This window comes from Strix aluco, chromosome 4 (genome assembly GCF_031877795.1).
Source record: "Strix aluco isolate bStrAlu1 chromosome 4, bStrAlu1.hap1, whole genome shotgun sequence".
NCBI lineage: Eukaryota > Metazoa > Chordata > Aves > Strigiformes > Strigidae > Strix > Strix aluco.
In genome coordinates, this window is record NC_133934.1 from 16,182,207 (window position 1) to 16,254,295 (window position 72,089).

Consider the following 72,089-nt stretch of genomic DNA (forward strand, 5'->3'; position numbering starts at 1 on the left):
ATAACCACCATGACAAGGAGCATTTGCTGCTCTTGGTTGCCAAGTTTTACGGGAAAAATTTTTACTGAGTTTCTGGACAGATGAAGGCAGCTCAGGACAGTATGCACCCTCTGAGGGATCAGGGCCAGAGGTTGTTCTGTACACGTGATACTCTCAGAACATACACTGAGAAGGAAGAAACAGAGGACATGTGTATCTGGGATGGATGTAACAGACTGAAAAAAAAATACAACCAACTGAGAAGTAGATGTGTTACTAGAGAAGCTGTTGGAATAGAAAACAGGCATTCAGAAATCTGCCAGCATCAGCAAAAACTTTGCCCCAGCTGCAGGGTGCACCTACTGACTTTGGATCAGGTTCTAGAGGGAAATTTCACCAGTTATAAGAGTCACAAGCTTGCCAGACCCCATCAAAAAATGAAAACTGCAAATGAACTTTTACTGATGACTCTTTAGTTGGTTTAAAAAAACACCACCACAAAAAATATTAACGAAATAAAATCTATTTGTGAGATTTAAAATCTGGATAGTAGATAACCCCATAGTATTTTAGGTTGAAGACAGTAAAGAGATGTAAATAACCTTTAAATAGAATGCACTAGAAAATATGAAGAGATACTGACAACTAGCCAACCGTCAGCTGGTTAACACAGGCAGTTCTGTAAAACTCAGTGGGGGGACTTGAATGCCATCTTCCACTAGAATATCTCTGGTTCACTCAATATTTTAATATTCAGAGCAATGAAGCAGTTCCAAGAGAAGGAACTGGAAGAAAAACCAGCCACTATAGCATAGAAAAAAAAAAAGCCAAGTGATTTAGAAATTTGGACTGCAGGGTAACCATGTTATTGCACTAAAGGTGGCAACAAACTGCCTTGAGCAAATCTCTCCATAAAACACTTTCAGGGCATTGTTTCATCACAATGCAGAACAGTATTTTTTATCCTGAACTCTCTAAATTTGCACAGGGTAGGAAAGTATAATTGCTTTATACTTATGTCCAGGCTCAAGCTGGACTACAAGCCTAACTTCTGAACAAGATGGATGTGTCTCCTGCTGCACCGAAGGGAAAACCGATTCCTTTGCCCCCCTCCTTCCTTGTGCTCAGCAAGGGCTCTAGGAGACAGTGTGTGAAAAACTTGGAAACTGTAAGCATTCAGTGCCCAAGTTATGCTTAAACACAGCAGACCACTACTGTACCTGTAAAGTATAATAGTAATTTAGATGACAGGCACTTGAAACTACTAAACAAAGAAAAAAAAATTCCAAACATGGATTGACAGTGATGTGGCCTGGCAGAAATGTCTATTTTCTTGAAAAGGAACAAGAAGATGCTATTCTCATACCATCATGCAGTGAGTGAAGTGTGCGTTAAGTTAAAATAGCTTGTGGAATTGGCACTTCCCTCCCTGACCCTGCCTTTAAGTAAAAGTTGTTCTCTTGGTGGAAAAATACTTCCTTTAACACCTTCACATATTATGGAATAATTTAATGAACAATTAAAGATACATTCCATAGACAAGAAGATTTTCCTACTAAGTGTTACCCCCTAAGGGGAAGGATGTTCCCCTAACCTAAATGTTACCTCCACTAAGGGGAAGGACAGTAGAAGACCTTCTAAGCAGGTTAGCTCTAAGAGACTGCCACTGATCTCTACTGAGATCATTAGACAGCAGCCAGCCCAGAGGATCTGACACTTAGGAGTAGGAGCTTAGTCAATCATTACCATCCATCAGAAGAGATATGCCTGTGAAATTAGCAAATATAAACTGTACCGTGGCAGGAGAGGTACTACCAGCAGAGAAAGAGAAGAATAAATGATAATAATGTACACTGCCGTGAGCAATCTCACTATTGAATTCAGGTGTAAGGAAACAAAACCAGAACAGATGCAGGGAAGGACACCAAATATGATCAGAAATCTAGAAAGAGCTGATTGAAGAACAAACAGTTCAGCTTGTTTAGCCTTACAGAACAAAGGCTGAAAAGAAATCTACAATTTTGGTCTGTGCATACTGCAGGGGACAAATGGGAAAAGAAGGAAAAAAAGAAAAGAGAAAAGATTCAACTTATCCTACAACTGCATATGAAGAAGTGCATAAACATTAGTGTTAGTAATGTACAGGTGTATCTCAGCAGTATGTTAGAAAGGTAAGCATTGGTATGACAGCAGAGTTAAGGTAGAAATCAAAAGGAGTTAATTTTCAGAGCAAAGAGGTTTTCTTTTTCCAGACTCCAGTTTGCTTAGGAAAAAAAATTATGTGTGCACCTGCTTTTATAGTGTACTAAGCCTGGTAAATGGCTAGGTCCTTTTGCTACTGTTTATATACCTAAAATATAAGCACCTGTAAACATTTAAAGATACTAATAGTGGAAAGTTTATAGATATGGCTCCAACCAAATACATTTGTAAAAATAATTTACACAACAATACAATTAAAGGATAATGAAATATGGCAACTCAGATTTTTGGCAAACATTTTATAATTTTTATATAAAAATCTCAGTAAGAAACCAAGCAGAATATCTGACAGAAACATCTGCCTTACAACAAGTTCAAAAAAAAAACCTCATAAAAGAAAAAGAGAAAAAAAGAAAAAAAGTAAAATTCCAACCCCCCAGAATCCTTTTTAATTATAAACCAGAATATCAACAAAACACTTAAAATAATCTCAGATTGTTTGGCAACTCATCACATCATAACAAGAGACACATTTGATCATAAGAAAAGTTTAACTTTATATACAACTTCACTTGAACATTTGCTCTTACCAGAGTTAATATACATTAAAAAAAGATTCTGGCAATAATACCAGGTTCTATTTTTAATACCTGTGTATAAAATGTAACGTAAAATGCTGAAGCTCTATAATTAGGAGAAGTGACATTTGATATCCATGGGTCCCTCTTTGTTGAAAAAGACAAATACTGAAAGAACAGGTGTTTAGTGGCAAAATAAAACTGTTTCATTTCAGGGTAGTGTTGGCTGACTGTGAATAAATCTAACCTAATACTATTTATTTCTTGAGGTTGGTAGTAAATTCACAAGTGAAAATATAATCTAGTAAGATTACATTTTAAATTTTATACTTTGTCACAAATGTGAACAGAAAGGAGCCAAGTCCCTTTCACTATGCTAAACTACTTTCATGCATGCGAGAAAAATACTTTACCAACTGTCTGAGCATATTTTAGAGAACTTCAGGTTTTAGAAAGCCCTGGGGGAGCAGAGGGGAAGTTTCCTACCGACATCTGCATAGAATGTAAAATATATAATTAAAAAAACCTAAGGTATATACTAAAGTTTACAGACCAATGCTTTCCATATAATAAATAAAATGTCCATCATTGATTAGATTCATACACAGAGTAAAATACAACCTATTTTTACAAGTTTATATACAAAGTGTATTAGTAGGCCCAGGGGTGCCTCATAGGTTGGAAGCATCTGCATTAGCATGTCACATTGGGAAACCCCAACTTTCCAAGTCAGTGATAAAATATATAACTACTTTGTTTTTCATTCAGATACAAAGTAAACTTATTTTTCATCTGAAATAAATGTACATAATATTCTGTATAAACAATAGTTCATAAAGCTGTTTAAAATGTAACTTAAAAGTACTGCATTGATTAACTTAGAGCTCTGAAACAAGCACGTGCAAATCCCTTTGCTTTAAAAAAAATAGAAGCACAGATGTTTTTTTTTCTTTTGACTCTTCCATGAACAGTACTAGCTGGTAGAGATTATCGTTTTGCTTTCTTTACTGGTGTCTCCTCTGTTTTCTGCTGGGCTTTTCTCCGTACCACTGTTGGACTGTCTTCCCTTCTACGCTTGGTAGACTGCACCTTTAACCTGAAAAGCATTATTGATAATTATTTTAACAATGGTAGGACCTGTAAAACAAAAAGGGTGGTCAGGCACAATCCTGTTTAGAAGATGAAACTTAACTGTCCATCTCTGATGAATTACCAGGATATATTACTTAAAAACTTACTATTAAAACATTATATACCAGCACAGACCACAAGGAGACCTTGCACACTCCCATCATATCTTAGCAAGGTACTGGATACTAATTCTGTGTGTTGGAGTGCTCCAGATGCAGAATTTGGGGCTAGAGCTCTCCTCCTTCCTCCTCTTCTCTTTTGGAAAGACTTGTGGATTATAACAGAATAGAATGGACATTATCTTGTACCCTGTCTCACAAAGACAGAATAGCAGCAATAGTGGCTTAAGTCCCACATGCACATGAGGGAGTAAAGGGCAGACATCATGTACCCCTATCTCTACTTAAGCATCCATATGTAAGTCCACCACATTAATTGTAAGTGTGGCTTAAACTCTTGGCCATTCATAACCATGTGAAGCAATTAACATGACATGAACAGTGACAGCTGATCAGTGCATGATACACATGTTCTTGAGGTTCAGTTTGAAGACATTACCGCATTTCATGGTGGATGACAACTAAACGTATTTGGCATATAACCCATTTTACAAGTAAACTACAAGATGAATAGCAACTGTATACCATATTTATTATTCCCTTGGGATTTTACACTGTGATCTCAGCTTTAAAAAGTGTACCAGGGAAGGAGGAAAAGGGAAATATTTTCAAAACTTGATATAAGGACTCTCAGAGTTTCTTCTCTTTTATCGGCTGATCTTAGATAGAACTTCGAAGCGTTAGAATCATGTCATCATATGTTACTTTAACCTGAACCACAGCTGCCCCATTCAGGAAAGAATCACAGCTCAAGTTAAAATACTGCAGATTCTCCCAAGAGGTTTCTGAGGACAGAAAGAAAAAATTCTAGTCTTCCAAATGTTAAAGAAAGGAAGAAAAAACGTGAACAGAAGAAAATCCTTTAAAAGCTTTTATGTATCACAACAGAACAGAGCAAAGCTAGACTGCTGTTCAGGTTTTGAAACAGTATAAGGAAAGAATCAAAGCAGTGGCTTCCAAAACAAATAATAGAAGCGGATTCAACTTTAATACTTACTGTGTCAATGGAGGAGATTTATTAATTTTTGTATCACTTGGAGATCTTTTTTTTGCTGCTAGGTTCTGTCGTTTTCTAGGAGAAACTGAACTTGGACTGCTGCTTTTAGAAGTTGCACGTGTGTTTGGCTTGCCGGGCTGCTTTCTGTAATACAAAAGAATGATGAATGTATATATAACAAAATACTTTTACCAAGTCACTTTATTCTTGCATTCCAAGTGCAGAAAATTAAGACTGCACAGTATTTGCAACAAGTAAATCAAAGTTGCCAAAAGAAACAGTGAAAAAAACCATTTACATGCTTCAACACACAAGCTGCAATGCCAAGTTGTGTATTTTCATATCAAATGTAGAATCAAAAGGCTATTTTACTGACAATATTTAACTAAATAAAAATCCTAGTTAGATATCTGCAGTGATGCTGGTACATATGTGTCCGTGTTTAAAAAAATACTCCCAGCAGAAAAACAAAAGCAGCAAAGGCGAACAGGGTGCAGAAGATAATTTGCTTATCTAGTGTAAAAAAAAGAACTCCTATTAGCTTCAGTATCCACCAGTTCAGAAACATGAAAAACTGGTTACTGGTGTTTAACTTCAGTTTAGAAAACAGGTTACTTAAATCAGAAAAGCTGGTAATCTAAAAATGCTGAAGATGAAGAAGCAGAACCTTTCACAGAATTATTCCCAAATGCTACTTATAAAATGCAGACTGTTTGCAGCACCTTAAGATAGAGATGCTTTGTTACAGTCAGAACTAGAAAGACAGCACTGGAAATCTCAGACAAAACACACACACCTGTCTATAAATAAAAAAGTAGATGTTTCCACAAGCAATCAGAATGAAAACACTAGTATCTAAGCTTTTATTACAATTTTAGAGTTAACAGTTATGTGAGACTGAAGAAAGTCCCTCTGCCTTTACCAAAACAAAGCTATTATTTGCAAAGTAGTAGTAGTAAACCTTCACAGTTTGTATTTAAATCAAGACTAACTACTTTCTCATTCAGCTCTGAAATTATGAATTCAAGAGCATACAAACAGTGCTTCAAAATAAGCCCCAAAAGCTAACATATAGTATGATATCCTCAGGAATGAAGTAAATCCAGTGAAATTACAGAAATCTTACCATGAACATAAAAACAAAGCCTGGACTCCAATTCTGTTCTGGAAGGCAGCAACATAAATTAAAACTTCCCAAAGCTGATACCTTTCTCTGTTTCCACAACAAAGTCAAGAGGATGAGCTCTGCTATAATTCAGTTTGTCTAGAAAAAGGCAGACTTATGCTAAGGGAGATGAAGAACAGCTTCCTGAAAACAGAACTCTTGCTACCACACTAGTCTTTCACAGTAAGATTGCTTTCTGAGCTTGCAGATCACCATACTAGAAATGAAATCTTCCAGTGCTGCAGATCCATGTATTTAGCTTGGATAATATTTGGAAAAAGAAACAGACATGGAAAAATTACATTTTCACCCTGTTCCACTCCAAATACCAAATAGCAAACTGCACAGTCAAGTCAGAGGTTCCTTTTTACCTGTCAGAACTAAGTGCCCTGAGACCCAACTTCCAAGACATCACTAGGATGAAGGCTGCCAACAGGATCAATTCTCACCTTCTGACATATAAGCATGTCTTTTGAGACCCTAACAGTTTCCTCACCTCCCCTTTTGCCTCTTCATCCCTAGAAGAGTGGTACTGGAATCAGAACCAAAATTATTTGGAAAGCTCCCATCACTTTAGAAAACCCCCCAAAAAACCAAACCAAAAGAAAAACGAACACAAGCAACAAAAAACCAGAAACAAACTGCACAACTGAGAACAATGGAGAAAAAAACCCTGCTGTTGGTGTCTCTACACAGTTACCTTTGAGCCTCTAATCTTGTGGCTGATCTAGTTGTGGCCCCAGAATGTGATTCATCATCTTCTTCACCATCTTCTTCCTCACCTTCCTCCTGCTCTTTTAGTTCATCTTCAGAAGACGTTAATTTCCGACGTTTTCTTTCTGGCTCCAGTGTTTCTGTCCATGTAAAATTTTACACATGTGCTATAATTTTCCAAAAGCCCTCCAAAAGGATATGGACACTTAGTTTAGAAAAGATATTCTATTCACAAATCCCATTTTAAGTAAGTAATTTTCCATTTCCTTTATGCCTCAACATTTTTAATTCACACTTGTTTGACTTAATCTTGCTAACACATTCACCATAGTTTACTTATGCAGCTCATAGCCAGAATTCATAGAAAATTCATGAGGCTTTATAGAAGCATCTGGGATGTAGCAATTCTGACATGAGATTACAGCAATTTACACATATTTACATAATATTTACACTAGCTGTAACTCAATGATTTTCCCTCAAGAAAGGAAAATTGAATACAGCTTATCTCATTGCTATTAGTAAAGAGAAAGGCACAATAATATCTTCTCATTCTGTTAGAAGTAGCACAGTTTCATGTTTTTACCAGTTTCCTCTGATTGAACCAGAGAACGCCTGGGCTTTCTTCCCCTTTTACGCACAATCATTTCTGCTTTCTCAGCTTCATCTTCCTGAAAAAATAAAATAGAAGCAAGTAAGGCAAGAACAATTTAATTTAAATAGAAGACAGACATTTTTCATTACATACTGCATATAAACTTACAAATTAAAATGGTTGCACTTACATTTGTTGTTTCTTTCTTATTAGATATGTCTGTACCTAAAAAGAAAGGAAAGAACAAAACTTAGTCCCAAACTTCAAATTTTTTGCCAATCAGTTTAAAAAGGAGTTCTTTCAAACTCTGTCAACTTCGCATATACATCACAGAAGCTCAGAAAACATTTAAAGTCTCTAATTTAGAATATGGCTTTGCTGTATTTTGTTATATACAGAGACTGGGATAATGATATATTTTTTTTTTGTAAGTAGTAAGGCTTTATATGACTGAGCATATACTGTTTTGTTTTAATGGAAAAGCAAAAGTTACTTATCCCTTTTAACTACTGTCAACCAATTACAGAATGACAGAAGAATTTAGCTTGGAAGGGACTGCTGGAGGTCATCTAGTCCAACCTCCTGTTCAAAGCATGGCTAAATTAATTGATTTGATCATACTGCTCAAGATCGTGTTCAGGTCAATTCTGAAAGTCTTCAAGAACATGTCAGTGTTACGGGAGGATGCTGCCTTCAGAAACTGGGTGTCTCTTAACTGCATGAGTTGTACTGACTGAAAAGAAACTCTCTGCTTCCCACTCTATACACAAGTTGTCCTGGGTTCAGCTGGAGTAGTTAATTTTCACAAGAAGCTAGGAGGGGGCACAGCCAGGACAGCTGACCTGAACTAGCCAAGGGGCTATTTGATACCATATGACATGCTCAGGATTAACTGGGGGAGCTGGCTGGGGGAAGGAGGGATCATGGCTTGGGAATGGTCTGAGCATCAGGTTCAAGGTGGTGAGCAATTGCATTGTGCATCACTTGCTTTATACATTCTTTTATTATTACTTCTTCTCTCCTTGTGTTGTCCTGTTAAACTGTCCTTATCGCAACCCATGAGATTTTACCTTTTTCTTCTGATTCTCCTCCTTACTGCATTGGGGGGGGGGGGGGGGGGGGGGGCGGCGCAGGGCAGGAGTGAGCAATCAGCCACTTGGTACTTAGCTGCCAGCTGGGCTTAAACCACAACACAAGTCTGCCCCTATCTCAAACCCTTGCGCAGAACAACAAATTACCAGAATAAGTGAACTGCAGAGAGGGATTCCACTTTGTTTTCTTTTCACTGCCAGAGGTTTTTCAACCCTTTTTCCTCACATGAATGCTAGCATATGATGAAAAGTTTAACAGGATATTTCATCCACCTTATACACTCTTCCTAATATCACTGTGACATCAACAGACTTTTACCTAGAAAATGAAATGTTACTTAACATACTAAATTAAGCTTTAAGTACGGGGTCAGGTGTCTGTCCCTTTTTGACTAAAAAGCAAACCAGAATGCACTTTTATACCTTTCTTGCATTCTTGTCTGTTCTCTTTACACTTGATAGAAACCAAGTACCACACGACCAGCTAACCCTTCAGAGACAATTCTGAAGCATATGGATTAAAGCTGACATTTCAACAAATGAAATATTGATGAAAAAATGAAATTTCAACAAAGGAAATAGCCCATATGTGCACTGCAGCCAGATTAATATCTCTGTAGAAACCTAAGCTTCTGGAAACTCCAGAAGATTTGTTTTGAAGACTTGTTTTCTCGGATTTGTTGCATGAATGTTTCTATTTGTTTACAAACCATTTTTTAACCTGCCTTTCAGGTTCATCTGCTTCCTGAATGGATTTTAAAGTCTATTTTATGAATGGTCATAATTAAAAAGACACATTTAAACAACCAGTGCAGTTCCAAGCAGACTCCATACATCCAAAAAATTAACTACACCCTCTAAAATTCACCGAAGTTTGACCTGCTACAAATCACAGCTGTTTGAATAGGAAAGAGAAAGTATCTCACTTTATTTGACTTTAGTTTGAAGCACTAAAAGTACATTTCTGAGTAAAGTTAAGCAATCATCACCTAAAGATATTACAACAGTTGTGAGGGGAAAGAAATATCCCCCTCAAGCTACCACTAAGCTCTTTAGACACATATCCACAGATAATCCAATTAAATGAACAAAATTTCATTTTTTTTCCCATGTGTATTTTAAAACAGTTAATGTAGTAAATGTGATTGATAGTCACTGTATGAAAAAAAAAATAAGCAGAACTGGAAAAGAGTCACTAAGAACCAGTTTGATGGTGTACCTACCTGCCTCTGAAGCTCTGCCATGTGCCTATCCCCACAACCGAACTATTTGGTATATTCTGCAATGCATTGTTCAGCACTTAGCAGTGCTGCTGCATCTTTGGAATAAGTTATCAAGTTGCTCTTTTTTTGAGTAAAAAACTCCCTAGGAATTAAGGACAAGTCTTCACTGTTCTGTTTACTCAGATGTTTTCACACGTTGATAATACTGACTGCCAGGGATGATGTTTAGGAAGAACCTGTGTGATTTTCTTGAAAACCCTCTTTTATTTATTCCATCTTTTGTTTTATTTGTTAAAGCAGACATAGTTTGCTTACCTGTTTGAGGTGTTTTTCCTCTATTTGGAAAGACAGGAAACTGCAGCTGAAAAAAAAAAAAGTGTTTTTTTACTTTAAAGAAATTAGAAAAATCCAGGATTGTATTACATAAACACAGAAACTTGCTCCCATTCACAGTAGAACATATCTGCAAATGTAGAAAACATGAACATTCTAATGAGCATACAGAAAGTTTGTAACCAAGATTCTTAACAGTAGCATGCATTTTTTCCATTTATATTTGAAATGAGTCAAGTCAGCCCATAAACAAAATAAATTATAGCACTTTCAGTAACTTAATTGAAAGTAATTGCAATAAGAGACACAAAGTTAAAAGCAGTTTCAGTCGAATACGTTTCTGAAAACTTAGTTATTAAAAAAGTTTAGTGTAGTCACTTTATGTAATCACACATACAGATTTGCAGAATTATAAGCCACCAGAATTTTGTATTTACTCAGAATATAGAAAGAACTATGTATAATTACATAACCTCCTATGATGATTGTCCAAAAAATCCAGTTGCTTTCATTACTGAATGACTACACTAGGATGCCTATGCATCCTTTGAAGTAGCAACATGTTCTCAAAGCAGCCTAGGGGAAACTGTCATGCAAAGATAATATCTCACCTTACAGACCATTATCTCAGATGGAGGGCAGATATTGGCTTCTTCTGAAGCCTGCTTGTAAATTGGCTGACACACCAATCAGTCATCACTGAGAGGTACAAGACCTTTAAAATAGTTGAACTAGAACAAGATGATTCTGTTCCAGTACTGAAGGTGCCAAGGTATATCTAATTTCTGAAGGGGATTTTAAAATCAGTTTTAATTCTTATTTGACAAAAAAACCTCCCAAAAAACCCTGCAACAAAAAAACCCTGAAAAACAAACCAAAAAAGCCAAACACCAAAACCCACACCAGTTCAAATTACTTTTCATTAAATTAATACGGGGAAAAAAAAATTAATTAAGAAAGATTAGGAATTCTGAAACAAAACTCCACCAGACCTATAGAAGGGACAGGACTCAAAGGGCTGCCTGAAACGCTGTGGGAACAGAACAAGCAGGGATGAGAACTCCTGCCACCCTCAGCCTAGGTAAATTCCCAAGACTTCCAACACTGATGCCAGCTAGCGTCTCACCAGGCAAGCAGGCAAAAACCATGAGTTTCAATACAACTTTGTTTTTAAAATCACCTCTTTTCTATGTGGTTACATTGATTCTGACATACAGGAATTCCCAGAAAAGGAGCCTTCTACCAAAATAAATCCAACTAGTTGTACTCCGCAAATACGCCCGATCCATTACTACCCGGTGCTGTAACCCAACTGCATTGCAGAAACGCTCCCAACAGAATGCTTTCTTAGCGGTGAACGCACTTCACGGGGGTTAAGGAATTAAGATACTGCTGAGCTTTAAAAGACAGAGGTATGTTTCATGAGCTCTTAAGTTGCTAACCTGCATGTCTCTACCTTTTGAATGAAATGTATTTTCTATTTACAATATATAGAACTGCATTACACAATAATTTATTTTACAGATATTAAGAGTTACTATGAGTTATTATTAGGATAGGTTCAGTAGAGAAAAAAAATCTCAAGTTTTCAAAACAAAGTCACCACTGATCTTCAGGACAAAATTACTCTCAGCACAAATTAAAAGACACGTGTGCACACAATCAGAATTTCATCTTGTGTACAAGTATATTGCTAGCCAGTGTAACACAGATTTGTATTAAGTATGTTGCATTAAGTTTGATCCTGTTAGGTTATTTGCAGTGTTCTGACTTAATAGTATATTTTACTTACAAAGTTCAATTATATTAGGAGATACTATTAATAATTTTTGTTTGCTTAGACTGAACTCAATTATCAAGTTTTCCGTAAGATGTTTCTGAAATACTGTTAACTGTTAAACAGATAAATGGCTTTTGAATTACTGTGTTTAAATGCACCCAAACAAAATAAAGGCACTTACATTCCCAGTGCTCATATCAGCTTTTGACTCCCCACCTGAGGGAAGAAATATGAATTCAGAACTTGAATGTCAATATTTTCCTTGGTTTTCCCCACAGGTATTATGAGCTACTTACCACCAGGCTGTACAGCTTCAAGAGGGTATTTACGAGGCCTTCCCCTTTTCCGTTTCACTATTACAGGCTGATTTTCCTATTAAAAGTAAAGGACAAAAATATTTTAGTTACATTTAGCATTTGAGCAATATGATACAAAGATTGCTGCTAACTTCATAATGTGATAGTGGCAGAAGTAGTGCTCATCAGTTTAAAAATACAGATGAGGCAGATTTCATAGGAAGAGACACTGCCTGTTATGAAATCCATTAATATAGATGAAAAGAAACAGGACAACTCCCAATTATACAAAATTCTCAGTGGCTGGCCTCAGGCACAAAGGAAGCCTGAGAACATAGTGCCTTCTGCCCCCTTCCCCTCAACAACTTGGTCTCACAAATGCTGCTGGCTTACCCTATATATCCTACCACATCTTTCCAGTCTTACAAGAACTCCAAACTTTGGATCTTGTAAGCCCCTTTTCCCAATGCCATATAGCACAGGCTACATCTTGTAACAGTTGAGCAAGTGCTATTAAACAGTCAATATCCTAGTTATCCCAATATACAGATTGGTGACATTCTCTGTATAAACAGGGCCTTTAGTAAAAAAGGCCCTTACTTTGAAGTTTAAGCTTTGAAAGAGAACTTTAAGTAATGAATATGTTCAGATCACAAAGATCCCCAAACTCAGATCACAAAATCCCCAATAATAAACCTTCTTTCCTTGTAAATAGGAGAAAGTCAAGTGTTTCAATTCAGCATTTACTGAAATCTAGTGATGTCTCCCTCCACAATGGATCTTAGTGACTCAAGCCTTGAGTGAACAAAAATAAGTTTATTCTTTAAATTTCTTCCACTTCCAAATTAGAGGCAAAAGCAGCAAATGATGAAACCCAATGTCTTTATGAGAACTGCATCCATTTCGAGGGGTCAGCAACAATTTTAATCTCTAGGGTTCAGACATTTGTTTACAACCACCACTGCAGAATAAGAAGTATATGCCTAAGAGATAACAAAGAATTTTAAAATTGTTTGGTGATATTTTTATAAGCTAGCGACTAAACTTTCTACACTTCAGTTACAAGGTTTTCAGAAAATATGATTTCTATACAACTCTATAGAATTGCTTTCTATACAATATATAAGTACTATTAAATGTAGGGAGGGAGTTACTTCTACTTCAATAATCAGCCACTGATGTCTTATGGTCTGTGAGCTTATACTTTGTGACACAGAACTACATGAGTCTTTGGTACTTTACAGTACCAAACATAACTTTTCACAGCTATTTCTGTGTTGGTGAAGTCAAAGTTGTAACACTGCTGTCAACAAAATACAAAGTACTTATTTTCAGTGCGAACCTGCATTATCTCAGTTAATCAGTTAATATAAGACCACTCACCTCTGGAGAATTTTCACTTGATTCTAGACCGTGCTTTTCCTTTTCAGACATTTCCTGTTCAATGGTAAATTCATCTTCACACATACAAGAGAAAAAAAAAAAAAAAAGAAACTGTACACCTTTGTTTTATTAGGCAAAGAAAAAGGTAAAAAGCCAGCACTAAAAGCATTAATTCATTCTGTAGCCCAAAATTCCCCAAAACACCCATCAGAAACTAACACTATTTGCCTTGCAGCAAGAATATATCGGTCTGCCAAAATGCTTCCCTGACACTAGATGAGTTAGACAGGTCTTCTAATTTAAGGTAAAAACAAAAGCTGAAGAATATGACCCACTGTAAAATGTTAAGATAAATACAAGCCACTATTCAGTTTTCTCCCACATTCCATGAAACAGGAAGCTGAGGATACAAGCTCACTGCAGAACATTTTCAGACTTGTCAACATGCTCCCTGGAGAGATGAAACTATTAATAGGTCAAACTCACATTAGGGAAGATACACTGTTCACAAAAAGACAGACTGAAGTTACATCAAAGCCAATATTAACACTGTGGACGCACCGTCTTTTATTACTTATTTTAGTGCAATTAGTAGGTCAACTACAATAGTGCAACTTGCATACTCTTTCCTGGTTAGTTTCTCTACAGAAACAAACAAGACTGATTTTGAGGTGAATATGTCAGTTTTTTTCATGAAAGGACACCTTTTATTTGTAGTCAGAGTTAGGAGTTCTTGTCACGTACCCTGATCATGCTATTCCCCTATCCACCTATTTATCTGCAATTAGCTTTCCTACCCGAGGTACATACTGAAGCAATAATGGAGTGGATGGGTGATAGCACAGCAGAAACATCAAATCTGATCCTGCTGCTAGAAGAACTAGGAGTAATGCAGTATTTGATAGTAGTAATAGAACACAGAGCAACTAGAAAATATATGCAAGTATTTGCTGGGATCAAAGTTGCTGGGATCAAGTTTGTAACTTCTTTCAAAATCATTCAAATGATAAGAAATTAGCATTCAGTATAGGTTCAGAAAATTGCCCAGAATAGGTAGTTTCATTACCTTTTTCTTCCACAGTACTTTTAGGAGGTGTATGCTTTACATCAATTTCTTTGTACGCTTCTGCTGTATCGCCTGAAATAACTTCCTACATTATTTTGAAACAACGAAGAAAAGAGCATCTTATTACAAACTAAAGATCACTGTCAGTTACTTATACTAAAAAAAAATCCACACCCCAGTACATGAGTAGTTATTTTATCCATCAAGATTTTGTAACATTTCTTAAAAACTGATGCTGAGAAGCTTCATCAAAATCAATGGGTGAGATAGTCCCAAATATTCTGCATGTACTCTTAAAAGGAACATCTATCTCATCCTAAATTCCTGGTTTTGACTTAGAAGGGATCAGTGCAAACCCAGAACTTGGCTAAAGTCCAATATCTTCTTGCAGATCTCAGATCAGTATGACCATGAAGATGCTGAACTGATTGGACAGCTGGGATCCAGCAATGCTCCATGCTAGCACAAGCTCCTAACTATTGTGCAAATTGGTTCACCACACCTCAGATTCATGTGCTGTGTGCAACACAGACCACTGCCTTTTTTTTTTTCTTATTTGTCTCCCACTTGAAAGTGAGTATCATTCTATAGTCAGTTATTTTATATTCAAGACAATGCAAAAGTAGTTTACAGTTAATAATGAAAATACCTCCAAAAATAAACTGCTATAGAAATAAAAATTTAGACTTCAATCTTATTTACATTGCAATTGCAGAACATTAAAAAAACATTACTGAAAATACCTTGATGTTGTCAGGTTTTGTTTTGGAACACTGACTTTGTTCATCATCTTTTCTCACATTCTGAGCAATCAGCTGGTTACCTGCAAAAACAAACAACAGTTCAGGTGTTAAAAAAGTGCCTTCTGCATTTGTCAGACTCTGATGCCGTTTTTATGTCAGCTCATCATTAGCTTGATTCAAAAGATTCTGAAAAGCAGCATCTCATTTACAAAAATATGAACAGAAAATTATGCTAGCCCCTCTTCGAAAAAGGGAAGACAAAACAATTACAGAAAAAGAATTCCACGTTTCTTGTATGTTATGGGTGGGGGTTAGTGTGGCAGGTGCATCCGCCCAGTGAAAACAGAGCTTCCTGGCTGTTGAAACGTGGCAGCTTTTGGCTGTCTTTGTTTTCAGGGTCTCGCGGTAGCTGAGACCTTTGACCAATGGGAGCCGCTATTGACTACAGGTCAGATTCGGCCTGGGTATAAATGGAGTCCCCTGGGGGAGCCATTTTGAGCTCGTCCCCTGGAGCTGCACGCTGCGGTCAGAGGACTCTCCCCTTGGGTCAGGACGCTGCCCAAGGAAACTCCTCGAGGTACTTTGGGTCGGGACGCTGCCCTGAGCAGGTCCTCGAGGTTGAGAGCCCTCACTTTCTAGGTGAGTGATAGAGCGTTTTGGGTTGTCGTTAAACCCTAGGTAGTGAAGTTTTGTTTACGTTTGGGGTTCCCGTTAAACCCCTAGGCTGTGAAGCTTTATTTTTCGTTTTGGGTTCTCGTTAAACCCACGAAGTGAAGTTTTCGTTTGGGGTTGTCGTTAAACCCCCGGGGAGTGGGGCTTTGTAAAGTATTTCGGGTTACTGTCAAACCCCAGAAAGTTATTCTGTTCTCCTCTTGTGGACATCCGGATCTGTAATCTACGGAGAGCTGACTGGTGGTTTTATGGAAAAAATAAATCTATTTATTTTTTTAAATTGGTGGTGGGTTGCTTATTTGGAAGCCTCCGTAACAGTTAGTTTTTTTGTTTGTTTTTAAAGATAAACTCAACATTGAAAGTTGACAGGTACCACATCAAGAAATAAAACATCACCTTAACATCAACTCACCTAGAGACAGAGAAAGCAGTTAATGCTATGTGGGACACCATAATGAATACAGCATGGTTTCTAACTACTCACTTCATCAAATCAAAATTCTTAGAACAAGAATAAAAACTGTTATAAAAATGACAGTATTTATTATCCTATTTTTAAAAAAAATTGTTCTGATGCTGAAAAGACAAAACCAGTTGAGGACAGAGCTGGAATAGGTATTAATTACATAGTCAGGTCTCATCATTATTACGTCCACAAAATGTCTAATTTATTCTAAGTTAACTTTATCTAACTTTAACTTAGAAATGTTTATGCCATTCAGTGGACTGACTTCCTTCTCACTTCTTGCTTCTAGACAGATAGAAGGTTACACTAAAACTTAGTTCTTTCCAATCTAACAGAAGAAAGTATGCAGCCTCAAAGTCTATTGAATGGCTAGATTTTCCTCTGATGATCAGCTTTCCTCAGCTTTATATTCCTTCCCTGTGTTTTATTTAAAAAGGATAAAATTAGTAATTATTTTAAAGGCTAAAGACATAAAGTTTGTTCACTTACAATCAAAAAAGCTACTATAATACTCTTCTGTGCAGTATTAAATTTGTTACCATATTTTTATCAAATATATTAAGTGTAATATTAAAAGGTGTTTTGGGAAGAACAATTGCTTTGGAGTTTGGAATTTCCCACATTCTATTCTTTCCTCCAAAATACCATTTTATGGCCTAATCACAGTAGAACTTTGTTTTGCAGCAGAAAAGCTTCACACAAATTTGTGTAGTTGTGCATCACTTACAGTTTTCTTTATCCATTGCTCCTGAAGATTTACATTGTATTCCTCTAGATCTATGCTCTTCAGTTATCTGGGTATCCAAGTTTTCCACCTACACATAAAACACAAATAAAGATACTCCTTACCTTCTTTTTTCCTTAAAGTTTATAAACACAGAAGGGAGAAAGTTTTTCCTACTTGCTACTTTCAAGTACAACATGCATTAGAATGGAAAGTATTAGTATTACAAAAGCAATTTATTCCTAAAGCTCAAGTAATGTTACTACTATAGGATAGCACCATGAAAGAACTTCTTCTAATTAATATTTTTAATGAAAAAAGTCTCAGTTTTAATTAAACACCCTACTAAGTGCTTTAAAAGCAGTTTATCATGGCAATTCACACAAAATATTTTTGGATTTAAAAGGACACTCTCCTACATGCAGAAGCAGAAGTAGTATCTCACTAGCACCAGAACTGTAGCCAAACAGCAATATAATATAGTAATAAGTAAATTTACTACTCAAGTTTAAGAAATGACAAAGACATTATTTTAGCTTGTCATCTGTGTTAAATGTCTTGTTTCTGCTCCGTAAGAAACACTTCACATTTGCAACTTTCCCAGTCATCCCTTTTATACTTATAAACTCCAAGTTTTTGTGAAATCACAGTATACTCCATTAAAATAACAGGTTTCTAGTCCTGATCAAAATAATCCCTGTTTTTGTCCTCTATTCTCAAGGACAATCAAGCTTCTCTTTTCTGCCAGTTAACAAGTCTTGAAATAGCCAATAGACTGTGGAACAACAACACAATAAGATTTATTGGCTGGCAAACTTGAAAGAATAATTAAACATCAGCCTACACAGCTGCACAGTCTCAATATACATATGCTCTGCATATACAAAAATAGTATTTTCCTTTAGAGAATATTTAATGTAAATAGAAGTAAATGCAAGTAAAAAAAAAAGCAGCAAAGACTTAGAGAGTAAATTTAAAAACCAAGAACTTACACGAAAAGTTTCTCTTTCTAAAGCAATACTCCTCTGCAGCAAATCTATTAAAAATAATTACAAAAATAATCAGAAAAGTTAAGCAAGAGCGAAGTATCATAGTATCCTCTACTTCACCTCTCTGAAAGGATTCCAGAGTACCTGAAACTATATAAAACTTTCTTTCAATGTTGGAAACGAGGCATCTGATCTTCTCTTTAACAATACTCAAACAAAAAACCAAAAATAAAGAATATGGATTTCTAAAGCATAGGATAACTGAGAATAATTTTATGGCAATCATGGGGCTGTCATCTTTGAAATATATGGTAACTTTGACATTTCAAATATAGTTCTAACATTTGAATGAATCAGATTTTTATCCATCACAACCCTAGATGCTGGATCATGGGATGAAGAAAAATGTGATAAAAACTATGCTGTAACATTATGCTTCCAGAGAACTAAAGTCTGCGTGATTGTACTAGTGAGACCTGTAGCTGCTACAGTGCACATCAGGAAATTGTCCAATTACTAAACTATATTGTACTCTAACTCTGATAAAGAGATCCTTAGCCTGCCATATCGCAAAAACGTGGAAAATAATTATGAATTATGGGGGCTCATGAGTGCTCTGCACTTTTGAAAAAATTCCATAACTTTTAAAGCCATTTCAAATAGATACACAGAGTCATAAAGAAGTTGCTCCATCAAGGTTCTACAAAACCTAAAATCCTGATTCATAAAGGCACTGAATTAAAAAAGCTGCTAAAACCTTGAACAGTATTCCTTTAAGCTACAGTAAGAACATAAAACCTATGATCCAATAAACCCACTCTATTCTACATAGAATTTTATATAATTTGTAGCTCATTTCCTAAATCTACATGTTTTAGCTATACTGTTCAGTTGCACAACATCTTTCAATTTTTAAAGCAGTGTCAAATGAAGAGCTAGATCCTACCCACTCAAACAGCAATGATGTTTACATTCCAAGGAATCTTGGACTACTAAACTACTGTGTCTGCTGTTCATACTCATGACAGGACACACATTTGTCTTTTAAACAACTTCCTTTTACGTATGTTGAGCTATATGTATATATGCATGTATATACATATAAAGAGAGATTATTGTGCAGTGGGGGAAAAAAGAGAAAAAAATCTCTACCAAGAACTACAAATTATTCTTCAGTGCATGTCATATCCAACATGATTTACACAACAAATGGATTTTTGTTAAACATTTTACATGGAACAAGATTATCACAGCTAGTTCAATCTGCTAGTTTTAAATTTTAAGTACTGTCTGGGTGACTAAGTGATGTGAAGTGGCACAGTTTTTCAGAAAAGAAACCTCACAGTACAGAAAGACTGGTTCAAGTTTTGGATCTGCTGTCTTAAAAACCACATTCTTCCAACCCTTTCTCAGGGTTTACATTTTCTTTCTTGTGAGCAGAGCGTGTCTCTTATCACTTAGATGAATATACAGCACCATTAAACCAGGTATGCGAATTTGACCAGCCCCAAGAATAAAAAGGAATCCAAAGTTTTATACCAATGCTCATATCTCACCTTACTCCTGTTTTTTCTATTTGGTAAATGGTTATTTTGGTATGCATGCCTAAAAATGTAGAAGTGAGTTTAACAGTGTGTCCTTTCATAGGATTTAGGCTTTCAGCTGCAACTTTCCAGAAGAGAAACTGCATCTTTAACCTCTTTGGACTCTATATGCAGCAGTATCGCTGGTACCTCTTGGAATTCACTTTAGTTTTGCTTGTTACGCCATTAACTGGGGATTAACTCTCATCTGGTAGTGTTGTAAACATCTTTGTAATGCATTTGGAGCACAAAATCCATCAAGATGGGAACAAAGTAGGGTTTTGTTTCTGCTTTAATAGGAAAGCCAAACAATTGTCACACATTTAAAAATATTATGGTTTTGAGAAACAGACTTTTTTTTTGTCCTGTTAAAGATTAGTTTGATACACGGAAAAGGAATTACTGAGCACAGATACAAGTTGACTAATTGAGATTTCTAGGTGACTACCTATTTATAAGTGTTCTTCAAATTTCAGTGGATGGCCAGAAATATTTTAATCTTCTGGAGAGCAAGAAAGAAAAAAAACCAAACAGAACTTTTCTGTAAAGTCTTTGTGACTTCAGTCATATAGTACTGACTCTTGTCATATCCTCACATGGCCTGTCACAACACCCGAAACAAGGATGTTCTAAGTTTATAAAGAGGAAATCCATTCTTTGGGGAAGTTTCTGTATCTTTCCTGGGCAAAAGTTTTTCTGTATTTATTGATTTTAAATAGAATGTTAGCAGTCTATTTTTTTAAAATCCTAAACGTTTTCCACCTTTCTTTTAGCGTATCATATTGGAAGAAAAGGCTGACCCTCACTCTTTCCCGCAAACCAAGTGCAAAGCCACATAAGCTCCTAGAAACCTTTCAAGTAGATTTCTGCAGGCTTTGCTTCAATCTTTCTACACACAGTATATATCAAATCTACAACCCTCCCATCGTAAATAATAGTCAAATCAGTATGAAAAGTAAATGCTATCAGCATAAAAATCACCTTTTTGAAACTCTTTAGTATGAAGATCCACATATCCCTCTTCACTTCTTGGACTTTCAAGCTGTTGTGACTAAACACAAAAATCAAAATAAAAAAAAAATATTGCAGACATCCAGATAAGTATGTCTCACTCCTCTCCCCCATATCATGGCGAACATTGTCTTATGATCTATAAAAGTGTTCAAGAGCTTTATTATTAAGACAACAGTACAAGTATTAATAAGGAACACTGGCAGAGCTAAGTCACATTTCTGTTGAACAGTACAGTGCCTAACCTTGACCTTAGAGTTAACACTGGTACCAGAGATAAGTTTAAAAAAGGAGATCTCAGGAGACATCTCAGGAAGTCAAGGTGCAATGCCTACTCTAAGAGGAGTTCCAAATACTCTAGAAGTGTTCACATATACAGAAAAATATGTATCTGCAATATACAACAAGGTACAGTGAACTCTTTTAAAGTCGAGTTTTGTTTTTTTCTGTTTGTTGGTTTGTTTTTTTTTTTAAACTCAAGTTGCTGACCAGCTATGTTACTGGTGCACAGATAATGCTATATGGAGCTAAGTGTACTTAAGTCAGATCTGGACACTGTAAACTCATATACAGTGCCACGTGAACACGGCTATACTGACTATAGGACCATCTTATGCTGGCAAACAGTACAGCTGCTTGCAGGTGGAACTCAACTCAGATCAATAAATCCCACCAGTCTGAAGATGACTTGGATTTTCCTGAAGCACATTCCAGGCATCAAAACCATGTTCGGAAATACCCAACTGGTCTGCCCTGGAGCTGCAGCCAGCAGCCCTGTGCAGATCCACTTTCATAGATGCTTGGGAGTTTCTGAACCATGTTTTCCCTCAAAATGCTTATTATCAGAATTTGGCAAGACATGAATATATGGATCCAGTCCTGCACCTGAGTGAAGAATTAACCCATCTGAAACCCTGCCTAGTATGGATCACAGCACAGACACACAAACAGACAGGCTCAACTTTGGTCTTACACAAGCTATAGGTGACCATGAGCCCCAATACCCTGGATTATCCAGGATGCCCTACCCTTCTGTTACAGCAGATAACAGGCTGCAGTTATCACAGTACAGAACAGCAACAAGTGTTCCTCAAACACACAGAAGGTGGGCAAGCCTGAAGACTGGCAAGGAAGTGATACAATGAAACAAACAACAGTATGTGTTTACTATGTCAAAGCACTAACTAACAATTGCCAACTGTAAGAGCTAAAGCATGTATGACTATTTTACAAGTACTACCACAAGCAACATGCACACAGTATGACCAATTCTAAAAAAAGCAAACTTGGATGTCATGGACACAGAAGGAGCATGGCTGAGGGAGGGAATTGGTTCTACCACAGAATAACATGGACAGCCCACAATTTAAATGCCAGCTGTTTAGAAGAGTACCGCTGAATAATCTGAAAAATGACCCTTTAAAAGTTTTGAAGTTCAAATGCCATTTCTGCTGCACAAAAATCAAAAAGTATAGTAAGAAACCCTAGCAAGATGTATAATTATACAAGAAACAGTATAGTCAGAATTTTCAAAATAATAAATACCTCGTCAGTTCTCAAGTTACTTTCAAATTCTAGTTCTTCTGCCAACTTTGGTAAAGCTGCATTATTGCCTAATGAAATACAAATATATTAAAATTATTAGATTACATTACGCTGCATTTATCTCATGCTACAGTAGGATGCTATTTCTCAGTACCACCTCATGAACACAACACATTAATTTAATCCCTTCCTGTAGGCAAAGGCAACAATAGCAAGTCTGTCTGCAGCAAACAAGCTCAAAAAACCCCAACTTGGCATCTGCAAGAACACAAGTACTTCTATATTTTCCTTAAATACAAAAGGATTGGAAAATATGGGCTATAACTTTGTGTTTTTTCTTGCTTTTCCTTTAAGAAAACCCACCAACAGATATTCAGACAAAATTCCAAACAGCAAATTACCTCTGTATTAATGAATGCAGAGACAATAATTAATGCTAAGGATAATATTTGTCTTTAAGTGACAATTAGATCTAAATCCATAAGCTCTAGAACCATAACAACTGAAATTATCTAATTTCCACAGAGACTTAAAGCTCAGAAGCTCCTATTACTGTCAATGCAATTTCAGAAAATCTTAAAACCCCACCCATTTCATCCCCCATGGGAACAGCTGTATACTTATAACATCTGAAAATGACTTCTACAGCCTCTTTGGACACCTATTTCAGAAGCCTGTTTATCCAGCTTTTTCTAAACAAAAATAAGTAGCTACAACATAATTCATCAATGATGCATGTAAAGTGATTAAATTGTGGTTGTGGTTCACAGAATAAGACTACCATTACCACTGGTACTTACAGAGGCTACATCAATGGACAACAAGGATTGAGCAAAGCACCAAGACAGAAATACCTTAGTGTAGCAGTCATATTTTCATGGCTCACGTTTGTCTCTCGTATAAATACTGAATAACATTTTCCATGTTTACTAGATCGGCATAATTCCTCGAAAAATTCCTAAAATCCCCAAATCTGCAGAGTGAGCCTTCTCACCCCAAATATCAATAAAATTGGAGAATAAAGTCAACCTTTGAGAAACTGGACCTAAACTCACATTATAAAATGTTTTTTTAAGTCATAGCAGACAGACATGAGAAGGAAAAGGTTTTAAAAGTAGTATTTGATTGACACCATTCCACTTCCTTTGGTATAAAGAAAAATAAGCAGATTTTGCTACTATTTTTCTACAGTTTAATTTCTCCAAAAATTATAATGAAGTCCTAATCTTGACTTCATTATGGCATCTACAGAATTTATTAATTTTCATAAACTTGATGCTTCAGCTACTCTAGAGGGTCAAAGAGGACAAAGGCTGAAAATAGCAGGATGTTCATTACATGGTATTTTAGGAACTAGCAACCATGCAAGTTCATTTCAAATCTTAGCTTCCAGAAAAATGGATCTGGAAATAAATATTATATCCTTCTTGTCATTTACTATCATAACTTAAGTCTTCTATTTAAAATAGACACCTATCATCATTGCTCACTCAAAATATTTATTTAGGATGACTGTCTGATTCCTCTGCAACACAAAGAAGGACCATTTCAAGTGTATTCACAAACACAAAATTCAGCATAATAGAGTGAATCTGAATATGACCATTAAATAACAATTCAGAGAAAATCTGCAGTTATGATTAAGGATGGCCACTCTTAACCTTCAAAATTACTAAGTTATCCTTTTAACATGTTGAATGTATGTCTAAATGAAATGCATCCTCTTTCCTATAAAAGTGTTTTTGAATTTCAAAGCACATTAGTAACAAACCCATCTGTAGCTCCATAATTACCCCTTGCAAACCACTTCATGTATTAGTTCAAAATTTTAAGTCAATGTATTTTAATAACTTTTTTGCACTGTAGTAACATTTAATTATTTTCCAACAAACCTCAGATAATTGTGTTCAGTCACTCCTATACTCCAAGGCATGCTTATTTAAGTATCTGTCACCAATTCTTAAATACATTAATAGTTACTTTGCAACCAACAAAGAAATCAGGTATATTTGAACAGTGTCAGTTATTTCTAACTATAATGATGGCAAAATGTGTGTATTTAAGACAGCTTATAAACTGAAGAGTTGAAAAAGAAAAGAAAAAAGAAATCCTCACCTGAATTAAAGTTTGTGTTACTTTTTTGCAAAGCAACTTCAATTCCAACATCATCTATTTTGACCAAGTTCGTTTTGTCATCACTGCTGTATAGCTCTTCTACGTGCAACAAAGGGAAGTCACTTTTTTCCCCTAATTCTGCTTCTATTGTCACTTCATCATGGTTGGTATTTACAGTTCCTTCATTTGCAGAAACTAAAGAAAGAGCCTGTGCCCTAGGCACGGGAGTCCTTATTTCAGAAAAGTCACTTTCTAAAAGCAAGTTTGAGTTTAATTTATAGTTTACATTCCTTAGAGTTTCACTCTCTACTGCTGCTTCTGAAATCATACAAGAGAGTTCTGATGTAACATCCTCATGCAAAACATCTTCAGCTTGCTCACCATCCTCACTTGCCTCTGAGGAAGGACTTGGACTCACAGCAGTCTCTGTACTAATCTCCACACAAAGGGCTTCATCTACACTCATGAGGTTCACTGAATTTTCATCTGTTTCTGTGATTTCACTGTCTACTGTGGTCTGAGATGCTGCTGATTCTCCCCTCACACCACTCTCATGGGTCTCGTTCTCTCTACCAATGACAAGCAAAGAATTACTGCTTTTTTCTGGGCCTGTAGTCGAGAGGATGCATTCAATCTGGTTAGTAGTATTAAAAATTTCTTCGCTTTTGTCTTTTACTTCTGTACTCTCAGCAGGAAGTTGACTTTCTTCTATGACTGCAAAGGTGAAGAGACTATCACATTCTTCCATTGTGCTCAGAGTGATCACTGCCCCCTCCTCCTTATCTCCTATACTTGAAGCAGCGTGTTGATCCTCACTGTTGGTGGCAACCCTCAGCACAGGAGCTCCACATTCTCCTACAAAAATCACAGAACCTTTGCTTTTTGCATCTCCACTGAAAGCAGCTAGTTCAAACTGTTCATCTACAGTTGCGGTGGTCTCCACAATCTTACATTCCTCTGATGCATTTGGAGAGATAATAGCATCGTCATCTCCTTCTGCTACAATGAGCTGACTTTCAGCTTGTGGCGCTGCACTGATCAGGACTATCTCACATTCTTCTGTCATGCTCGTAGTGATCATAGCAGCTTCATATCTTCCTTCTGTTTCTGAAGCAGTGAGTTTGTTTTCATCTTGCACAGCTACACTAGACATAGGAGCTTCAAAACATTCTGCTGTACTTGTAGAGATCATTACTGTTTCATTTTTTGACTCTGTGTCTGATACATGCTGAATCGCTTCTTCTGTCACTCCACCTGACATTAGGATTACTTGTTCTTCCACAACACTTGTGGAAATCATAGCACACTCATCTTTTTCTTCCTTACCACTAGCAGTTGGTTGACTTTCATCATCATCATCTCCTCCTGCACTGGATTCACTAGGCATGGGAACCTCGTATACTTCCATATCTATAGAAACCATTGCATTCTCATTTATTTCTTCTGCTTTCACAGAGTGGAGCTGACCATCATATTCAATAGCCGCACTTGACATAGGAGCCTCAAATTCTTCTACAATACTGGTGGAAATCATAGTGCACTCATCTTTTTCTTGTTTACTGCTAAAAGTATGCACACACTCTTTAAACTCTGCAGCTGTACTGGGCATAGGCACCTCTGTGTCTTCAGTGTCTATTAAGATCATAGAGCTTTCCCCACTTTCATTTGCTCTTGCAACAGCAAGTGGACCTTCCTCAGCATCCATGGCTGAATGTAAGGGAGCATCACTTTCTTCCACTGTACTGGTAGAGATGATATCACCTTTTACTTTTTCTTCTCTGTCAGCAGGAATAAGAGAATTCTCATCTTCCTTTGGAACTGCACTACTTATAGAGGCATCAAGTTCTCTGCTGTCAAAGGAAGTCATGGCATTCTCATGCTCATCTTCAGCACCAGGCTGACTCTCCACTTGCACTGCCATAGCACTAGTCATGGGACCCTCACATTCCTCAGCATCTAAGGGAATCAAGGTACCTTCATGCTTTCCTACATGTACAGTCAAGGCACCCTCATCTGCAGCACTTGCACTGGTTACACTGCTTTCAACAATCCCTTTTTCATTTTTGCAGTTTGTGCCACAATTAGCTTCTTTCTCTGCACTCGTCATGCTGTCGACAGTAAGCTTATTTATATTTGTGCCAGCCACTCCTGACTCAGCTTCCATTTGTTCAGCAACTATGCAGATAATTGAACTCTCACCTTCTTCTGCACCTATACAAATCAGTGCATTTTCACTTTCCATTCCTGTACAAGTAGAAGCATGCTCATTTTCTTCATTTCCCCTTCCTGTACTGGTCACAATGCCCTCATCTTCTTCATCCTCCTCTTTTGAGCCCGTACTAGTCACAAAACCTTCATCATCACATGGACCTACGCTGACTGTAGTGATATTGGCTTCCTCCTTTGCCCTTGTACTGTCCATTAGACTTTCACATTTTTCAGCTTCTAAACAAACTGCAAACCCCTCGTTGCTGTCTTCTAGCCCTGTGCAAACTACTGAAATTTCAGTATCATCTTCTGGAGTTATGCCTGTGCTGGTCACTGTGCTTTCACCATTTACAGTATCCTCAGATTTGTCACCACTAGTTCCAGTTGTGGCACTGTTGTCTGTGACCACTGCAATACACGCACCAGTTACAGCACCTTCTCCTTGGGCATCTGTACCAGTCACCGAGCTGATGATGAAGTTATGACCCCTTTCTTCTGCACCTGTGCAAGTCACAGTACCTTCGTGTTCTTTTACCTGGACAGCTCTCACACTGCCCCTAAACTCACCTGAGCTGTCACCACTTGTCGACCCTTCACCTGTTTCTGTCCCTGCACTAGTTACAGCTCCATCGCTCTCTACTTCACCTAAGCAGGACACAGAACTTTCAAATTTGCCTGTATCTACACAAGTTGAGGTCTTTCGCTTTTCTTCAGAGCCTGCACTTGTCACAGCATCATCTTTTTCTTCTGCTCCAGCACTATTCACACTGTCTTCAATTTCTACCCCACTTGCATTGACTGAATCCTTACCACTTTCTTCTGCATCAACCATGGTACAGTCACCATTTTCTTCTCCTTCTGTACTTGTTAGGAAACTTTCACTTTCTGCTAATCCTTCAGTGACAGCACTGCCACCACCTTCCTCAGCTGCTGCAACAGTACACTCCCCAATATCTGCTCCGGTGATGAAACTGCCACCCTCGCTACTTTTTACCCATATGCCTGTTGTGAAACCTTCATCAGCTTCTATGCTTGTGCAGATTACTGCCACCTCACTTTCTTCTTCTGAGCAAGTGGTTGTAGCATCACTGTCCTTTTCAGAATGCGATGCACCCTCAGCTCTTTCTTCTCCTGTACTAGTGGCCGTTACAGTGCTCTCAATTAACTTTTCTGTGCTAGTTCCTATCACAGTGGCTGGAGTTGTTCGTAGGCTGCTGTACAACGAACTAAGTTTACTACTTCCTGCACTGGTACCTACAGCATTGCTTTCATTTTTATCTTCCATGACAATCACACCATTCCCTTCTTGCCCACTGGCTATAACAGAGCCTTTGATTGTTTCCTCAGGAACTCCTTCAGGCACTAACACAGAGGAAGATTGTATCATATCATCAATATCATGCACCTTGTTCTTTTTCACATTATCCATTATTGTGCTTCTTCCTCCCTTTGTGGAAGGATCCGTACTCAAGCAGTCTTTTTCTTTTCTTTTTAGAAGTTCTTTTGTTGTTACATTTCCACAATCTTCAGTTATGTCAGCCACCAAGTTTTCCTCTTTTATTTTCAATACACTTCCCTGAGGGCTTTCTAACTTTGTTGCTTTGTCATAATCTTCTTGACTACATAGTCCAGCTGTACTGTCTTCCATTGCCTGTTCATCAGGCCGGGACACCTTGTCAACTTTTTCTATACTGTTTGTCATAGTAATGGCGTCACCATCATCTTTCGTGACAGAACTCAGCACTGCATTATCGTGTTGTTCCATGTATACAACCTGTGCTGCATCATTCTTCAAAATGAAAGTATCTTCAAATAAAGAAGTCCCATCTGAATTATGGCATTCTTTAGACACACTACCCAAGGAATCTGTAAAATCTGAGATATCCATATCTATGGACTTTGCATCAGCAGCATCTTCTCTGGAAGAATTAATTGCTAAAGGAACATCATCTGAATTAGAATTTATCACAGTTTTTAAATTCTTTGGTCTTCTGCTATGTTCTGAAGCTTGATCCTTACTGGGAACATTCAGTGAGATTCTACCGCTTGTTTCATACACAATGCTCACTTTATAAGCCCCTTTTTTATTGGGTCCTTCATCCATGGAAGCTTGTTTGGACAAAGTGTCTAAGGCACCAACTTGTTTATTAGAGATATCTTCTTGTTTAATAGTTTTTTCAGCTGCAGGCAGAAACTGTGATTCACAACCTCCAGGATCTGACAAGCTGTGTTTTAATTCCTTATTTGAAATAGAGGGAGATATTTTTTCTTTTGCTGCACATTCAGCTTCTGTGGCTTGGAGTGAGTTTTGAATGTTTTTTCCTTCGATGTTAGATGCTTCCTGTACTTTTGTTTGTTTTAAATCAAGCTCCATCAGCTCTTCCTCATGACCAGAATGCAAGTCATCGTTATTCATACTTGACTTTTGAGGGGCTGGAGCATGGCTGCTTTCAGTTGTGCTAACTGACTGCTTTTCCTCTCCAAGTAAATCTTGGTTTGATATACTGCCTTTTCTATTTTCACAGGATATCTTTTTACTTTGTTTTTTATCCATTGCCACTGTGACACTCAGTATTTTTTCATGCCCACTATCTATTTCTTTAATATCTTTATCTTCCAATTTGATACTCTCTTCCTTCTTCTTTATTTCCTTGTTGCTGTGCTTTAAGTTTCTGCTTTTGTGACCTTCAGCAGAGAACCTTCTTTCTAGTTTGGAATTGCTTAAATCTTTATCACCTCTATATTTCTCTTTTACAGATCCTCTTTCTCCAGAATGTAACTTAATTCTGTGACTAAAGTCTTTTTGTGATCCCTGAGTTGATTGTGTGCCACTTACAAGCTCAAACTCAGCACCACTATCCTCAAAAACTTTGTCTTCATTCTTGGATTTGTGTTGCTTATCTGAATCATTCTCTTCCATGCTCTTATCTTTGTCTAGTTTTTGACCAGTCTCTTGTTTTGCTAAGTTTTCCTGTAATTCTGTTTCAGATGCTTTGAATTGTTTACTGTGACTCTTTGACTTAGACTTTAACAAAATCTTGTCTTCTACAAGGCTCTTAGATCTTCGTCTATCTTTATGAATGCTATCTTCTTGTTTCAAATTACAATCAGAGTTAGTTGATTCTATTTCATGTTTATCTTCCGAGTAGCTTTCACTCCTTCTGTGTGATGCAGAAGCAAGTTGCTTTGAGGCACTTAGGGAATCCTTTTGTGGCCTAGAATCACTCAGGGACCTTTTGGACTTGTATTCTGCTCTTGATTTTTCTGTTGAAAGATGTCTGTCTTTTTTATTTTCCTTACGCAGCAATTCTTCAGCTTTTAAGGTTGATTCAGAAACATTTTTTCCATCTTTTCCCGTTACTGATATTTTCCGTTCACTTCGGTGTTTACTTTTTCTTTCAGATTTGTCATCTGAGGAAACCTTTATTTGTTGATTATGTTTCTGACCACCATCCTCTCCTTTCAAACTTCTCTCAGATGAATGGAGTTCAACATCCTCACTTGATTTGTGAATACAGTCTCCTTTATATTTGTGCTTTAAAGTAAGTTTATCTTCTAACACAGTTCTTTCCTTTTCATTTTTATCTCTGTAAGACTTGGCTTCTTTTTTGGGGACATTTCTCAGATGTTGAATTTCTGTGTCACTGTCTTTTTTGAGGTGTTTTTCATTTTTAAATAAGGACTTCTGCTTCTGTAGTTCTTCATTATTGACTTCTGCTCTATCCAGCTGTCTTTTTGGATCCCTTGTTTCACTGTCCTGCTGAGCTCCTTCAGCCTGAAGAGAAGTGGAGGTTTTTCTTTTATGTTCTTTTTCTGCTTTAGAATCACTTTTGCTTTCCTCAGTTGAATGCACGGATTCTGAAAGTCTTCTAAGCTGTTTAGAGATTTCACTTTTCCCATGATTATGCTTCAACTCTTTGGAAGAATTTTTCTCACAAGTCTACAAAACAAAGTTTTTACATTTATAAGCAAATGTTACACAGTTCCTTCACTCTGTGACCCAACAGAATTGTCAAGGGCAAACTCTTCATAAAAACAATATACCAGAGAATATGTTTAACATTGTAATAAAAATTCACCTAAAATACAGTCAGTAAGAAAATGAAATGCCATTTTCATTTCAACTATCTGCTATTGTGGGAAAATCCAGAGAAACAGAAGTTAACCTTAAGCAGTCTGTTTGAACTTGAGTACCTTTTCTTTATAAAGCGATTTTTCTTATAAAATTATTTAAATGGACAATCACAATTTCAAGTACTCCATAAGTTACTTTAAACAGCTATTATGCTGTTTAAAAAAAAACCAAAAACCAACCGAAACACATAAGCCCAAGCAACACCCGCAAACCCACAAAAGATAAATCTAGACTTCCACCTGAACTTCCAACTATCACTTTTTTGGTTTTGTTAATAATGTTGTTGGTAAAAACTCTCACCATAAAAATTCTCGTTCCTTTAGTGTTTGGACTACATTCAGTCTTCCTTTAACTTCACAGTGAGAAGTTTAAATAGATAAAGCTCTTCAAGTCTTTGCATATGAGACACACTTTGCTCTTTTAAAAAACCCAACATGCATCACAGAATAGCTTAAACTATATCTCATGTTCTACTACAACATGTATCAGCACTGGATACAGAGACTGTATATTCTAGCGCCTACTGGAATTCAGAAAACATTACTGCAGCAACGTCAGATCACCAATGCAACTGAAAGAACTGTCAGGAAAAAACTAATCCGTAAGAATGAATGCAATACTATGCAGTTTGAACATAGGAACAAGCACCATTGCAATTAAAAAGGAAGATCATAAGGTGTATTATTTAAGAGACACATACCTCGTTTGTCTTGTGCATTTCTTTAGAATCTTCTTCAGATGGCTCATATTTCTTTCTGCAGCCATCTTCAGCATGCCTGAAACAGGTATTTGGACAATTAAACAAAGAAAAATCGGTATCACCCCAAGATTAGTTTGTAAACTTTCTGCTATTAAAGCTCAAGGAGAAAGAAAAATGCACACTAAAAATACTTAAAGAGAATATGATCACACAACTTCTGATTAACCAACTTGTTCATGTTTTTTTCTCTGGGAAAATTATGTGTACCACCTTCAAAGATATCCTTTGGACATCAGTGCTTTAAAGCAGAGAATACTACTATGACAATACCAGTACTACAGTTGTCCCTGTAAAATGAGTAAGAGATCTCCTTGCCCTGTATATACTTGTATGTAGACAGATATGTACGCACCTATGTAAAACATCATTTTAAAGACCAAGCCAAGTTGACTGACAGATGCACGAACATCTAAAAGCTCTCCATTCTCATGCCTTTATTACCATTCTGTGGGTAAAAAGCCACATAAAGGCTGGTACTGCAGTCTGATCTGCAATATATTTAAGCAGCTCTAATTCGATTTTCTGCCTGAACTTCATGCTTATTAGTAACAAAATTATGTGAATATTTTAAGAGGAAATTGTTAAAATGGGTAAGGCTAACTGCAAAGTTGAAGAGAACCTTTTCAATCTGCAGAAATGAATATTCAAACACATAATTCCTTTTGAGCAAATACATGAATACCTTGAATCTCTTTTTCTTTTTCTGCTCAAGGCTACTTTTTTTTCTAAAAATTTCTGTTCTTTAAGCACATCCTTAATGCTGGTACCAGTAACTTTTGACTCAAGACTTCTTGATGAAGGTTCTTCCAAGTTCAAGCCACTTTTTCCTAAAATAATACACAAATGGTGAAATACATAAGCATGTCATTAGTTTCAGCTATAAACGTGACTGAAAGCAGTACAGAGAGTACTAATGTGTAACAGAGAATACTAGGGTATATAGGTATTCATTGTGTTTAAGCAATGTAATGATATATGAATGGATATATGAAAAAGTGAAGATATGGAATTTCGTACTAATAATTTGCATTATACCTTTGTCTGTTACATCACTGTTGAAATGTTGGAGTTTTAAGGGAAAGGACTAGAGATCTATTGTCAATATTTTAAGCTGATTTTTTTTTTTTTTTCCAGAGAGAGTGAGAGCAGGGTGGCAGGGGCTAATGTTATACTTCTCATACCTTTAGCATTTTGATTTCCAGTTTTTAGGTATTTTGTTCTTTCTGCAGCCTTCTGCTTACGTTTTTCTTCAAGTCTCTCCCTGTTAATTTGTCGTCTTAGGAGTCTCTCTTCTTTTTCTTTGGCCTGGAGATACAAAACCAAGGAAAACAATTTAGCATTAGGTCAAAGAGTATTCTTTGACTACAAATGGATGTCTAAGACCCACAGAAACCAGAACATTGTAGGCTGAGGCAAACAAAAAAAACAAACCCACAAACCAGTCCTTAGAAATCATTATATGAAAGTTAATGGAATCCTCTACTACTTCTGTGAAACTAGCTGAGTTCGAGTTTCACTGCTGCTTCACACTGCAGACTGAGGCTAGAAGACCATCTCAAAGAATATCTCTTATTTTACTTATATCTATATATACATATAACATACGTAGTGTATATATATTAAATATATATAAAATACATATATAACTATTAAAAAATATACTTAGCCAAAGGAAAAAGGATCTAAAAGAACTGCTGCTTCCTATTCTGTGTGCTGGTACTTCTTCCACAGAACACAGTGAACATGCTTTCACTTTCAATGGAAACTCTCTTTCCATTCTCACTGGCTGTAGACATGCTACAAACTACTGATTTCATGGACAGCAAGAACTACATTTGTAAAAAGATGATGTAACGAAGTAGCCTGCAGCAGTCAATACAAGCCTGAACTACAGAAAACCCCACCGAAGGCAGGCTGCAGGTACATATGGACTACTTTTTCCACCCCAATTGTCATTATATACATTAAATCTACTGAAGACCAGGTTTTTCATACGTGCTGCAGTTCTTACTCTCCCTACCAAATTACTCAGTTGAGAAAGAATCCACCTATTGCTGTGATCCTGCAAAGGCACTGCATGGAATTAGTAAATCCTCTGTCAACACCAAAAGACTGTTCATTTTAGAGCAGGGGAAAAAGATGAAGTGTGTCATTGCTTTCACCACCAGAAGCCTTCAAACTATAACTAGCAGAGTGTTTCACCGGAGAGCAGATCAGGCAATACTGATGGAAGTCTGAAGGAGGGGCAGTTGTAACTCAAGGGGAACAAAGAAAGAAAGAAAAAAAAAAGTGAGAAGAAATGAAAGACTCTCCCCTCACAAACCACCACCAAATAAGAAGTGGAATTTCTGTGCAGAAAAGTTTAAGGAGCCAGAATGCAAGCAGTAACAAAATCCACACTTACAATGGACTGACGGCGTTGTTCTACAGTTCGTTCATCATCAGAATCACTGAAGTATTTGGAGTACAAGAAAGGCTTGCGAACATAAGCATGACGAATAGGTTTAGCTTTCCCATCACTCAGCTCGTTAGCATGAGGTTTTGTCTTACTTTGACTGTTTTTCTCCTCTTCATCTGAAGAAAGGTTAGTGAAGTGTAGAGATATATTGATAAATTAGAGCAGTACTTTTGAGGAGGCAAAGCTACTCGAAATGTATTAACAATTATTTATTCTAAAAACATGAACAGTTCAAAAAATTAAACCCGTTAACATTAAAGTATCACTAGATTATGAAAACCTGAAAGGTATATTCATGTGTTTGTGCACACCATTCAGCCAAAAAATTGCAATATAAACTCCAGAATAAAGTGGAATACAACAACTGGGCTTACCCTCTTGCCTGTAATCACGTTGCCTTTTTACATATAGTATTTAGTAGTTAACACCACCTAAGAAGTCAGAACGTAATTTCCGCTATGTATTAAATTAAGCTTCTTCCCTACATCAAAAAAATTTGTACAGTATTTGAGTACGTAAAAATCAGATAGGGTAACTGAAATATATACACAAAACACGTTGTTTATACTCATATAAGTATTATTCAAGTAAAAAATAAATCTATTTCAATTTTATCAGGATTATTAGAAGTAAAGCAAAACCACTTGTACACCATACTGTACACATTATTTGTATCCCTGAAATATACTTAAGGCTTGTTTTCACTCTACAAATATTCAGTCATAACTGAACACAATCTGCCATATTTAAAGGTAACACCAAAGCCAGAGAATATGCAAATAATTCAGTACTTCTAAATAATATTCTTAGAGCAGAAAAGATAAGCTCACAGCACACTAGAGACAACTCATTCAGGTCCTCTGTGTTATGAAGTGGGAAGTCTTAATAGCTGCAAAAGCCACATATCTGCAGAAATCAAGAGTCTGAGGTCTGCTCTAGACAAGGAGAGCACAAAAAGGTAACCCAGTCTGTGAAAAGGTTTGGTGTTTCCAAACTCTTAAAGCTAGATACATTCCTGTTCCTTCTACTGCAGCTAGGTAGAATTTGGAAATTCCTGCAATCCTAAAGCTCTAAAATCAAGCTGATCTGCAGTCAGCTACAACCACTACCCTGGAGTCACAAACAAATCACTCCAATGTTGTGCCAAATTCATGGTAGAAGGGAGGGGAAAAAAACCCATAGGAAAGTTACATATCCATCACCATTAAGTGTTTTTGACACCTATGGAATACTGTAGGACAAGTAAGATTTACAATGTTTAGAATATATCAAGCTATCAAAAAAATATTCAAAGTATGTTTGCTACTCATCTTTTGTAACTGCACAAATACTATCCATTCCATATTCAAATTCTTTCATAAGTACAATAAAACATACTGTAAAACCTCAAATTTATGATATGATGCACTCATGAAAGCATTGCATATTCTTTCTTGCTACTTAACAATTTAAATATTTTACCATCTGATGTGATCTCCCCCTCTTCAGTACTGTCAGAAATTACAGCCTCTTCTTCACTCTCCTCTTCAAAGGAAGAAAGGTCACTGGTATGGACAGAGCTGACAGTGATGTCACTGAGTACATCCGTATCTGAATCTACTGACATATTTTCTTGCAAAGGAAAAAAAATAGAAAGAAAGGGCTGTAATGCAGCACACTGTATTTGAGAAACTTTTCTTACCAAAACAGCGATTTTGCTACTGAAAACAAAATTATCTTAAGAACAAGAAACAGGAAAAAAAAATAATTAGTAACACCTTAACGAAATGTTATTAGGCTGTGGTTTACTCAAAACAAAAATCACTCTGAGGTACAACTAGAAACTTTAAATGCAGACTGGAATTGTGGAGAGAACTTGTCAGAGTAACGCAGATGACCAATCACACACCTGAGGAAACAAAGCTTGTCTGATTCCTAGTGTGGGTACCTCAGTTAAAGGAGATAAACCAAGACCTAGCTGTGGCTAGCTAGACAAATTTGCCAGAACTAGCAGAGAACCTACATTCCAAATATATTTCTGATTCAACTCCTGAATACACTTAACCCTGCCCTGCCCCCCGCCATCCGTATTTTAAGGAGGGAGCACTGTCCACACCATACCTTCTTTAGTGCTCTCAGCTGCTTTATGTTTATTGCTATTTTTTTCTGGAACTAACTGTTTCACTGGTTCCAACTCTCTTGCTTGCTTTTCTTCTTTTGACTTTGTAGTATCATCACTTTTCTTTGAATGGTCAGACTTCTTGTCAAGTTTTTCCTTCTTTTCTTTTCTTCTTTCACCTTTTTCACTGCTGTCTGGTTTCTTGTCACATTTATCTAATAATTTACTCTTTTGATCTTCACTTTCCTGTTGAATTTCTTTACTTGTATCTTTATTTGTAAAAGTCAAATGGTTAGTATCCTTTGCTGAATTTTTTATTTCTTCACTTTGGCAGGGAAGCTCATTTAACTCTTCACACTTTGCAAGTGTTTCAGCCCCTTCTCCAGAAAGATCACAAATTGCTTTCTCTCTGTCTGTTAAGTCCTCTGCATTTCTCTCTCTATCAGTGCTACCATCCACACTCTGCTGAGATGAGAGTCTTTTTGCAACTTTGTCACTGTTCTTGGGATTTGAGTTCTCTGTTGAAGCCCTGGCAGCACTTGCTTCTTGGTTAAGAGAAGTTATTGTTTCCAAAATGGACATTGCATCACTAGCTACGTTGCCACTAGGAGCTGTAGCAGAGACACCTTTAATAGTAAGAAAGAAAAGAGTTTAGTTCATCTTTGTTTCCGTAATTTCATTCAGATAGAATGTTAAGCAAGTGAAAGAAAAAACAATAATTATTTAAAATAAGTAAAATTAACTAAAAGATTTGACTAATTTTGCATTTAGAGATTTTGGTTAAAAAAAAAAAAGGACAAAAAAGAACAAGAAGTTGCAATCCTGCGGCCATCATGATCTGATTACCAGAGATTCAATTTGCTCTGTGACATACCACTGTTCCCGAGATCAGCTAAAGCAAGCAGGGGTTGGCTATGGGAAGGATGTTGACAACACAATCCTTGTTCAACTTCACCATCATCCCAAGTGGGATGATGACTCTGGACAAGCACAGTATAAAATACTGCAGCAGAAAGTCTGTATTTCACACCTCTGGTATCTCCATAAACGACATGGAAAATGGACTCAGCATATTGATTATATAACAATAGGACTATGAGAAATACCTTATCATTTTCACATCCTCTTAGAAGCAGCTCTGAAGATGGATGAGAAAGGGTTAACTAGACTAGCATTAAGAGCTACAGCTGGCTGGTTAGCCCACTTTAAAGGAAGTGGGCCTCACAGGAAAAGGGCTAGGATTTAAATAAAGGGTCTGGTTACAAATAGATGGACTGCTGCGGAGTCTCTTAGGAAGGGAAAGAGTGGACAATTACCTGCAGGAGTGTTCGGAAGTCAATACCAGGCAACATAAATGAATGAAAACCGTAAAGAAAAAGTGCTGTATTTATAAACAAATTAAGATTGGCCGATTTACAGCAGAACTTAAGCTCCTGAGAGGACCCCAGCCATTCAAATTTTACTGCACACAGCAACTGCACTGACAGGTAACTGTCTCATAGGTCATTTTTTGTCCAGTCTACCAATGCATAAAAAATTTGAATCATTCTTCTCTTACAGTTAGCTATGCCTTATCTGATCCTGTAATACTTTGAGGGCCAAACCCAGAGACCAACTTTTTTTCCCTACAGTAAACAGATCCCTTGTAAACTGAGGCAGAAGTGACAGGGTGACATGGTGGTACATGGTCGCATCTCTCTTGCCTTCTACCTTTATAGATACAGTAAGACAAGTATTATGGTACACTGCCCGGAGCTCAGCTTGTTGATACTGATGCTAACAATTTTGTGCTGGCAGCAAACCTAGCCAATGTTTCTGCTCTCTCAAAAACCAAATTTTTATTAATAAGACTGCACAGAGAAGTGGTAGAATACCTTGTACTGTAATAGAAGCATCTGCTTTCTCCTCGCTTGGAGCCGTACTGGGGCCTGCCTCATCTTTATGATTCAATGTGGCTAAAAATTCATGGACAGCTTTTTCCACCTGAGGTCTGAATGTGTGGTTGATTTTTGGGTCCACAACCTGAGAAATAATCCTGTCAATTCCAGATTCCAGCATTCCAGACCTGGAACAAAGTTACATGAATACTTAATAAGAAAAATGTCTTCGAGAACATCTTAATGAAAAACGCTTATTTAGATGCGACATAAACACTCCTAAAAGCCTCCAATGAAGCATTAACATTTTCTGAGCGTCACTGCAGCTATATATTTAGCTAGCTGCCTGTATTTCAAAAGCATGCTCTACACCTTATCAACTAAGAAAAAAATGTTAGAGAAGCAAAGCAATCCAACCACATGGAATTAACACAACAAACAGCCTGTTGTTATGCTATTACTGGTTATGCTTACAAATGTTATCTAACTGTAAAAGCAATGTTTGTGGAAAAAAATAGGAAGAAAGCTGATGTTAATTCCCATGGCATAAAACAGATGAATTCTAGAAGGCATGAGGGACAAACAACTACTAGACCAGTCATCACCACCCTAAGTTACTTTCTGTCCAACAGAGCGTGACACCTCAGGTTTTGCAGCTTTATAGAACACCTTTAATCTTGAGTAAAATCAAATAAATAGCAATAGAGAACTTTATATCTGTGGGTTCTCTCTAGATCCCTGCAACCTTTTGTGGAACACAGATTGCCTCTTGTCCTCATCGTTTCTTTAAAAAGAACTAAAAAACCAAACCCAGAACACCACCACTCCCCTCCCCCCAAAACAAAACAGCTCCTCTGTACAAGTTATCAATGGTACCACTACAGCATAGCTGAATGTTTGTCCCCGAATCCCTTGTTTGACGCAATTTAGTGATCAAACTCATGATACTTTGAAGAAATTTCCTGATTTATTATGACTCAAGTTTTGAGAAGAAAAATGAGAGGAATCCTCATGAAATAACGTAACATCAGGTAAGTGTTTGACATCATTTTGATGTAACAGTAGTTCTGAAAAATCTCTGTCTAGCTAGATTTACATCCAGTTTTTTGTTTTGTGAATTTAGCTCTGTACTCCACAGAACTTAGTTTGTCAAATCCTTTTAATTTTCCTTAGCTCAAAACTTGATGGTAAGAGCAATTTCATTACTATCTCCCTTAAAAGAAACAGTAAAGATAGACTTTAGCTAGGCTGTTACATCCCAGCTAAGAAACTAGCTTTCCACCCCTGCATCAACTTGAATCAGACAAAATAATATTCGCAGTTTAATTCTGCATAACGCTGATGGCAAGCTGCTATCTGAAATAATACCACATTTTAAAGGCTAAAAAATTTCAACTTCTTCAGAAGGTTCTTTGAAGAACGTAGACACTTCACAATCGACCTAGAGCCTCTGTCACCTGTCGTGGTACACAAGCACGTTCAGAGAAACCCCAGAGCTGTCACTTACTTGAGAACCTGCTGCCTAATGTTATTTCTCAGCTGGTTCTTGTTGAGATGAGGACTCCAGGTATGAGTCGCCAAATGATTGGAAACAAAGTTGTCAACACGCTGTCTCAAATTCTGGTAGGCAGGCTAGAAAGCAACAAGAGAGAGATGGGACGGGAGGGTTTGGATAAGCAGTTATCCTCCCGGAGACCGGGCTGGAGGAGCTGGAAGCCCCGTCGGACCCTCCAAGCCCACCGAGGACGCAGCTGCTCCCTCTCCCTTGCGGCGATCACAGCGTGTTAAACACACCCGTATCGCTAGAAACTCTCCACAAAACCAGGCGTGTCTGTGCCGCCGGTCAGCCCACGCTCCCCTCTGGGCGCAGGGGCTCCAGCTCTGCCCCCGGGGACGCCGAGAAGAGCCCCGGGGCCGCGGGCTGAGCCGGAGCCCCGCGCGGGCCCAAGCGGCCGCTCCCCAGCCCCGAGCGCGGGGCGCACCCGCCCCGCAACCCGCCGCCACCCCTGGACTCGGCCCTGCCGCTCTCGGCCGGGCCCAGCCTACCCCCGGCGTGCTGGAGCCCGGGGAGAGCCACCGGCGGGGCGCCGGCACCCCTCCGAGGCGCCGGCCGCCGGGCCCGCCCGCCCCCACCTTGGTGTCCACGTCGGCCAGGCAGTCGCGGCGGAACTGGTCGAAGAGCCCCTGGCTCTTGAGGTGGTTGACGATCATGGAGACCAGCTCGGGCTCGGCCGCGCCGCTCCCCACGGCGGACCCGGCCCCCGGCAGCGGCGGCGGCTGCTGAGGGGGCGGAGGCGGGGGCGGCGGCGGCGGGGGCTGCGGCTGGGGGTTGCTGGCCATGGGGGCGGCGGGGCGGCGCGGCCTGCGCGGGGCGCGGCTGCCGGCTCTCCCGGCCGGACCCCGGGACGGGGCTTGTTACCGAGCAGCGGCCGCGGCAGCGCTGACCCCGGAAGCGAAAGGGAACGGAGGGAGGAAGCGGCGGGCGACGGGAAGGGAAGCGGGGACGACGCGGCCGAGAGCGGCGCCATCGGCGCGAGGCGAGCACTGGCGGAGCCGCGCGCAGCAGCCGCGGGCCCTTTAAGGGGACGGAGGGGGGCGGAGCCGCTCGCGGCCCGCTCCAGGGGGGCCCCGATCCGGCGGCGGGCCGGGGGGGAGGGGAGGGGGGCGGCCGCGGCGGCGGCCCTCAGCCTCCGCCCGCCTCCGCCGGCAGCCCCCCCGCGCCGCGCGGCTGCGGCTGGGCCCTGCGGGCAGCGCGGGGGCGCCCGCTGCCCCGGCCGCCCGCCGCCCCGCCGCCGCCGCGCTCCCCGGCGGTGCCCCTGCCGCCCCGCCCCGCGTCCCGCCCCGCCCCTTCCTGCGCTGGCCGCCATCATGGTGGGGGCAGCGCCGCGCGCTTCCTCCCCGAGGCGCGGGGCGGGGCCGGGGCGCTGCGACGGGCGGTGGCGGGAGGGCGGGGCGGGGCCCTGGCCGGGGGGCGGGGCCGTGTGTCGGCCGAGGACGCGGCCTCTCAGCCGCTGCGCCTGGCGCTGCCGGGGCGGGGCAGACGGGTCACAGCGAGGCGGTCGGTTGGTCGGTCTCCCCCCCCCCCCACACCTCGGGGGGCCCAGAGCTGTTCCTGGCTGCTAGCCGACACTTCCGCCCCTCTGCCCCGGTCCCTCTGCTCCGGGGGACGCTGCTGCCGTCACCCCAGGGGTGACCGAAGGCTCAGCTCTTTACCTGGCGGCCTGCGTCTGGCGTTTCCTCAGCCTCTCCGGGGCCGTGACAGGCCTGGGTGAGGCAACTGGGAGACGACACTTAAAATACTTGAGTTTAAGCATGTTCCCTTCAGACATCCGTGCATTCCCACGTGCTTTTCTAATACAAATGTTTTCAGGCCGTCTCTTTGCCACTTGCTTTGTTAACGTCTTCTTTCCGTTATCTCAGTGTTAATGGTCACAACCGTTTAATATGTTGTCCTGAAGTTTTGTCAGTGGCTCTTAACTGCTCTTGTTTCCACACTTTGAAGTTGAACTCTGTGCAGACCTGTTTCCACACTTTGAAGTTGAACTCCGTGCAGACCAGGGGCTGGTAATTCCCAGGCTGAGGTGTTTGAACAGGACCCAGAGGCAGTAAACAAAATCGGGAAATGGAGAAGTTAATTTCATTATATTTGGGACAATAACTGAGGGACAGTGCTGTCTTACTGGCTGTGGTTTGGCCCTCCAGTTTCTTCTTGCCAAGGTGGCTGAGCTCCTGTCCTCATCAGGATGGGTAAGGATGAAAGGAAGTATAAAAATGTACTTAAAAGTAGAAAGAGTGACTGGCTTACAGCAAAATAAAAGGGACTTGGCAGTAATAGTTACACAAATTTTGTAGCATAATGAGTGGAGATCTTGTCCAGCTACAAATGTTAGGGATTGTCCTCTGCAGTAATCATTAAAAATCAGTTTGTAAAGGCAAGAGTATCAGGATTGTTATTGCAGACTTAAAAGCAGTTTAGGAGTGTAAAACTTGCCCCTAGTTTTCCTAGTCTAAACCAAGTACTCCTAGACTATTTAGAACTCCACAAAAGGAAGCAAATCTGACAAGTATTTAAAAGTACTGTGAGATTTTTATCTCTCAATACTGGAGTAATTTAAAAAATCTGGCCTCTATTTGTGTAGTTTTATATCTGTTACATGGACGTCTAGAAGGATCAAAGCACAAAAATTTAAGAGGTGTGGGGAATCTGCAGTTTGGAGCCTGGTACAGCCCCTACTGGTATATCGAAATGTGTGATCTACTGACTGTTACATCTTAATAAAGAAAAGTTTTTTCACCGCTGACTAAAGATCATGTAGCAGTAAGCAAGAAAGAGCAGAAGTGAAGGGTGTCATTTTAGTAGTAACTGCATCTACTAATTTTAGAAATAGTGTGTGACTTACTGTGATAATGAAAATTTCAGACTTTACTGGAGAGTTAACATTTTCAGAATTTTGTGTTAGGAAAAGCCACTGTGCAACTTCCTGTTGTTTGAGGGTTTTTTCAGTTGTTTTTTTGGTTTGGTTCCCCTCCCATCAAGGGTGGTGCAGAAAATGAGAAAAAAAATTTCTCCTTTATTTTAACAGCATGAGCAAGATACCTGCCTCACAGAATGGTATACCATTCACACACAAGATATCACAGATAACCTGGAATATATGTGGCCTTTGTCTCAGACTGTGTCAATGAATGCACTGTAAAGGACACATGCTAGGGAGCAGGAATCTGTTAATGAAATTTGGGAATTTAAGGGCTATCAGGGATCAGTTATGCCCAGTGGTCTGAAGCTATTGCAACAAGCAGTCCATACTGTAATTGAATCAACAGCTGAATGTAAAAGATTGTTCTGTGCTCTGAATTGTGTACCATTCCATGTTTAATGCAATTTACTGAGTGTTGCAGGCTCATCAGATATTTATCAAATAAAATATCCTAAATGTGGGCTGAAAATGGCTTTTTTCTTGTCTGGGTCCAACTTTACATTGTCCTATGAAAAGATGCTGTAAAGGAAGCTGGGAGCCTCCTGAAAATAAACAGAACATGAATTTGAATTACACCAAAATCATCCCTTTGTTGTGTGCTTGTTTTAAGGATGATCTGCAGTCTTATATTAGCTGAGATGGTTACATGAAGTCTTGTATGCTAATAAAAACATACATTATTTTTGGTTGCACTATAACTGTGCAAAGAATTAGGAGTGTACAGCTGAATGTGAAGCCATCTTGCTGTTTTCAGTGAGCTCACAAATGAACTTCAATGTCTAAGTGTAATTGTTTCAACTGTTCCAGAACTATTCAGTACTTGTGGTTGTTTATTTTGTACTTGGTATTTATTTTTGTAGTTTCCTGTAGTAATTACTGTCATTTGATATAGTCACTTAGTGATGCCTGATATCCAGTGTTAGTAAAATGTTTTTATTTGTGAGATAACAGATTGAAAAAGACATGTCAAATAATTAACAGAAACAGTTTGAAGTGAATACAAAGGATTTGGTTTTTTTTCAGTATTTCGTCATTCTGAGTTGAGTAATCTCTTTGTTTACTTTCATAGTCCCAGTTAATTTTCTTAACCTATATTTCTGTTGTCACTTGAATTTGTACGTGCCTCATATCTTCCCTTACGCCTCGAGCAGTTCTTTTTCTGGACAGTCCTAAGAGTACCTCTCCTTAACTTTTGCATTTTCCATATTCTCCTCGTTCCTCAGTTTTCACTTATGTAAACAGTTGAATTACATATAGTGTGTGTTTGGCTTATGTCTCGCACTGCACATTTTCTGTACATTGAATTATACTTTTTCTAAAATATTTTAGAATATTTCTGGTGTTAGCATCCATGATCCCTAATCATAGTATGAATCTTAATTTTATACTCTGGGTTCTGACGGTAGTGCATTTTACTTTATGTGAAAGTTTTAGTGACTTTTTTTTTAAAAAACATTACTGTTCAATTCAATTTTTCATATTCTAAAACTTGCAGCCCCTGCTGTGGGTATTTACAATCTGGTAATGACTACAGTTGCTTTTGTAGTCTCTTTTAGGGAAACAGTCTAATTTTTAGATATTTTTGACATATATTTAATATGAAAAGTCTCAGCAAGTTTCTTAATATCTTCTTAATAGAGAACAAATATTTCTTAGTTCCAGCTGCAGTTCTTAAAATTCAGGCAACATTTAAATTGCTGAAGGAATACTAAGATATGAGACAAAACGGAGGTGCGTATGATATTGTGGGAACAAAAAGTTTCTATGACTGCAAGAGGAGACTGGACAAGTACATGGAAGTACGACAAGTCACAAAAATCAGGGAAAGTGCTTCTGGCTCAGAATGTACCTGCACTGTGCGCTGCCGGGTGCTGGCGGAGTATTTCATTCTCTTTTAGCTCTAGGCTTGCTTTTGATCTCCCTGAATCTGACACCGGACTGTAAGGCTGGACAGGCCCTTTTCAGCCATTGCTGTTACAGCAGCAAGCCACGCAGCCTGTGATTTCAGATTAACATCTTTTTGTCTCAGGTTAGGGTTGAGTAATTTGGGGCATAAATGGAATAATTATGCTGCCTCTGAAGCAGAAAATCTGCTCCTAAATAATAATAAAATAATATGTTGAATTTGGAAATACTGGTAGTAGTCTAAGTCAAAATAAAGCACCTGCAATAACTTGTTCTTTTTCAGACAGTGTTGCAGAAATCTTATTCAGTGAATGTCTGCCACAAGCATCAAATTCAGTGGCCAATATCCCCAACTGATTTCATGGGTGTTAATAAAATTAAACTCTCTTGAAGCCAGCTGGTAAAAGTGGTCACAGAACTTGGCAGGCTAGCTGATGTTTTCCACTGCATAGGAGTGAAGTACCAATCTGAACAAGTTTGGTTTTGATAAGAGACACCATCCCTCTGGGATGAACTCTGCGTTGCAAAGTTCTGTGCTCTCTAAAGATAAAGTGTTGCTGGCAGTGTTGAGTTACAGGGCTGAAAAGCTTACTAGGATAATGTTCCTCTTAAATCTCTGTAGTCTTTTACGAACGAGGGTACACAGAAATGGGGGCTGTTAAGGCGCAATTTGAGTTTTCTAGGAAAAAGTAAAAACTTTTCATCAGGAGTGACTGAAATGCCGGAGCAGATTCTTGGATAATAAAAACTCTAAAGCTGACCAATACCAGGTAGAGATCTGTTCCAGCTGAATCTCTCACTTCTTCCTCTACATATGTAGTAACATGTCTGTGCCTTGCACCATCTGTGTTACCACTGTTGCTCCATTCTCTGAGGCTTATTTTCTTTTGGTGTGTAGCTTATGTGTTGTTTATTGTGGTGCAATAAAACTCAAAATTGTCTGTGATGAATTGGTTTGTTGTATAAACGTACATCTCCTGATGCGTATTTCACATTTGCTTCTCCCTGTGCATAAACAGTATGTTTTATGATCGTGTCTAGTTAAAGTGTCAGAATTTCTGATGCTTGCTGATACGGGATTTTTTTTAAAAAAGGCAAAATTATTATGCCTAGAAGCAACACCAGAAATTACAATCTAGTCCACTCTGTTTTGAAACAGCAGAGAAATGGAAACCATTGCTGAAGTTTTATGCTTCGTTGATAACAGCAAATGTGACTTCAGCTAAGCTGCGGCATGAAATGCTCTAGTTGCAAGATTAAAATGTAGCCAAGACGTGGAGTATACCTTCAGCTGTGATGTAATCAGAGTGTTGTCCATATCCTTACGTGGCAATAGTTGTGGTGGGTCAAATGCTCTTGGACTTCCAAGAGTGGAGGATATGATTTTGTCATCTTATTTGGGTGTAAATAAAGAACATTTGGATAAACTGTTTATTAAAGCATGCTTGAAGTGCTCTTTCTGGCTTCACAACCCTGTTTCTTTCCAGCAGTGTTAGTGTTTTTATTTGTTCAAGCATGTATATACAGACATACACTTTTTCATTTGACACTGGCCAGTAGGCTCTCTGTGAAGGTGAAGCTTGGTAACTTAAGTGTATTATCTATAGAATGGAAAATGTATTTTGGTTCAGTAGGAGGCTGCCTGTCCTAAGTGTTTTCCACAGGCAGCCCTTTGGCAAGCAAAAGGTTTGGCAGAAATTAAAACAGCGACTGGACAACATGTTTTAAAGTGATGAAAGAAAAGCTTTTATTTAAACTAGCCTGTCATGACCTTGTGCTGACACCTCTACAACTTTTTGGCCACTTCTGAAGAGATTCCTTGAGCAAAACTAAAACTACTGTGAGATTCTGGTTCTCCCACTGGAGCTGAGCAGGGTGATGCCAGTGATGCTTTAGTTCAGTGGAGACGGCAGGTGGTGACTCCTCAAAATGGCTAGTCAGACTGAAGTGCTCTTTAAAATTACTGAGGTTTTCATGTTCAGTAGCTAATACTACTGGTTGTATTTGTGGGGAAGGTTGGTTAAAGTTTGAAAAAACATGTAGTCTTTTAAGTCACATTTTAACTAACCACATTTTCTAATACTTTTTCATTGATGTGCAGAGAAATGAACAAATTTTATTTATCTAGCTGTAAAAGCGATTTAAAGTTACACTTCTGAGTGCAACTTTATCTGAAAGGTTAGGACTATTTTTTCCAGTTTTGGAGCTTCATTGTGACACCCAGTTTGCACATGATGCTTCTAAAATACATTATTTTGAAGGTACAGCTATGCCTCTTTTCCCTTTTTTCTCATTTTATGTCTCTGCCAAGGCCAAGGAATGAGTTCTTGGGTCCCCAGTTTTGGAGAAGATGAGTAAAAGCTGCTTAGCAGATAACATTTGAGGGCAAAAAAAGATTTCTGTCACAAATAGCTTTAATACACAGACTTATTTGATTTCTTTTTTTTCTGTAACCAGAAAGGAATCTTCAGTGGCAGATGGAGCCTTGACCTTCCCATGAGAGGAAAGCCCATACTTGTGGCCATGGGTGAGACTCGTGGTATGACTCTTCCATGGTAATGAGGGAAGGGAGAGAAGCACTAAAGCTTTCTTACCTCTTCACAAGCAATCAATTGCTAATTGATGCAATATGGTTTGGATTGTTATTGGCATCTAAGGGACTGGACATCTAATTCCCGCTAACATGATTGATGATCTCAGCATATCTTTTTTTTTTCTTTTTTTAAATGTAGGTTCCTGCCTGCTGGAGAAATACCACTTTATTTCTCCATTCAGATGAAAAATGTTAGAATGAGTGACTGTGCTCCCTTTAATAGACTTTTTACTTTGCTGATTGTTTTTGACTGGGAAATACATGTTTTTGCTATTTGTGTACAGGGAGACAGAGAAAAACTTAATGGAGCCTTGTTCTCCAGAGAGAGCATAAAAGATTATACACTCTTTCTACACTCTTTCACTTTTGCCTTAATGTAATTTTAATGGTAAGGTAAAATGGTACAGCTTAAACATGAAAGCAGAGTGAGTGGATACACGAAAGCACGACACCTTTTATATCAGCATTCTTTGCTGACTGCAGCAAGGTGAAATCAAGGTGGAGGCATGCTTAAATGGGATGCATGAAGCCTGAAGTAGAGCTGATGGACTGAATTTTGCTTTAATTTATACCTAGTGTGGTTCCATTGAAGTCAGCAGGGAGATGGATCAAAGCAAAACTTTGCTGCTAAATAACAGGGTGCTCAAAGTTGCTCATGCCATCATTTTTGCAACCTTGGTTTTAATTCTCAAGTAAAAATAAGAGTTATTGTATCTGGTACAAAAATCGTATTTTCCCTGGAAAATTTTGAAAATGTTGTTTAGGAAAATAAAATTTAAAAAAAAGAAAAAAAAATGAATTTGGGCTTTTATTGTTCTTTTGTGTTGGGGATGCCACAGGTTCAGAGGAAAAGGCACAGTGAGTCACCTTTCCACAGCATTCTTTTAGGACAGCTGGGGTGGAGGGAGGGAATGAGATGGGTCATTTGTTGCTGTTGACCTGCTTTACGTGCTTGGTTCCCCATACCACTGGGCAATTAAGAGAGCTGTATCCGAAGTCATTGGTAAGGCAGAAGTGTGCAGAGAAAGGGCTGGCGTGAAGGAGACATAGATAAAACACACTACCCTGCTGGGTATGGCTGCAAATCGAGGCTGTGGGTCAGAGGCAGTCAAGGGTGATCCCCCATTTCCAATCCACTGCAGATCCCACTGGAAACCCCAGCAGCATGCCTGGCATCCTTGCCTGGCTGTTCATCAAGCGGGGAGAGAGGAGGAGAGTGTTGCCCACCTGAGGCTGATCCTACTGTGAATTCAGGTGGTATGCCTGAACAGGAGCCCGATGGTTTCCTGCCTACCCAGAGGTGTACTCAAAACTACTGCACTTCAAGGCCATGGACAGCCCTTGGGTTGCGTTCTGAAGAAGGTGGAACATGGGAGAAAAAAAGTCTTCAGTGAAACAGCAAAAATAATAATGCTTGCTCAAAATCTTTCCTCCTCACCTATTGATTTGCCCAAGGATGATAGGAATTTAATGTCTTCAAGATTTGTGCTTTTCTGCCAGATTTCATTAAAATTAGCCAACCGTTTCAAAAGTTATGGGACAGGGCTTGGAGAAAGACTGACAAATAGCAAAATTATTGTTTTATGGGGAAAAAAAAGAATAGAAGCCTGGATCTGCTAGGATATATTGTATATGGAGATAACCAGCTCTGAATATATTCAGAGACTGGCTGCTTTCCGAATAGGAACTCATGTAGGAGTCAGACAAGGGGAAAAAATCCCAGACTAGTGCGCCTGCTCACTCACTCTGGGTGGTTTTCTTTTTCATTTGTTTAACTGGAGGAAAACTGAAAGTCAGGGAAAAGTATTAACAGTATTACAAATGCTAACCCAAACATTCAAGCATCCCGAGTTTGATCCTACAATAGGAAGAGAGCATTTTTAAAGTTCATTCTTGTCAATGCATATGAGAGTAAGAAATCTGAATGTATTGGTGTTTTTTAGCTTTTATTTGCTTCTAGCAAGGTTTGAAACCTTCCTGAAATGGAGAAGTGTGATGTTTGCTCCAGCAATGGGATTAGTAAAAAAATCCTAACATTTGTGCTAAGTAAAAAGGAGCTATTGAGGCTGTAGAAGAGGAAAGCAACTTTGCAAGAGACTTTTTCTCCTATCTTAAGGGTATGCTGACTGGAAGGAGGTCAGGCAGCTGAAGCACAGCACTACCGTCACACAGCTGCTGGATCCAGCCGGCTTGTCTGCAGCCCCTTCTGAGCACAGAGGGCAAGGCTGCTTCGTCTGCAGCCTCTTCTGCAGACGTTGCCTCAGGTATCACAAACCTGTCATTTTTTTATTTTACCCCATGGTATTTGTTGCTGTGTGTTAATGATCATCACCCAACTGGCTTTGTTAATGTCATACAGCTTGTTTTGTAAAAGTAATTCTTAAGAGAGCAGCATTCTGTACTTCAGTGGATTTATTTTGTAGTTAGAAGCATCTTAAAACTATCTCTGTTTGCTGCAGGCTCTTTTAACCAGCTGTATGGTATGCTTTACATAAAGGCAGTTCTAATTTCTTTCTCATTATACACTGACTTAAAAGGCATATTCTCCCCTTTTATCAGTAAGGTGCTGGGAAAATTTTGGGCAATGCCCCTGTCTCCCATATGTTGTTGTATGATGGTGGATCTACGAAAGGAAACCTAATCATCCAAAGTACCTGCTTGCTCAGGGTTCTCTGAAATGACTTAGCACTTAAAACTTCAAGAAAGACAGATTAGAAAAACAATGAAAGGCTTGGAAAATTAAAATACAATCTGTATGCCAGTAACCCTCTGCTCTCCTCCATAGCGCAGTGACCTGATAAGATGCATCCGCAGGTCCTGAGGGAACTGCTGGATGAAGTGACTAAGCCACTATCCATTATATTTGAAAAGTTGTGGCAGTCCAGTGAAGTTCCTGCTGACTGTAAAAGGGGAAGCATAACCCCCATTTTTAAAAAGGGAAATAAGGAAGTCCCAGGGAAGTAAAGGCCAGTCAGCCTCACCTGTGTGCCTGGCAAGATCATGGAGCAGATCCTCCTGGAAAATATGCTAGGGTTCATGGAAAATAAGGAAGTGATTGGTGACAGCCAACATGGCTTCACTAAGGGCAAGTTGTGCCTGACGAATTTGGTGGCCTTCTACAACAGGGTTACAGCACTGGTTGATGAGGGAAGAGCAACTGATGTCGTCTACCTGGACTTGTGCAAAATTTTTGACATTGTCCTGCACGACATCCTTGTCTCTAAATTGGAGAGGCATGGGTTTGATGGATGGACCACTCAGTGGATAAGGAATTGGCTGGATGGTCTCACTCAAAGAGACTGGAGGGAAGGGAAGACATCCAGAGGGACCTGGACAGGCTTGAGAGGTGGGCCCGTGCAAACCTCATGAAGTTCAACAAGGCCAAGTGCAAGGTCCTGCACATGTGTTGGGGCAATCTCAAGCACAATTACAGGCTGGGTGATGAGTGGATTGAGAGCAGCCCTGTGGAGAAGGACTTGGGGGTATTGGTGGATGGAAAACTGACTATGAGCCAGCAATGTGCGCTCACAGCCCAGAAAGCCAACTGTATCCTGGGCTGCATCAAGAGAAGTGTGGCCAGGAGGTCAAGGGAGGGGATTCTCCCCCTCTACTCCTTTCTCATGAGACCCCACCTGCAGTAGTGTGTTCAGCTCTGGGGGCACCAACATAAGAAGAACATGGACCTGCTCGAGTGGGTCCAGAGGAGGGCCATGAAGATGATCAGGGGGCTGGAGCACCTCCCTTATGAGGACAGGGTGAGAGAGTTGGGGTTATTCAGCCTGGAGAAGAGAAGGCTCTGGGGACACCTTAGAGTGGCCTTCCAGTACTTAAAGGGGGCCACAGGAAAGATGGGGAGGGACTCTTGGTCAGGGAGGGTAGTGAGTGTTAGGATGAGGGGTAATGGTTTTAAACTGAAAGAGGGTAGATAGAAGGAAGAAATTCTTCACTGTGAGGGTGATGAGACATGGTAACAGGTTGCCCAGAGAAGTTGTGGATTCCCCCTCCCTGGAAGTGTTCAAGGCCAGGTTGGACGGGGCTTTGAGCAACCTGATCTAGTGGAAGGTGTCCCTGCCCATGGCAAGGAGGTTGGAACTAGATGATCTTTAAGGTCCCTTCCAACCCAAACTATTCTGTGATTCTATGAAGGCTACTGGCATCACAGGAAATGATCTAAAGTGGTTACAGTTTTCTCAGTCTGAACGTTGAGTATAGATGGAAATTTATTATTTTGACTCTCCATAAGTCTGAAGTCCTTTCCCAGGACTGTTTAATTTCTCTTGTGAGAAAAGATTCTGAAGTTTTCCAGAGTTTTGATTGTATCTACTTCTGTCCATTAATGAAAAAAGCACCAGCTTTCAACTCTCCCACCACTGAGACAGAATGAATAATTGCCCACATTGCACAAGGATACTTTAGTCTCTTTTTTCTTGCTTTCTAAAGTAACAGGGAGTGAGACCATGAAGCTCTGTAGCCGTTAAGAGTGCTGAAGGGGAAAGGAGCTTCTCAGGACTGGTGCTACAAAGTCCTGCCTCCAAGCAAGTCTGTTAGATTGACCCACAGTTTATGTATGCTTATGAAGAGAACAACTCTGTATCCTGGTCTGTGTGTATCTCCTGGGATGATCTTGGGAGGTATTTTTTTCAGCTTTGATTACTAAGTGATTGTTAAAATCAGCTTTATTTAAAAACTAATTCAAAGATCTCCCTGGCAAGATCTGGAATCTTTTTTTGTCATTTAAAATATCCTTCGGTACTTGTTTCAGCCAAATTCGTGCTTTACTGCTTGTTGAAAAGAGTCTGAAGAGACAAGATTATCACAAATACAGTGTACACACACTCCCCATAAACTATAATCCTGTACAGCATAACAGAACTTTCTTTAGAAGCCTGCAATAAAATATCTCAAGAGAGGAAGGAATTCAGGAGAGATACATGAACTTTCAGAACTCGGTAAGGCTTGTAATAGTGAAAGTTTGTGAAAACTGTCATTCCCGAAAAATATCTCTAGCACAAGATTATGCCTTGACTTTTCCTGCTGCAGTTCCATTAATTGTACTGGTAGAGTATAGCATGGAAATCAGAGTGGAATTTTACCTTATATATATCAGAGGAGGGAAGGACAGAGTTGCCATATGCCAAATTTCTCACTTTACTTGAGGGACGGATTAAAATAATTTATTAGATAGGTAATCCAAACCTCTGGGGCAGGTGAAAGTATTTCTAGATTCTCCTGGGATATATATTATAGATTACTCCTATGATACTAAACACTCATGGTAAATGGGGGTGGGGGGGTGGGGGGGGTGTCCCACATCTGTTTCCTCTATAGAGCTATTCTCAAATTCTCTTCCTGTCACAAAATAGCAAAAAGAGAGTCTTCTAAGAATTTCAAAGATCCTTCCTTCCTTCCTTCCTTCCTTCCTTCCTTCCTTCCTTCCTTCCTTCCTTCCTTCCTTCCTTCCTTCCTTCCTTCCTTCCTTCCTTCCTTCCTTCCTTCCTTCCTTCCTTCCTTCCTTCCTTCCTTCCTTCCTTCCTTCCTTCCTTCCTTCCTCCCTCCCTCCCTCCCTCCCTCCCTCCCTTCTGTCCATCCTCCCTCCCTCCCTCCCTCCCTTTCTCTCCCTTTTTTCTCTCCCCCCCACCCCTCTATCTTTTTAAACTCCAGTTTAACTGCACTTAGAACTTGCTTCTCACAATTACATTTGATTGAAATACTGCTCTGTGTAATTGTGATGCTATTTGAGATGTCTATTTGCACTAGCATATGAGCAAGCTAGGAAAATGCAAATAGTGCATTAAATAAACAGGGATTTTGGATAATTCTGAAATATTAATTTTATGCTTTTTTGGATCCTTTTGCTCATGGGCAGACAAAGAAAACTTAAATTATGGATACTAAAATTATTCCATATACTCATCTAGGCTTATTCTTCCATTCTTCAAACCAGCTCCCCACAGACACATTTGTATAAACAGAAGCATGCTAATTAAAATTGCCAGGGAGACATGATCTATTTAAAGTCTCAGAGCACAATTTTACTTTTAGGCTTCATATTGTGATAGTGTAAAAGAGCAAAGTTTCTCTTCAAGGTTTAAATATAATGAAGTGAGAATTTTTGTTAAGTATGTGCTTTTTGGCTGCATGCTGCTCTTATCTTCACTAACATGCACCTGATTTCCTTTTCTATCTTGCCTTTGTTTGTTGTTAAATCTCCAGTGGTCTTTCATGTTTTTTAAAGGACTGAAAAACTCATTAAAACTTTGCAATTGTTTATTTCCTTGTGCTTTCTCATTTAACCCTCCTTTCACAGTTCTCTCAGTTTGACATAAAGTAACAAACTTTAAACAGTCAGATATACTACTGTCTATACAGATAGTATTTACCTGTCTATTTAATATAAGTCTATTTATTTCTTCTGCCAACATATAGGCTTAGATCTGATGCTTTTTTTTTTCAATCTAATATTTTAATTTTCTGAAGAAGAACCATATAATTCCATTTCTTCTGGTCCATAGCAGTGGTCATCACTTTTTTTTTCCAGGATGACCATCCCCTTATGGTTTTTCTCCTTATATCTTCTCCAGGATGCCGTCTCAAAACCTTCCCTTGGGGACACTTGTGTAACTCAATAGCTAAATATATTTGAACCTAATTTCTTAGGTCTTCAGAGGAAGAAGCCCTCCAGTGTTTATATAGAGGCACATTCCCTCCTGTAGCCTGAATATTTGAGCCAGAAAACTTAAATTTGTTGTTGAGGAAAGTGTTCCAACATTCCCTGTAACAAGAGGCAGGCAGTAATCCACAGAGCTCATCCAACCTTCCTCAGCCCCAAATTCACCTCCACGACAAAGCTCTCTGTTTGTGCAGTGGTGTGTGACTTGCACATTTTGGCTAGACTCTCTGAAGCAGGCAGAAATTTTAGGCCCTCATCAAAAACACGTATAACAGCCAATTTGGGATTTGTGTGCCACTTGCTGCAAAATGGCAATTCCAAGACAAGCATCAACAGCTTGTTTAGTGGGTGATAAGTCCGTTGGCTGGCGGGGCAGGAGGAAGCAAGAGCGTAGATGAATGGCTGAATAACACATACCTATCCAAAATAAATTACTTGCTTAAAAGTCATGAACACAAATTGGCTCTGGGAAACCTGCAGGTTCAGTACATATGCTTGCACCTGCATGTGCTGGTTTTGTCTTGGATAGAGTTCATTTTCTTCATACTAGCTAGTATGGGGCTACGTTTTGGATTTGTGCTGCAGTATTGATAAACCAGAGATGTTTTAGTTGCTGCTGAGCAGTGCTTAGACAGTGTCAAGGCCTTTTCAGCTTCTCACACCTCCCCACCATGGAGTAGTCTGGGGGTGCACAAGAAGTTGGGAGGGGACACAGCTGGGACAGGTGACCCCAACTGACCAAAGGGATATTCCATACCGTGTGATGTCATGCTCTGCATATGAAGCTGGGGGAAGAAGAAGAAAGGGGGTCGTTTGAAGTGATGGCGTTTGTCTTCCCAAGTAACCATTACATGTGATGGAGCCCTGCTCTCCTGGAGATGGCTGAGCACCTGCCTGCTGATGGGAAGGAGTGAATCAATTCCTTATTTTGCTTTTCTTGTGCATGTGGCTTTTGCTTTACCTATTACACTGTCTTTATCTCAACCCATAAGTTTTCTCACTTTTACTCTTCTGATTCTCTTCCGCATCCCACTGGGGGGGAGTGAATGAGCACCTGTGTGATGCTTAGTTGCCAGCTGTGGATAAACCACGACACTGCAGCACAGGAAAGTTCTTTTCACTTGGAGAATTACTGCAGCAACTTTTTTTTTTTTTTTTTTTTTTTTCACAAAAAGAAATTGTTTTCTGACAATTTGGGAACTCCCGGTTTTGCTTAACATGCATGTGAAGCTCATGGCATTGCAATGTCCAGTTCACTTCCCTTTGGATTTGAGACGTGTATTTTAAAGTAACTGATACGAACTTGATACAATTTACCTTATATGCAGTCTAAAAGCATTTTGCTGAAAGAATTTGTTAGTAGCATCTACTTCTCTGTGTTCCTGATTGAAGTGCAGGGCAAATCTGATGCTGTTGCTCTAGATTATTGGACACTAGCCACAACTTTTTCTATCCCGTAGTTCCATGATGTTCTGACTTTGGCACTGAAGCTGACTTAAGGAATTTAAGGAGTTTCTGCCAACTCAGATTACTCATTCCCACATCTGCATCACTGTTTTACCTGCCATCACATAACTGCTAGTGGGTCTTTGGTGTAAGCCAAATCTCTGAACTGAGACAGGTTAAAGAAGTCTCCCAACTCTCTGCTGAAAAGAATCCTGGATCAATTTATCGATTCAGTTTATGATATGGATCTGCACCAGGGCAAAACTGCGTTGTGCTGCAGGCACAGGGAACTATGGCTGAAATGTGGGAGACAAGAAGGAACGCCTTAGGACAATTAGGAATTTGGCATAATTCTGGCAACATGGTTTAATGCAGAGGTTAGGTGCTAATGACATGGTACTCATCCACTCAAGGTCTTTTGGGGCTGTACAAAAGTAACGTCTCTCCAGACATGCTCTAACTTTCTTTGTGCTAGGAGCCAAGCAAACTCATGTGGCCCCAGTCATGTGTCCAGTGGCCTCTTGCAATTACTCCTGAGCACATCAGGCTGGATTTTCAGTTTTGTGGAAAACTGTAATGTTTTGTTTTCAATTCAGCCCTGAATGAAAAATACATTTCCACAATCTGAACCTCTCCCCCATGCTGAAATTTATATTTTAGGGTTTATATTTTTACATGTCTCTAATAGTGCATGCAATGCATGTCTTGTTGAAATAGACTATTGTGTTTCAGAAAGAAAACAAATCAAATGTTTTCTTGATTATTTATTCTCTTGTGAGTATGGAAAGGAGTTAGCAGCATAACATAATGATGCCTGATCTCCCTGGTAAAATAAGAGGCACTGCACAGATATAGTCTGATTTCCTCCTGATTTATCCAGAAGTGATTAGCTTTGGTGTTTAAGAAGATGTGAGATCTGGTTTAAAGCTTATTCTTTGGTTGAGGCATTCGTAAGGTCCCCATTCTTAGGTGCCAAAAAAGACTGTCATGGTTTAAACCCATCTGGCAACCAAACACCACGCAGCCACTCCCTCACCCTCCCTCCTGGGGGGATGGGGAAGAGAATTGTAGGGGTAAAGGTAGGGAGACTCGTAGGTTGAGATGAAAACAGTTTAATAATTGAAATAAAATAAAATAATAATAACAATAACAGAAAATACAAACGGGTAATGCACAATGCACAATGCAATTGCTCACTACCCGCCAACTGATACCCGCTCTGATCCTGGAAAAGCCAAGATCCTGAAACCACAATCCTGGGTGACCCTCCTCTGTATACTGAGCATGACATTATGTGATAACATTTCATTGGCCAGTTTGGGTCTGGTGCTCTGACTATGCTCCCTCCCAGCTTCTTGTACACCTGCACAATGGCAGGACATGGGGAGTTGGAAAGTCCTTGGTCTCTTAGCAACAACTGGAAACATCAGTGTATTATCAACATTCTTCTCATATCAAATCCCATACTGAATCCAAAGCACAGCACCATTCTGTCTACTAAGAAGAAAAATTAACTCTATCCCAGCTGTAACCAGGACACTGGTAGCTCATGAGGGGTCACAAGCTGCAGCCCCTCTCAGAGCACAAAGGGGGGTCCTCCTCTCCTCTTTCTTACTCTCTATTCATTGGGAAATGCAGTGCAGTACATTCCTTGTGTTTCCAGTTGGCTACGGCCATGCCAGGTGCGTTTGCAGCCATCTTTCTGTTGTGAGGAGCCTCCATGCTTGTCCAAGACAGAGCAGCAACATACCCCTGGCTGCGGTCCACTGCTGCCTTCTGTCTCCACCAGCCACCTTGTATGGGGCCCTCATGCCACTGTGGGATCCCATTGATCAGATGTTCCCCTTTACTTGGTCAATTAGTAGATGAAAAATTGGACACGAGCCATCAATGTATGCTCACAGCCCAGAAAGCCGACCATATCCTGGGCTGCATGAAAAAAAGTGCGGTCAGCAGGTCAAGGGAGTTGGTTCTCCCCCTCTACTTCACTCTCATGAGACCCCACCTGGAGTGCTGTGTCCAGCTTTGGGGTCCCCAGTACAAGAAAGACATGGACCTGTTAGAGAGGTCTAGAGAAGGGCCATGAAAACAGAGGGCTGGAGCACCTCTGCTATGAAGAAAGACTGAGAGAGTTGGGGTTCAGCCTGAAGAAGAAAAGGCTCTGGGGAGACCTTATTGTGGCCTTTTGATATATAAAGGGGGCTTATAAGAAAGACAGAGAAAGGCTTTTTACTAAAGCCTGTAGTGACAGGACAAGGAAAAATGATTTTAAACTGAAAGAGAATAGGTTTATATTGGACATAAGGAAGAAATTCTTTACAATGAGCGTGGTGAGACACTGGAACAGGTTGCCCAGAGAAGCTGTGGCTGCCCCCTCCCTGGCAGTGTTCAAGGCCAGGTTGGACGGGGCTTTGGGCAGCCTGGTCTAGTGGAAGGTGTCCCTGCCCATGGCAGGAGGGTTGGAATAGATGATCTTTAAAGGTTGCCTCCAACCCAAAACCATTGCATGATTCTATGACTCTATGATACTATGAGCTCATCAGCTGAAGCCGACAGAACCGGAGATCTGCCGTCTGAGTAAGTTTCTTGTTCTGTCAGCTGTTTTCTCCGCAGATAAAGTAAACAGCTTTGGGGTTTTCTGAGTACACGTCTTAGTTTGGCTGGCGAGACAAGTTAAGAGCGAGGACGGGATCCGGACTCTGCTGAAGTCAGCGGCAAAATCCCCGTTGATTTTGGCAGAGCCTGGATTTCACTGCAAGGGCTTCTTTTTCTCAACCCCGTTGCTACCCTCCATTTGGTCAGCAGGTGGCAATCTCTACTTTTCGTCTGAACTTCAGAAAAGTTCTGTGCGCACAACAAACTCTTTATTCAAATAGCTGTTTCTGCTTTGCATCGGGTGTTCTGACTGGGAGCTAGGCGAGATCGCATTCCAAATCTCTCTTAACATTTAAACGCTTACTTAGTCATCAAAGTATTTTTAAAAGCAGAACTTAGAAAGCCTATTGCTTTACAAGTCAGAGTTGTTCCTTTCCCATTCCCAGTTCTCAATTACAGACAGGAACTCCCACAACACAAAAATGCGCTGTATAAATTGTGTCTCATATCTTCTACTATGAACCACAGACATTAATTAATATGCCAGTACTTAGACCTCATAAACTTGCATGTTCTAGCATCCGGACTTAATGTCACTTATTAATATTTCAAATGAATCTTGTAAACAGGTGATGGAACGAGAAAAAAATACAGGTATTTCCATGTCTGTTGTTAAGCGTTTGCCTTGCTTATTAGGTTCAAGCAATCTCATGTCCTTTTGTTGTGGAACAATTGGCCAATAACATACCCAAGGTCAGCAAGTCCTTGAGCTCTCTGCTGTGTGCCAGTCTTGCAAAGCAGGTCTATCTAAGGCTATTTCAGTATTGACATCCCCTCTCCCTGCCCCATTCTGAGACCTCTTTTACATACCAAAATGTACAGCAGTGCATGGTTTCATATGAAAATGAATTAATACTGATTTTTTTGCCTAAGCTTTGTGGGAAATTTGAATTTCTCTTTGAAATTGAGAGAGACATATGTAAGCCTTTTCACAACAGGTATTTTGATTTTAGCCTTGTCTATCTGAGAGACACAAGCAAGATAAAATACCTTGCTGGTTGCTTGTCTATTGGCAGTGACAAGAAAAAAAAAAGTTTTTCATTGTCTAACTGCCATTTGCTTCGGACTATTAATATCTAGAATCTGTTAGTTAAATATGGTCTGTATTCTGACAGTTTGAGGAAATTTGATGAGGATTATTAGGAAATTAAGTTATGTTACAGCTAAGTTAAACAATTACTCTAAGGGCATGCAGTCCACCAGAACAAATGAACCTGCACAGATTCATTATGTCTGTGGTGGAAAGCAGAGTATGAAACATTATTTTTCTTCAGCTAAGTACAGTGATGGTTTTGTGGTGTTTGTGTAGTTACAGTAACAGATAAAGAAAAAAGTGCAGGTCATTACATTTTCAAGCATAACCTCTCAAAGAGAGTTGCTATTTTTAAGAACCTCATCTGCTTTGTTTATGACCTGCCTTGTGGCTCTGCCTATGCCTGGGTGTATTTATGCGCTACTTGTGATGATACCCGAGCATCCGCTGACAGCTTGGGAAGCGCCGTCTGCTTTCACCGCAGGTGGGCAGCTGGAGCTTTCACTCTGGAACAGAGCCGCCCAGGTTTAGGGTGAAATAAGAGCATGGTTTTAGCCCCTGGCAGCCTGCAGACACACTGGACACTGTGTTGCCCTTGAGTCCTCTTAGTTGTGCTGGGAGCTGCCTTGCAATTTCCATATTGTCCCTTAGGTAATTGTTCCAGGTGCTTGGATGCCATGGTGACGAATTCTGTCAAGACAGATAAGTAGGAACGGTTGCTGACTTAAAACCAGTGGGATATTCAGTCTTGGAAAAACTGCTGTTCTGAGGCAGCACTTGAACAACAGATGTTTTAAAATATGCATTTTGGCTGGAGAGGTTCTGCAGTCTCCGTCTTGCTCACTGGATAAAGCCCTGAGCAACCTGGTCTGTTCTCACAGCTGACCCATCTTTGATAAGGAGGTTGGACTGGAGGGCTCTGGAGGTCCCTTCCAGCCCGAGTGGTTGTGATCATGCACATGGCCTGCTGCAATGCCTTGAGGCTTGAACCTGTTCAAGCCCTGTTGTGCTTCTACAAGTCCTGTCCCTAAGAGTTACACATCTGCAAGTACTATTAATTTCCAAGGTGTGCTTCAAACAACAGTTAACCTTCAGTAGTTCTGTGAGCTGTGATCTCATAATACTGTTGGAGAAACCATGAAAAAGGTGACCCTGACTGAAGCCCCAGGGAGGCCTCCACAAGGGCTGAAATCAAGATTTGGTAATGCAGCTGGAAAAAGAGCTGTTTTCCCACCCAAATTTCCTTTCTTGTTTTGTACTAGGGTGAAACAAGGATATTTTAAAGGAAAGATAAAGACCTTTTTTTTCAGAGTCAAGAATAACTAACTGGGAAGAGCATTTATGGGACATAGAAGAGACAAGGTTAACATCTCTGGGCCAATGAGGCACACCACAGATCTTTTGACCTTTAGGTATTCTGGGGTTGCCTAGTCTTTTTTCTAGTGGTTACCAGGAGGTTTTACAGCTTCTACAAACTTCTTGGGTTTCTCCCTCCAAACAATATAGTACTACTAAAATTTTCCCTTGTTGTTAATCTGGCTTTTTATCAGAACATGCCTTTTATTAAATCCCATAACCTCATCTAGTTGGGAAACACCAGCTCCTAATCATGAGCTGAAAGCAACAGACAACATTGTCTCTTTCTTTTGGGAATGGCATTGTCTGTCTGAACTGAGTAGCTGATGTAGGTGAAAATCACAGTTCACTTGAACTAGCAACTCTGGTTATCAGTGAATGAAATCCAGACACCACAGTCTAGCAGATTTTGCATTCAGTTGAATTAACATCCCTTAAACTCAAGGCTTGCTCTATTTCTAGTTTGCCTACAGACATTTAATGCTGTAATCATTTCCTCTAAGAGTAAGAAGGCAAAACATCCCTTTTCTTGTTGGAATGATTTGCCTATAATGTAAAGCAGAACAACCCCAAAACAACTGCCCTTGTCTTTTACACATTTGTTTGTTTATGTTGGTTTTTTTTAAAAAAATATTTTCCTTTTCAATGTACTCCTTGGTGCAAGAATATTCCCTCCAAAAATTAAATAAAACCCCAACAATCTTCTAGTCATCTTTTTCCAGAAATTAGCTCATGCAGTTATTCTAAGTAGTAGATCAGATTCAAAATCTAACTGCAGCATTTCACTTCTGAGACAGCATCAGGTTCCACAAAAGTGTTTCAGGATTTTGTGATCTCCAACTAATTATGCAATAAATGGCCACAGATTTTTCTCTGATATTTGGACCTAAGGAAGGCAAAGTGGGGTATAATAAAACAGGCTCACAAAGAGTAGATTCTGCTGGACTTCTCTGATGTCACTCCTTGATTAGAGCAAATATTTGGTATGGTCCCAAAGTGGAAGCCGCTGGAGTAGAGGCTACCTGAGGGAACTGGAAGGCAGAGAACATGGCAACAGTTGTCTGTACTGGGAAAGGAAGTATCAGAGAGAGGATCAAATATTGTTCATGAGGCTTTTCCTATTTTATATTTTCATTAATACTTTCTTTGAAACATGGGTGAGCATGCTGTCTGTCCAGAGTTGGGAGGCACTATTTGTACACAAAAAGGCTGGGATATAAGATGGAAATGTGGACTGGAGTAAGAGGAGTGGTATGAAAGTCAGTAGTTCAAAATGCAATATTATATAGTTTTTCTGTACTCAAGGTAGTTATCATGAGGAAATGCCTGAGGAGGAGAAAGATCTGGGCATACTACCTGAATGGATCATGAGTCCAGTTTTCTAATACGATGAATCTGTGAAAAAAAACATATGGGGTGCTTCAAAAGAAGTGGTTCCAGTGAGATAGGGAATCCTCTAGAAGAATTAAAGCCTGAAAGGGAATGTGATTGTTCTGTATTGTTACGTGGTCATAACACTACTGTGACTGGTGCAAAATGCTGCTGTAGTTTTCCTTTAGAAACAATGCCATTGTGAACTTGAGCCCCATGTTTCTGCAGAAAGCTTAATAGAGCCAGTTGCCTGTGAAAAGGGGACAGATTTGCTCTGTGATTTACTAACTATCCTTTTTTTGGTGCATGTTCAGGAAACTTTGCAAGATGAGCCTTGCAGAGTTTCATGAAAATTTCTGTCCCACAGGAGAAGAGCAGTTTGGCTAAGCATGAGGTTCATTAACTTTTGGGTGACCTTTTCACAGTAGATACATGGCTGTTGCAGAAGCAGATAATGAAATGCTGATAATTTTGCAAAACCCAGAAAACATTCCATAAATGTGGCTAGAGGCAACAATGCGAAATCTGAAGAAATAGGTTTCCTGCTTCTAACTTATAGTTATAAAATAAAGCTGAATTCAAAGACAAATCAAATTGTGCAAGATTATGAATATGATTTAAAGAGAACCAGTGTTGTTGGAGGTTTTGTTTTGTTCTTAGCATGAAGACACAGTATTTTCATTAAGTGGATGAATAATAAACGGATTAACCTGTCAGGGAGGAAAATGGCATACTATGCTCAAATTCTGCAGCTATTTTGGGGAAGGTGACAAATATGTGAGTGGAGATTAGGCTGTTTTTCTTTTAACCCTTTCTTCCGTCTCCAGAAAATTGTCCTGTAACTGCAAGCAGAAAAGGCAAGGCAGATGCCTGCAGAATGGTGGGGGTAATTGTGGATGTATGTATTTTCTTTTAGTGGGAGCACTTGATTGTAAATAGGAGGTGATATATTGAATAACCTAGGAGTCCAGGACCACAGGAGCAGAGCATGCACATCTGATTATGTCCTCTTTGGGAAGAACCTCACAGATCTCATCTTTTGGTAGCTCTTGCCAATGATATAAATCTTAGCCATGCAGCCCAATGGTTAGTTTTGTCCAAAACTTGAAAATCTAAAGGAATGTCTGTTGGTTTGTGTGATCAGCTGTATGCAACAGTACCATCAGCTAAGATGCATTTTCCATCTGAGTCCAAATGAATCAGAAATCATTAAAATACACCAAATCTGATACAAAGTGTATTTTTTAAGTGCTACTCTTTTAAAGTAGAATGGTTATTGCAAGTTGAGGAAGTGATAACTCCAGACTATTTTTTGTTTGCAATGGGATTGGGAAAGGGCTGAGAAATTCTGGTCTGACTCATGAACGTTTTTGTATACAGCTTCTTAGGAATTAAGGCAAAGAAATACATTTGTCATCCTCTAGTCCTATAACAACAAGTTCTGAAGAGCTATCTTCCAACAGTGAAATTCCATTAAAGCCATAGTAAGTACGTGTGAAGGCTTTGTGGATTTTGGGTTGTCCTGTACAGTTCAGAGGTCTGCTCTAACATTCAGTGGAGAGATACACAGGTCCTTGGGGGATGGATCTTTCCCTGTAAATACCACAGAATTGTCATAACAGAAGCTTAGTGTTTCCACTATTGTAAAATGAAACTCTGACAGCCTGATTATAATGAAGCAAATTACTATCATCAAAATACTGATATTTCTACTTTTAAAAGTTATTCTAAAATACATAGCCAATATCTAAATCTAAAACATATATGGCCAATAATCAGAGGTGGGGCTGAGTCATCCCTGACCTCTGGAGAGAATTGGGCTGAAGCTCTGTGGATTGACCTCCTCAACAGATGTTTTCAAGCATGAAAACAATGCATTTAAAATGGGGGAGAGAGGAAAAGGGATTATGAAAATCCCAGTGAGCTATCCTAGCTTTCATATTAGTTTATTTGGTTTACTTTTCCTGAGTGTTTCTGTGGGGGAAGTGGCTAGGAAGCATTGCAGGTGTCATCCTTTGTGACCAGATCATTTCTGGCTTTTATCCGTAACTTGAACTAATTTTAGAATGGATTATATAGCGATAATTGGCCCTTTATAACATTGTCCCTGACTTGCTACTCTCCTAGGAACATTTTGGGTTGAAATGGTTACAGAGGGGAGCTTGCAGCTTCCACCATCTCCTTCACAAGTGTTTTTTTTTGTTATATTGGAGACTTGTAAATTTTATAACCTCCTAATTCAGAGTTCTAATTTACCATCTCAGAATATAGAAAACAAACTGAACCATATTCAGTCCCTGTGTAAATGCCCTCAGCCACAATTTAAGTGACTTGAATTTTCTTGGCAAAGTACAGCAAAGGCAAGTCTATATAGATAAATTCAATAAACCTGAGCCTCTGCCCTCACAAGTGGGCTATATGGCAATGTTAGCAGCCTGGATATCAACTGCAGTGCTTTAAGCTTTTGTCTCTGTAGATCAGAGCTAGTTTATGTTCATACAATTCAAAGCTTTGCCAGTCAATTTCAGGGACTGTACAGTAAACATGGTCCAAGCATTTGCTTTGAGCTATATTTGTACCATGTGTTAAGCCTCAGTTTGGGCTCTGGACTTTGGTCCAGCAAGTGTTGAAGCACTGTTATTACACCCTCAGATACAGGTCTCAGCTGGGAAGGAATAGGCACCTAACATATATGATGCAGATGTAGCTGTTAATATGCTAGAAAACTAGCTCTATACTGATTGTTGATGCACATTTATAGATCTGAAATTTGTTGTTTGCATTTGTTTCTTTTTCCTTCTTTACACCAAAAACCAATTCTGCATTGCAGCCGAGGAGAGTGTTTAATGAAACTAAACTGAATTCTGACTGCATTGAGGCACTCTCCAGATTAGACCCCAGGACAAGGACATTGTCTCTAGTACAACGATAGGTAGGTGTTCAACTTTTTTGTTTAATACTTTGATTGTTTTATAAAAATAATGTCCAGTTACTACCAGAATGAGATCCTTTAGGAATATACATTGTTAAACATCTTCCTTAAAAGTTAAGGAAAAGATGTACCAGAGATGTTAGTATGATGAGTGCTATAAGCGTATTTTATAAATGTTTTGTGATGACATATCAAATGTCATTTGTTCATGGTGGCAGGTACTTCTTCATATTTTGGATACACCTGGAGATGATCACAACCCCCTTAATGTGTCAGAGCAGGGAAATGGAATTGAACTGGGAGTAGATGAGTGAATGGAGAATAGAAACTCATCAAATACTGTGATGTCCTAATGGACAGGAGTTGGAGAAGACAGAAGGTGGCCATGGGTGACTGTAAAAAAAAATCATAGTTGGAAAAAGATTGAGGAACTCTGCCATGTGTAAAGGGTGGGGGGAGGCTTTTACAGGTCTTGATTTATAGCAGATGAGGGGAACTGTCTTTTTACCATCCCATTACTCATGTTAGGAACAGAGAAAGTGAAGTTCATTTTCCTTTTGGAAGTTGTCTCTTCACAGCTGAGAATCCACCCTATGGCTTCCTGCTTTGTTTCCATGCCCTCTGATTATCGTGCTCCAGATTGCAGCCTAGTTGTCTGGCTGAAACTGGAATTAGTCCTCTAACCACAAATAATGTTAGAGAGAATGAGGTTTTGCAGTGTAGTAAACTTATACAGGCAGTGCCAGATGGCTTTTACAGTCCAGTTTGGCCCATGAGTGTTTGCTCGTGTGAGTGCATGTGTGTATTTGAAAAAACAAAACCAAAATCTAGTAGCTGCTGGTAACTGGACCATCTGGTAGCTGTTCCATCCAGTATAATGTCATTTACTTTTTTGCTTTTCAAGCAGGTCTGTTTTTAAATGGCTTATTTTAATCACCAGAAACCACATATGTGCCAGTCAGTCGTCTAGTAGTTCCCAGCACTCTTCCCTCTATGCAGCCTCCTTCTGTCAGCTGGGGTTTTCCCCAAGATGCCACTCACACTGATATCAACTTTGTCTTTTCCCCTAGGCATCTTCCAGTTTTGCATATGTAGTGCATTTTTTTCCAGCAGAAAGCAGTTTCTGTCTCTGTCATTTCCTCTTTGTAGGGAAGAAGTCTATTCTTCCTAAATACTCATATCTTTTAGCAACCATTGTTTGGTCTCGTGCTCTCTTAGGATGAGATCTGATCTCACCTAACCTCAATGAATGCTTTAAAAATTTAAACAATGCAACACAAGTTTCTTATAGCCTTCCCCCTGTGTAGCTGAAGTGGTTACAGTGCTGTGCAAGTCCCCAAAGCAGGTGCATGGAAAATCATGCCTAACTGCCTTTATCAGTGGGAAAAACATTTCAGTAAGCAGATCAGGAGGAAGGCATAAACGGCTGTTGGTTAGATAGTTTCTCCTGTATCACCCTTGAGCAAGCTGAGCACCTGAGGCTTCAGTAAATGATATTATTTAACTATTTGTGCCCTTACTTAAGGGATTGAATGGGATTCAGGGTCATGAAGGGATCAGCTAAACTCAGTATGCCTTCCTATTAATCAAGCTATTTTCTCTATCTTCTTCACATCTCATATGTGCGTTTAGTGTCCATGAGATAGTGTCGTGACATACTTCCTTCTGGTGGAACAAGCTTCCAAAGTGGGGCTTCTACTGTGAACACTTATGTTTGTCTTTCCCAGATACAGGTAGAGAAAAGGACTCCCAAATTAGCTACCTGCTGTATGTGTGCAGATGCCTTAGCTCTTTCTCCTTGTCTTTAAAAAGCACAGCAGATTTCAGAATCTGAAATACAGATTTCTGCTTATCCTTGAAAACACACACTGCTGTAGGAAATTTTGTTAATTTGGCATAGGATAATCTATATTTTCTTCTTCTTTTCTATCTAACCGTAATTTTTATTAGTGAAGTACTGTGAAGGACTTGTAAACAGGGCTGTACCTTTGGTGTGCTCTCACCCTGCAGTATCCCTGCAGTCACGGCACTGGGCTGTGTGATGCAGAGGTTGTAATGCGCAGTGTTGCTCCTAAGATCTGCTCTCTTGATTTAACAACTCTGCATTACTAGCTCACCCATAGGCATGTGCAGGCTATATCTGCCACCCCAATATAGCTTTCTCAAACTATATGATTTCTAAAAATGAGCAGGATGGATGGTGGGTTGAAGTAGAAAAACAAGAAAATGGAAGCCTTCATTTATAGACAGTCTCTGTAGGATAGCAGGTAATAATAATCTGAATTTGATACTCTGCTAATATTTTCTCCATTGTAATCTAGATAATTTTATTTTAATATATTAAATGAGTTTTTTAGCTTAGTCAAGGGGTGAAACTGCCATTTTGTTGTTTATTCACATGAAATGCTTTTCATAACACACATTTTTAATTTGTGCTTCGTCTCAAAAGCTAGCGTGACTCTGTGTATTCTACCATTGCAAGCAAAACTAAAATACGTGGTTGCAGTTCCGTGTTTTATTTTAAACCATATAATATTGTATCTTTTCATGTGAAGACAAAGTTCATATTGAATGAATGCATGATTAGATAATTATAACTTGAAAAATGTATCCTAGGATGGAACTGTATGAAGTCAACTGTATAAGCAGGATTCTCAGCAACAATCTCCACTGCCATCAAAGTACCATGGCATTACTATGAAATAGAAATGCTTTGTTTTCTTACTACTCACAACGTTGTCCAAGACAGTCAACTGTGATCAAGAAATTGGATTGGCAACATATTGTATCTATCACACTGTACCACTGTTGAGGCTGAAAATGATAGTTGATTGATTTATGGACAGGATTCATAGGTATTTTCATTTATGAAAAATACTATAGCAGTAACTCTAAGAAAAATACACATAGACTGGCGCATTTACTGGCATCTGGAAGAAATCTATGGGCACAGGTCCATTGCATTCTACAGATGTGAGCTCTTGTCTAGCAACTGCATATGTACATTCCTTTCATCAGAATTTAGTCCCAGTTTAGAAGAGAAAACCAGTAGTGTGAGAAGCCACCAGATTAAAAAAGCACTTCTACTGTTTTTATGGTATTCATGACCAAACTACCAGTGGCGTGCAGCCTTAATGTATTGTGAATAACAGTTTCAACAGATGAAACTAAACCTTCAACATCCACTTTAATAGGGAGAACTTAAAGTGAAAAGACAAAGTTTTTACTATCTCTTTTTGCAAAACATAGTTGCATGCAGAAAAAAAGCAGAGTCAGCTATGAATCTTAAATACACTCATACAGCTCGCAAATGAAATAACAGATCTTGAGGCAACAATCATATCAACATTTGTTCATCAAATACAACTTTTTCCAGAACTCAGAGAAGAAAACAGTATTTGGCTGATATATCTGTTTCTTCCTTGGTGCTGATGGTTTCATTTACATACAGGTACTCCAGAATAAATGCAGCACTGTGTAGCAGGATGTTATCTCTGAGAAATATATAGAAAGCATTATAGTGACACCACTTGCCAAAGAGGGATAAAAAACTGTATATATTTTGGTCTTCCTTAAAAACCAGCAGAGTGTGAGCATGTATTGTGTCCAGAATTTAACAGCATAAGGCCTGAGTACTATATCTGGGACCTGTCAGTGTTCCCTGTGACCTGAAGGATTAATTCTTTTTTTTGGCCTTATTTAACTTATATTTGCAACCACTAGACAAGAGATTAGACAACAGTCACCCAAGTGCCAGCCAAATATATGGATTTCAAACAAGCTCTTGCATAACAGTATAGCAGTATAGAATGCTTTCTACCATCTCCAACTATCCTGAGGACATCAGGATAGCTGAGCTCCATCTCAGCAACGTCAACCCATTCCCTGCAAGCAGTGGCAGTCCCCTAAACCTGCATGGAAAGGCTTAGCACTCTAGCCATTCCAGCAAGTTGCAGAAGACAACAACATGAGCCCACACAACCTATATCTTTTCTCTTCCCCAAACCAATCTGCAGAAGCCCAAAGAAAATTCAAGGCTTTGGACCTCATGCTTCAGACCTCTGATGGCTGTGGTTCAGTTTACATATAGTGTTTGCTTTGTGATAAAGACTGTGCTCAAGCTTTCTGTGTCTCTGGCATAACAGAACTTCCTACAGATAAAGGTTACATTTGACTGTGTTGGGAATAGAGGTTTCTTGACAGCCTGTCTAAGATTAGACTGAACACCCACAGGAAATGAGGATAATCCCAAACCTACTATCTTCCTCCTCAAGTGCAAGTCTTTGTACTTGTCTAAGTGGCATAATAACATTTAGAGATGATATATAAACTCCTACCAAAACCGAACACTGAACACATATACATGTATGTGTATGCAGTATTTCAGGGGATGTGTGACTGCTGTCTGTCATGTCACCCAGGACGCCTCTGGTTGGACCTCATCTAGAACGTTTGGAGCAATACTGGCCCAGCCAAACTGGAAGCAGGACTAGAGGGTGTTAGCAAAGAACACTGTCAGTAATAGACAGCATAAGAAAAATCTCTAAAAAAGAGAAACTGTAAGGAATTGACTGTACTTACCTTAAAAAAATAAGAAAAGACATTAAGAGAATAATGCATGGTCTAGAAAAGAACACAGAGCAAGCGAGGCAGAAAACTCACCTGCATTCCCCAGTGAGTTCTTGTTCCTTTTGCACAACAGACCAAACACCCACCATTTTGAGAAATACTTACTGAATGTAATAAGAACAGGGCCAGAAGAATAACAGAAATAACAGTATGAGTGGGGTATACAAGGCAAATGTGTGGGCAGGTTAATAAAGACTTAGCAGTTTGAAACAGCAGTGGATGTGACACCTGAAACTGCCTCTTTCAGTAATGACACTCACTAGCTAAATTTTATTTTTTCAAGCAGCTAATCCCCACACTGAAGCTATGTATTAGCATTGCAGTGTATTGCTGATGGCTGTATCCGTGCTTTCTCCTGTACCCATGGCAGGTTCCTTCTCTTTAGTCTCAGACCTCCTACCCCTCGGATGCTTTGTGCACAATCCCATTTTCCCACTGAATTCCTGTGTTTGCACTATGTTTGCAGACTTGTCTTTCCTCTCCCAGGACCCCACGCTCATACCTCTCTGCTGTCATGTTCCTCCCAGTCAGGCTCCCAGTCTGCAGCCCTGGTGCTTCTGCTTTCCCACACCCATGCTCTACAATACCCCCTTAGCCCTTGTTCCCTCTGTGTCCCCAGACTGGAACCTCCCTGCTTTCCCTGTGCCCCTTCCTCAGGGTGTGCATCCCTGCAGAGCACGCAGAAACCCAGGGCATTGCCTATATCAGCAAATACATGAGAAGAACAATAAACTGCTGAAGGAAGTGGTAGAATGTAGCACGCACTACCTGCTCCCCAGAGCTGCCCTGATGCAGGCTCTTGGCACACCCCCAGGATAGTGGTGATTTTAAATTATTTTGTATTTACAGTGGGGTTTCTATCATAACATGGATTGCTAACCTGTTGTTAGCCTTCTCATAGAAGAGGTTTCATTTTCAGATGATAAAAAATGCTGGAATAATTTATGATATTTCCATAATGAAGTATCATTCTGTTCCACGTCCTGAGGCAGTTTGAAAGAGGCAGACTATCGGTTATCTTCTGGGAAAATCCTACAGAGTTGATTCAGAGGTTTGTATAACCATTTTACATAGTCTTCTGACGTTTTTTCACTGCTGAATCCCTCCTTGCAGCTTCATGAGGACCGTGCTTCACCCAATTGGCACCTTTCTGTAGTTTTTTCATCAGCAGAAAGAAATGAAAAAAGAAAAAATCTAGCCCAAAAGAAATGTAAAAGAAAGCTTCCTTTATCCCTTTGTGTATAAAAAAATATCATGCTTTAGAAATGTCTTAGTTTGAATCATGCAAGAAAGGGTTGTTCTACCCCAGCAGTCACATCCCTATTTCATCCATTCTGTGGACGGTTAGAACAAGGGGAGCTGAAATCAAGCATTTCTTCCTGTGAATTACGAAGAATGTTGGTTCTGAGCCAGCAAGCTATAAAAATGAGCAAAATGATATAAAAACCTATTAGAGGTAGCAAGAGATAATGACGATAATATCCATAATGTACTGTTTCTGCCACTTCATTCTGCATTAGAGACTATTGTTGAGAATGATCTGCCTCACCAGGTTCCTGTCTGTCCTGCTTCTCGCCTGGCTGCAAAGACCTGCCCGACTCAGTGTACCATTCACTGACCAGACACGGTAAATCAGAACTGCTCTAGTGAACCCACAATGGCACATGCTGTAGGTAGATGGTACAAACCTATTTTTTTTCATACAGCATCTGCCAGACAAAGTTTCAAAGAGATGAACCGATAGCGGGGCCAGTCCAGGTGCAGGCCTGCAGGGCTCTGTCCTGTTTGCATCCCCAGAAGAGAAAATGTTCTCTTAAAGCTGTAATGGCAGCATATGCACCTATTTTGCTTCTTTCCTTAAGCCCTAGAATTAATTGCCTTCCTACCTGAATGTTTCATAGTCAGTATTTTCTAAGGGGCTTACCTCCATAGAAGCTGGGCTTCTCTTTTTCTCCTGGGCAAGGCTATGTGTGTATGCGCCATGTCACACGCACACAGTGATTACTGAAAATAAGAGAGGTTTTACATCTGTTGATGCGTTGAGGACAGTAGCACTGCAATCCAGGTATGCGTGCAGAATGTCCAGTGCAGCAAGGTCAGTGGATATGAGTAACAAAGCCAGAAAGTGCTGAGCTTTCTGTGCAGACACTGTAGAGTCAACCTATATAGCAGAAATTTGCATTTTTCCAGGATTTCCAGATAGTTACAACTACCACTACTAACTGAATTTGCCAGACACTTTGTCAAAATAGGTGTGGTTTGTTTTTTTTTTTTTGGCCAAGGCTAATGGCAGTCCTATTTATTAGTGGCCAGGCATCTCTGGAGAGGAGGAGACCATACAGTCCAAAGGTGTCACCAGCCCCCAGATAATCAAGGAAAGGGCAGAAATAAGGGAGAGAGTCTTCTACTGCTGCCCAGTTTTTCTCAAAAGGCAAACTTTGGGGGCAACTGAAAATGAAAGGTCTTTAGGCTCGCTCATTCTCTTGGCTAATCGGGTATGAAGCTCCTACAGGTGTTAGGCAAAAGGCTGCTAGGACAGTGTTTTGGTGGTACAGACATGGAGGTTATCTGAAATCAAGAGCTCAGTGACAGCACTGTACCTATGAAATCGACTGGATGAGGGAGCTACATAAGTACTTCAGTTCTAAGAGGCCATGAAGGTCCTCACTTGCTTTACTAAGATAAATTGGGATTACAGAACACAGTTCCAGGAGACTGTTTTTATTTGCTCAGAATAGTTGGTTTTCAGCCCATATTTCATTGTTTGTTGTATGTCAGACATCCATTAGTTGTGTCTTATAAGCTTATAAAACAAAGCACATTAGTTAAATTTCTGGTTTGCAACAGAGTAGCTATTCTAGTACGGTTTGAAGCATTTTCTTTACCAAGCATTTGTAAGTGGAAATAATGCTTTTTGATGGTGCATGTCGTCTCTCTCATCTACCCTATGTCACGCAGAGAGCTCCATGCCTAAGCTCATAAATC

The 72,089-nt window shown here is 39.4% G+C and overlaps 1 protein-coding gene across 5 annotated transcripts; it reads right to left on the reverse strand.

Annotated features, from left to right (window-relative positions):
• Positions 1 to 2,465: 2,465 nt before the first annotated feature.
• Positions 2,466 to 40,692, reverse strand: BOD1L1 (biorientation of chromosomes in cell division 1 like 1). Of its 5 annotated transcripts, XM_074822144.1 has the most exons (25): positions 40,170 to 40,690; positions 39,544 to 39,668; positions 38,034 to 38,224; positions 36,162 to 36,785; positions 35,523 to 35,672; positions 34,008 to 34,177; positions 32,785 to 32,908; positions 32,286 to 32,430; positions 31,544 to 31,619; positions 24,501 to 30,648; positions 22,386 to 22,453; positions 20,811 to 20,880; positions 18,250 to 18,293; positions 17,261 to 17,348; positions 15,396 to 15,475; positions 14,653 to 14,737; positions 13,587 to 13,660; positions 12,204 to 12,279; positions 12,089 to 12,123; positions 10,110 to 10,155; positions 7,671 to 7,705; positions 7,472 to 7,556; positions 6,872 to 7,025; positions 5,007 to 5,150; positions 2,466 to 3,855 (listed from the first exon to the last, which is right to left on the reverse strand). In XM_074822144.1, the coding sequence occupies exons 1-25, from the start codon at positions 40,374 to 40,376 to the stop codon at positions 3,747 to 3,749; spliced, it is 9,153 nt and encodes a 3,050-aa protein (XP_074678245.1). In that variant the 5' UTR covers positions 40,377 to 40,690; the 3' UTR covers positions 2,466 to 3,746. The 5 variants fall into 5 exon arrangements, 2 of the variants coding, with proteins under 2 accessions (XP_074678245.1, XP_074678246.1); XR_012623030.1 differs by lacking the exon at positions 2,466 to 3,855 and having other exon boundaries at positions 5,012 to 5,150; positions 6,872 to 7,071; positions 40,170 to 40,691; XM_074822145.1 differs by lacking the exons at positions 7,472 to 7,556; positions 7,671 to 7,705 and having other exon boundaries at positions 40,170 to 40,691.
• Between the last annotated feature and the right edge of the window lie 31,397 nt (positions 40,693 to 72,089).

Coding starts and splice junctions, on each gene's coding strand:
- BOD1L1 (XM_074822144.1), bottom strand. CDS start 40,376: ATGGCCAGCAACCCCCAGCCGCAGCCCCCGCCGCCGCCGCCCCCGCCT. Junction 35,673..36,161: donor AGCTGAGAGCACTAAAGAAG/GTATGGTGTGGA, acceptor TTCCTTTGCAAG/AAAATATGTCAGTAGATTCA. Junction 17,349..18,249: donor TAGAAAGAGAAACTTTTCGT/GTAAGTTCTTGG, acceptor TTTTATGTGTAG/GTGGAAAACTTGGATACCCA.